The 72,089-nt window shown below is 33.0% G+C and overlaps 1 protein-coding gene across 1 annotated transcript; it reads left to right on the top strand.

Annotated features, from left to right (window-relative positions):
- The first annotated feature begins 14,486 nt into the window (after positions 1 to 14,486).
- On the top strand, positions 14,487 to 71,771 carry LOC145284879 (proliferation-associated protein 2G4-like). Its single transcript, XM_080133908.1, has 13 exons — positions 14,487 to 14,952; positions 24,449 to 24,577; positions 31,098 to 31,203; positions 36,124 to 36,193; positions 36,307 to 36,399; positions 37,749 to 37,812; positions 39,429 to 39,507; positions 52,875 to 52,953; positions 56,619 to 56,697; positions 57,719 to 57,770; positions 65,831 to 65,925; positions 66,037 to 66,164; positions 69,967 to 71,771. The coding sequence occupies exons 1-13, from the start codon at positions 14,868 to 14,870 to the stop codon at positions 70,087 to 70,089; spliced, it is 1,182 nt and encodes a 393-aa protein (XP_079990034.1). The 5' UTR covers positions 14,487 to 14,867; the 3' UTR covers positions 70,090 to 71,771.
- Positions 71,772 to 72,089: the final 318 nt, after the last annotated feature.

The following is a 72,089-nucleotide window of genomic DNA, read 5'->3' as shown; positions in this document are numbered from 1 at the left end:
TGACTATTTTTGTATCTAACCAAATGGTATTGCATTTATAAGCATTGAATTTCAGTGAATTACCAAAATAGCTAACAAAGCAGAAAGGGAGTAGAAAAGTGATTTTGTGTTTTAAATTATTTTAAAGAGTTTTTTGTTGTTAAAAATAAAGGTAATGCTGAGTTGGAATGAAAAACAAAATGGTGCTCTCATTAGAGTCATATTCAAATTCCGATAATCGCACAAAATTTAAAAATTAAGCAGAATATTGATAGAAATACACCCAATAAACGCCACCAATAATGCAAAAGTGTAATTCCTACAATTATTTTGCTTAATTTTCGATTTTGAGTGATTATCAAAAGCAGATAATTTTGATCTGATGTCCTTCAGTGAATGTCTGTGTGAAAGTATTGAGAAAGTTAAAAGTAATGCTGCAGTAGCAAATAACAAAATCATACAAAAATGATTGTTGCAAATGATTGAGAATAAAAGTGTTGCTATTTAGCAAATGTTAAATTGACTGGATGAAGGTTGGCCAGCTAAGGAAAACTTGGAAGTAAATAATTAGGTATAAGTGCACATGAAGGCGAATCTGGTGAAGACAGCTGAGCTGCTGATTTGTAAGAACCAAAGAGTGAGCTTGAGTAATATCAGAAAATGTTTGACCACTGAACAAGTAAAAAGTGATGTTAAGTGAATAGAAGAAGAAGAAGGAGAAGAAGAAGATGAAGAAGATGAAGAAGAAGAAGAAGAAGAAGAAGATAAGATGTTGAAAACAAAATAAAGAAAGAAAAACATGGTTAACAAACAAAATGCAATTAAATGGTCTGGTATTTTAGGGGGGGGGCAAGTTCACAGATAGAATTCGTTACTGTATTTCCTCCTCTTCACAATTTTCTCTCTCAACTTCCAGCACGCATCTGTCCCCCTCACCTCTCCCAACAGGCTTTTTTATTAAAAAAAAAAACTGACTGCATTTTATTTGCATATATGTGTGATGGGCAGTGTGATCTCATGCGATTCCACGAGACCACACCTTATAAAGCCACAGCTACCATCTTTAATCTCTCTCTCTCTCTCTCTCTCTCTCTCTCTCTCTCTCTCTCTCTCTCTCTCTCTCAGATCCCACCTGAAGGTAAGTCATAAAGCCACACAAGGCACACACACATGGACGCTTGCTTCTTTGACTATTACATTCAACTCCACACTCCACCCTGGTCTCAAGATCACACATGTGGCATTGTGGATGTGGTTGTTTATTGAAGGCACTCCTACGAAGTGGGATTAGCTGAACTTCTTCATCTTCATTGGAGCTCTTAGAAGGGGTATTGGAACTATCGGCATCAGTGTTAGAGTTTGCAGTTGTACAATCACGGTCGCGAGGAATAGTTTGGATCTACAGATTATCGTTGGATGAGTCACCATTACTGGTTCATATTTAGGGCAGGCCGGACATCCTTCACATGGTGTGGGGTACCATTGACTAGCACAACATGCTCACTGATGATACCAGTGATTCATCCTCTTTGAAAGCTGGTGGTGCATCGGCTACTGGGAGGCTTCACTCAGACGATGTCCCCTAACTCATACAGTCCTCATGTTCTCTGCCAATCAGGCAGGCAGGCGTCAATGTCCTTGGTGTGCACTTGATAACAATGGATCATATTAGTGGGTGCGCTTGCAGCAGTCATGGCATCCTTTGGTGTTGCATTATATCTATACACTGCCTCCTCTGTGATCATGCATTGTTTTCTGTCGCAATCCTCTTCACGCTTTGGTGGCATCGCTTTGCTATGCCATTGCCACTTGGCACATATGCACATCGGTGTCTGAGCTGGATCCCCCACTCATCTACAAAACGCCTGAACTCCCCATGCAGAAAGCCGTCTTGTTGTTAGTGAGGATTTCTTCAGGCAGCCCCTTTCATAAAATATGGACTCTAATTCATGAATGACATTGGAGGAGTCCTGTCTTATTAATAATCGATCCAAAATCAATCAGGGTGAGGAAGTGCTGGCTGCCATAATGTGTTATGTCCATACCTAGTCGGCTCCAAGTCGGGTCTACTCCCAGCCGACCGTTCCATCATCTAGCTGAGGCAGGATTGATTGACTGGCATGTTTGGCATTCCTTGACCACCACTTTCACTGCACTTTTGGACACCGACAGATTGGTCAACTGTGCAAAATAACATGTCTGTCTCACTCCGTGGTGCCCACTGCTGTGGTGTATGTCCATAATTTTGTCCGCCGCATCAATAGAGGCAGTACATAGTAATGCTACTGGCTCAGCTTCCTTCTTCATGGCATCATACCATCTCTGTGACACCCGAGTGAGCCTATCAGCAAGGTTGCAATTTGAAGTGACCAGTACCACACCCACAGACAGGTTGTACTCTGTTACCAGCTTTCTTACGGTCTCTAACCTCTGTCTAATCAGCATCTCAGTGGCTGTCTTGGTGCGCACCCTGGTCTTACCTGTCAGTGTGTCCGATATCCAGTGATACATGCATAGCAAATCAGTGTGCATGTGTAATTTCCTGACTTTCCACTGGAGTGCCAGGTTGATACCTTTCATCACCGCATCGAGCTCTGCCAGGTTTATATGAGCAACGTCATTTGCCGGTCGCAACCAGCAGGTGTCCTCAATCACAGCTTCATTCTTCTTCAAAAGCACACCAATCGCCAGACAGCTTGCATCCACCCACATGTTCAGTTTGTCTCTCTGCACACACCAGTCTCCTTTGGCGGGGTCATCCTGCTTTACCCTTGCGATGGTCTCCTTCACCATGTGAACCAACAGATCGTCTGCTATTTCATCATTCCAGCCTTTGGCGACTGCGCTTGTCCTCCTCTTTATGGTGCCTATTACCACATGAGTCCATCCACACACTGGTAGGTGCCCCACAAGTTTTCCACACAGGGAGATTACAGCTCGCCTCATGAAAACATGAGGCACTCAGGAATTGCTCCTGTTTAACGTTTGTGCGAATGTTCACAGTGTCCAGCCTCCACTGATGGAGATTCTTCTTCTCCCAAGTACGGCAGAGGTCCACAATCCTGGGCCATATGACCAGTCTCATTACATCAGTAACAGCGAACAGCAGTCAGCCGCCGCTAGCAGTTCCTTGCAATGTAGTCCTGGCCATTGCACCTATAACACATGACTTCACCACACAGGCCAGGCCACTGAGATGGTCTATCATCACTTGGTGTGGACTGTGCAGCAGCGACTACTGATTCTCTCATTTCATTTCTTCATCATGGTCCTCACCCAGTATATCAGATCATTAAGGGACAATGAAGCTATGCTTGAGCTAGCTCGCAGTCACTCTGCTCTGGTTGGGAGTCCAGCCAGAAATTTGCATGCCAAGGCCACTCAAGCAGCCCACCGAACAACATTGTCAACTTCATCAGATTGACCAGATACATGTCAACAGTTTTGCCTGGATGTAAGGTTCTTGCCTCAAATTGCTCCCAAGCAGTGACGGGATTGATAGCAAATGCCTTGTATAGTGCTGCCTTGATCCTCTCATAATCCTGTTTTTCCTGAGGACTAAGCTGTTGGTACACTGTTAAAGCCAGACATAGAGGAATCACGTTCAAAAAGGCAATTGAAGCACATGTTCCCATGTGGAAATTCTATAGCAAACCCCACACTCACCAATAGTTTATTTCTACTTGTGCAGCTGCCATTGCTCAAGGGCAGCATGTATACCGCAGATTTATCCGGCATAAGTCCAGTACAAACAGACACAATTTATAGAAGCTAGAAGTAATTGTAAGAAAGAAATAGCGGCAGAATATACCGAAACCACCAGAAAATGCATTGAAGCACAGAAATTAGGAACCCATGATTTCTGTAAAATCTACAACAGTGTAGTAAATAATGGGCAATCAACAGTACCCCTACTATCCAACAATTATGAAGTTGTTGGCATGGCTACCGAGAAGACTAAGATGCTTGCCAGTCAGTTTGCCTCAAATTCCACATTGGGCCAGCAAACCACTTCCTTCCTGACTTTCCTTTGTGGACAGATGCCACACTAGATGATCTGAAAATCACCCCTTCTCAGGTGCATGATATCATAAAAACCTTAGACACCTCAAAAGCATGTGGAATCAATCTCATCCTGGCTGTTCTATTAAAAAAATGCTCCACTGAGGTTGCTCCAGTCCTCTTCAAAATTTACAACACATGCCTTAACAAATCTTGCTTTCCTGACTGCTGGAAAACTGCTTCTGTGGTACCAGTTTATAAGAATTCTGGCAAAAGAACTGACCCATTAAATTATCACCATGTTAGCCTCCTCCCACTTTTCACCAAAATATTTGAGTCCATAATTAACCAAGCTCTACTCCATCATCTTACAGCTGATAAACTTCTGACCAACCAACAATATTGATTTAGCCAAGCCTGTTCTACAGCAGATATCCTAACTGTAATCTCTGAATGTATATATCATACACTGGACAAAACAGGGGAGAGTAGAGTGGTAGTCCTAGATATATCTAAAGTCTTTGACAGGGTTTGGCATGATGGTCTTCTCAGGAAAATCAGATCATACGGTATAACTGGACGAATACTTAACATAATTAAATCCTTCTTAAACAAGAGAAGAATCCAGGTTGTCCTTGATGGCCGGACATCTAAACAATACAACATAAATGCAGGTGTATCTCTTGGACCTTTATTATTCTTAATATTCATAAATGACCTCCCTGATAAAATTGTCTCTCAGATGGGTATATTTGCTGATGACACCATGCTCTATAACAGGTATGAGAGGAAAACAAATGAACACATATCTAAGGAAATGGCAAACACACTAGTGGAAAACCTTCAATCTGTAGTGGAATGAGAACAAAAATGGATGGTCACATTCAATGCTGCCAAGACTAAGCTTGTTTCCTTCGATAATCTTCTCTACCACCAATAGCTATGGCTAAAGATACATTGCCTGAAAGTACTCCTTTCAAACTCCTCAGCTTAACGTTCACAGGGAACATGAGTTGGAACAGATACATTGAGAGCATTGCCAGGGCTGCTGCGAGGAACGTGGGCTCTCTTTATTGTGCTAGAAAGTTATTTATGCCTGAAAGTATCCTGTACCTCTACATGGCCACCATTCACCCATGTATGGACTGGTACATTTGCTACTAGTCTGTAACTCCTGGACATGATTCAAAAGAGAGTCGCCAACCTGATAGGTCCTGAATTGTCATCTAAGCTTCAGCCTCTGTCCCATCAATGAAATGTTGAATCTTTCTGCCTGTTCTACAAGTATTTTAATAGTAGATGCTCTGACAAACTACAAGCCATTGTACCCCCCTCAATGTAAGCACTCCCAACAAATCCAACAAGCAGCAAAATCCCACCTCTACAATAGAAATCCCTAGATGTAAGAAGGCCTTCTACTTTAATAGCTTCTTCCCCAGTACTGCTAGACTTTGGAATTCTCTTCTAGGTTCCTGCTTTCCCAACTGTACTGACATACAGAAGTTCAAGTGTAATGTGAACAGATATCTTGCTGGTCAACTCCCTACATAGTATTCCTGCAACTACTGTCCCTTATAGTAGCCCCCTACATCAAAGTGGCACTGTGCCGTATTTGGGCTGAAAATGGAATTAAAAAAAAAAAAGAAGAAATTTACAATGGTGTAAGATATTTGGAGTGATTATATTGTTCGTTTAAAATAATAGTTCAGTTCTTATACAGAATTCAGCCTATATCGAAAAAAAAACAAGAATAAAAAAAATCTTTATGATGTATGTATCCATGACCAAAGGAAAATATATTCCAAAAAACACATAAATTTATCGGGTAGTTTTATTTAAAAATAAGAAAATCAAATTTATTTGTATCAGACAAGTGACTTTCACTCCCACCTATTTTTAAAGATTTCTGTTGTAATGCCTATGAATTTCTATTATTCACGTAGAAATTATTTTCTTTATGAAAATAAAACTACTTAATCAATTGACATGATATTTGGAATATGATATTTTTTATCACGGGACATACATCATACATATTTTTCTTTATTTTTGTGTTTTGGATGAAAGGGAAATTCTGAGCAAAACCTAAAAGTTCTCATGTTTATATGTTTGCTGTTTTCATTTTAAATCTGTTAAAGTTTTCGGATATCAAGGGATCTCGTTCGTTGGGCTAACACTTGATCTATATGTGAAATACATAGATATTCGGGTAGCCCGATAAAATTCTCCCTTACCTCTCAGTCATTAAGTTAATAAAGATGTCGAAAACATTATTTCCCTGTCAGCGTGAATATGTGCATGTGAGTTCATGATTTATTATGCCTATGCAGCTTTTATTAGTGTAAGAATATGTAGTGAACTACTACTATGATGCTGCTACGGTATGCTTCCTTTATTTCTCTCTTTCTCCCTACTCTTCTACTTTTCCCTTCCTTTCTTCTCTCAACGTCACCAGAGGTTTCAGCCAATCGGAATAGAGGACTGTCCTGGAGGGAGATACAAAGAAGAAATCTATCTGAGACATGCGGAAACGATAGAAACGTCAACATGCAACTGACCAGTTTCCCTGGGTAAAGACTTTTATCAAAGAAATGTACCACCCACTTTGTACCCTATATCTTGGAAACCTTTATAAAACATCATCAATCCTAAAGTCTCGTCACACTTAATTATAACCGATGTTTTCTTTTCCACAACCGTTCTTCTTCAGCACTCTTGTTCTCTCTCTAATGTTGGAGGTGCCCCAAAAAGGGTACCGACCGAAATGGTGACCCTTTTTTAAACGTCATTAAAATTTATGGTAACCGCCATAATTTGGTGAACGCCCGAAGTGCATATATACATGCAATCTTCAATGAACAAAAAAAAAACAAAAAAAAAACGATGAGAACGTGACAGAGTAAAAAAAAGAAAAAAAAAAGAAGAAAAGGTCTTTCTAAAACTACGGTAGAACCTTACAAAAAAAGTATATATAAATCCGCTTTCCAAGAAATGCTGATAATATGTATATTTTTGCTATTTTTGTGGAATGGTTTATGCTACATAAGGCAAAACAAACAAACAAACAAACAAGAAAAAAAAAGAAAAACAAAACTTTTTTTACGTGACTCTCACCAGATAAATGACTAAAATAAAATCTGGTCTAAAATATATTCTGTAACAACAAAAAAAGTGACTTTAAGAAGAATCGATACAGAATCCCAAATTTCATTCTGGAACACGTGTGGTCACACACCCACACACAAAAAAAAGGAACCTTCTAGACGCACATGTGTGAAGCCAATTTTGGAACATGTGTGTGCATTGACAAACTCAGTTTTTTTTTTCTTTAAGAACATTGACTATATATTCACACACACGCACATATATATATATATATATATATATATATATATATATATATATATATATATATATATATATATATATATATAAAAATTTTAATTGACACTATTTCTCCAAGCAACTGCTGAAATTAACCTCTGGTGAGTACTCACTTTTCTCTCTTCTTGCTTATCACACCCCAACCATTTCCTTTAGTTGCAGCTACAAATAAATAAATAAAATAAGTAAATAAGTAAATAATAATAGTAACTAATAATAATTAATAATAATAATAATAATTAATAGTAGTAATAATAATAACTAATAATAATAATTAATAATAATAATAATAATGGACACACAACAGGTTAGCGTAAAACCCCCACAATTTATGGAGACGAGTGTCGAGGGATGGTTTTCAATAATACAAGCTCAATTCCATCTCAGAAACATTACGAGCGATGATACTAAGTTCTATATGGTTATCAGCGCATTGCCGCCTGACATGGTAACAAATATACCTCCAGCAATTCTGCAGTCGCTAAACTATGCAAAGTTAAAGGAGTCTGTGTTGTCTGCATATGGAAAGACCAGACCTGAACTCCTGGAGAAGTTGATGAGGGCCACTACGTTAGCTGGTCGTCCATCATTATACCTCCAGGAGATGGTAACAGTCACACATAGAATAGAAGCAAGCGACGAGATAGTGTGCCATAAATTCAGACACGCACTTCCGAAGCAAATTGCCCAGTAATAGCAGCCCACACTGAAATGCTGTTAACGGAGTTGGGTTGACTATCCGACAACTTGTTGCCGTTAATAGAAAATACATCAGTATTTCAGGCGGTTGAGAGTCAAGCTCGGAAAAACGACCATATTACCACCAGACAGTCTAGTGAAACCATTCCAGCCGGCCTATGTCCATATAGAAGGAAACAGCGGCCAAAGATATGTAGAGTCCATATATATTTTGCGGAGGAGGCTCATACATGTAAGCCATGGTATAAGTGGCCAAAGAAAAAGAGTAGCTTACAGACTTTGCCTAACTCGCACCCTTCCTCTCTCGTCCATAGTGATTCTGAAAACTAGAAAGGCGGACTGCGTTTGCTCCAGTAGTGCTGCCGTTATTAGAAGTTTCTGCTAAAATAGGAGCATCTAAAGTCAATTTTATCATAGATACAGAAGCCAGTTTTTCCATTTTACCACATTCCGTAGTAAATGGAATTACTCTGGAGCCAATTCCTGTTCATATCTCTACCGCTAATGATGAAAGCATAAAATACTATGGTCAGACAAACCTCGAAGTTAAGATACCCCATTTGAGAAGATCTTTTCAATGGAGTTTCGTGATCGCAGATATCACTAACCCTTTGTTAGGATTTGACTTCTTAAACAAATGTAACATTATAGTGGATTGTAAAAATAGATCCATCTGCGATAACGTAATGGAGCATGAAATTACAGTCAATGCAGTAACTGGAACCGAGGCTGTAGTGATTAACAAAATAGATCTAGCAGATTATGTTACAGAAGTAATAGGTAAATATAATAATGTGCTTTCACCACATAGTGACACAAACAAAGACTATGGTGGAGTTATCACAGGATTGATACAGGCAGCCACGTACCAGTCTTTGCTAAAGCCAGACAACTTTCCGGTCCTAAGTTAGACGCAGCACAGGCAGAATTTAAAAAGTTACTAAACATCAGAGTTATCCAGCCTTCCCGTAGTGAGTGGGCAACCCCTTTGCACTTGGTGAAGAAGCCGGATGAGCGTGTGATGATTTCCATGCATTAAATAGCATTACAAAAACAGACCGCTACCCGGTACCAAATATAAATTCCTTCTGCACACAGTTAGCTAATAAACAATATTTTTCCAAAATATATTTAACTGCAGCATATCATCAGATTAAGGTACACCCTGAAGATGTGCCTAAGACAGCAGTACTGACACCTTTTGGTTTGTTTGAGTTTAATTACATGCCATTTGGTTTAAAGAATGCTGCCGCTACATTTCAGTGTTTTATGGATAAAATATTTTTAAAATTAAATTGCATATTTATATATTTAGACGACATACTAGTTTTTAGTGAAAGTGAGCAACAGCACAAGGAAGATTTAGATAAAGTATTTAGGATCCTTAGTGATAACGATTTAAAGATTTCCTTAGATAAGTGTGTATTTGGAGTACTAGAGTTAGATTTCTTAGGTTTTCACGTAAGCAAAGAAGGCTTGTTGCCTACTTTAAAGAAAATCAAAGAGTTTGAAAATTTTCAAATACCTAAGGACTCAAAAAGCTTACGTAGATTTCTGAGGATGACAGGTTTTTACCACAAATTAGTCCCTAATTATGCATCCATAATTTTACCACTATCCGAATGGATGAGGTTGGATCCGGAAGTAAAGACCAAGCTTAATGAGGAAGAAACTTACGCTTCAAAACAATAATAAGCACATTATTGGAAATTATGGCGTTAGCTCATCCACAGTCTTCAGCTACAGAATACCACTTAGTTACAGATGCTAGTCAATACGCTGCTGGTGCTGCATTACACCAGTTGATAGATAAGAAACCAGTACCTATAGATTTCTTTTCCAAGAAATTTTCTCAAACCCAAGCCAAGTATTCCACATTTGACAGAGAGCTACTAGCAGCTTATTTTTCAGTGATACATTTCCGCCACCTCATAGAAGGTCGTCACGTGACAATATTCACTGATCATAAGCCATTATGCGGAGCCCTTTATAGTCAGACACTAGCAAAGTCAGATCGACAACAGCGACACTTATCACTTATTATATTGCTGATGTGGAGTACATTAAAGGAGCTGAGAATATAGTTGCAGACTGTATGTCTTGGCCTGCATTAGCTGTGCAGATAGATGCATGCGACTTGGTTGAAATAGCCCAGGCACAAAAAGGTGATGACGAAATAAAGTCATACACTAATTTGAAAGAATACTGTGTGTCAAGCGAAGTCAGCTCAGTCCTATGCGACACTTCAACTAAGTAGCCCAGACCATTTATCCCAAAAGAGCTTCATCAAGCTATTTTCAACAGTTTACATAGCTTGGCACATCCTGGTATGGGAGCATCTATAAAACTGGTCAAGTCCAGATACTTTTGGCTTAGTTTAGATAAAACGATTAAACAATTCTGTGCAGAATGTGTAGTGTGTCAACAATCAAAAATTCACAGACACACAAAGTCTGCAGTCCAAGAATTTGAGTTACCATCTGCACGTTTCCAGATGGTACATATTGATATCTTTGGACCCCTGCCCTTAACGCGCAATGAGTCCGACCCTTACCTGAGCCCTTACAAATATTTGCTTACCTGCATCGATCGTGCAACTCGCTGGATTGAAGTACAGCCTATGACTGAGATAACTGCACAGTCGGTAGCAGAAGCGTTTATCAATGCATGGATATCTAGATTTGGAGTCCCACTGCATGTTGTAACTGACAGAAGTAGTCAGTTTGAGAGCGAATTGTTCCAGAAATTAGCCAAGGTAGTAGGTTTTTACCGATTGAGGACAACTTCATATCACCCTCAAAGTAATGGGATGATCGAAAGAGCACACTGTACCCTTAAAGTGGCAATAATGGCTCAAAAAGAATCATGGATGAAAGTGATACCGGTGATTCTGCTGAGTATACGTAGCACCCCTAATGAATCAGGCTTTTCCCCTTTTACGTCTGTTACTGGAGCTCCGATATTGATTCCTCAGCAGTTGATACACAAGCAGAGAGTAGGAGAAATTCCAGTTAATAACCAGTACATACGTAATTTGTGTGAATGGATGTCCCAAATTGATGTACTCAACAACGGAAAAGGATATATCCATGACAGTCCCAAAACATTTATACCGAAAGGTTTATCTTCCTGTGAAAAAGTATGGCTCAGAGTTGATCGAGTTAGGAAACCATTAGAAGCACCATACTCAGGTCCTTATAAAGTTTTGACTCGATCAGATAAGCATTATCAGATCAATATGAACAACGGTACTCATACACACGTATCAATAGATAGATTAAAACCGTACATAGAACCAACTTGTACTAATAAAATTAGACCGACTGAGAAGGCACAGACAAATGACAGTACTACTAATGATAAACATATTAAGACAGACGATACCGACAAAGTTGAAGATAAAAGTGCTGACACATATAAGTCTAGATCTGGTAGGAAAGTAACATGGAAAAAGAAAAATGAATACTTTTATTTTTAAACAAATTTAGGCAGTACACATATTTAATAAGTCTGTGGAGGGTACTTAACTCCGTTATTTGGAGGGGGACTCGTGTACTGAACTACTACTATGATGCTGCTATGGTATGCTTCCCTTATTTCTCTCTTTCTCCCTACTCTTCTACTTTTCCCTTCCTTTCTTCTCTCAACGTCACCAAAGGTTTCAGCCAATCGGAATAGAGGACTGTCTTGGAGGGAGATACAAAGAAGAAATCTGTCTGAGACATGCGGAAACGAGAGATGCATCAATACGTGATGGACCAGTTTCCCTGGGTAAAGACTTTTATCAAAGAAATGTACCATCCTCTTTGTACCCTATATCTTGGAAACCTTTATAAAACATCATCAATCCTAAAGTCTCGTCACACTTAATTATAACCGCTGTTTTATTTTCCACAACCGTTCTTCTTCAGCACTCTTGTTCTCTCTCTAATGTCGGAGGTACCCCAAAAAGAGGACCGACCGAAATGGTAACCCTTTTTCAAATGTCATTAAAATTTATGGTAACCACCATAAATATGTGTGTGAGTTTTTTTTTTCTTTTTAAGAGGCTTTATAACTATAATATTTGTAAATAAATACTGACAAATATTTTTATACCTCAAGACGCTAGTGTTTCATGCTTCTGACTAGGAGGCATAAGGGATCACATCAGAGATGCTCCATGGTGTAGTATCTTTTCTTTTCCTGCGGAACAGTGTGCAAATAAGGCTACTGAATGGTTCAAAGCAGCAACTGAAATGCACATTCCCACACAGAAGTTCTTTAGTAAACCTCACTCTTCACAATGGTTCACCGCTGATTGTGCAGCTACCATTGCTCAAAAGATTTTCTGCAGATTTATCATACATGATGGGCTCCTTCAGTCTTTGACAGACTATGGATGCCCACGACGGGGTGCTTGCACATGAAATATTTTTTTGTGGCAGGAGGTGCGCAATCTCCAACTACACCTCTACTGAGTCGATATTATTAAATAGCAGTGCCAAGTGAAGTGTCTGCATCGGACAACTGGAAACAAATGCCGAGATAACCAGAGACCACATAAGCGCCTAGAATTCCAAATGGTTACTCATCTGCTATTAACCAGGCTCAACGTTGCTTAACTTCAGTGATCTGATGAGAACCTGTGTGTCAAGGCGATTATGCCGTATATATATATCATATAATATATCAGGCATAAGTCCAATACAAATAGACAAATCTGTAGAAGCTACAAAAGAATTTTAAGAGAGAAGTAGCCACAGCCAAGAGAAGGTGTTCAGAAGTCACTAGAAAATGTATTGAATCGCAGAAATTAGGGACTCTTGATTTTTAAAAATTCATAACAGTGTTGTAAATAATAGTCAATTAACAATTATCTCAATATCCAACATCCTGGAGATTGTCTGCACAACAGCCAAAAAGGTAAATCTGCTTGCTCGATGGTGTGCCTCAAACTCCAATTTAGACCTAACTAACTACTCCCTCCCAAATTTCCCTTTGCGAACTGAAGCCACACTCGATGATCATCTCTTCCCTTGTTCGTGATGCCATTAAAAACCTAGACACCTCAAAGGTATGTGGGCCTGATCTTATCCTTGCTATGCTATTTAAAAATGTTCCGCTAAGGTTGGTCAGGTGCTCTCCAAACTTTTCAACAAATGCCTTACTGAATCTTGCTTTCCCGACTGCTGGAAAATTGCTTCTGTTGTACCAGTTTTCAAAAAATTTTGGCGAGAGAATTGACCTACTAAATTATCGCCCCATTAGCCTTTTTCCCTTTTTGCCAAACTCTTTGAGTCCTTAATCAATCAAGCACTAGTCCGCCACATAAACTTCTTTCTGATTAACAGTATAGATTCAGGCAAGCCCTTTCTACTGCAGATATCCTAACTGTAATCTTCGAGCGTATATACCACACACTGGTTTAGGCTAGGACATATTTAAGACCTTTGACAGGGTTTGGCACGATGGTCTTTTTATCAAAATTAAATCATATATTACTGAACACTTAACATAATCAAATCCTTGTTAGATAATAGAAAAATCCAGGTTGCCCTTGATGGTCGTACATTTGAACAACGTGATATCAATGCAGGTGATGCATAGGGGTCAATCCTTGAACAATTATTATTCATGATATTCATAAACGACCTCCCTGATAAAATTGTCTACGAGATAGGTATATTTGCTGATGACACTACACTCCATAAGACTCGAAATTAGCTTCTTTCCTAACTACTGGACTTTAGAATTCCCTCCCAGGTCCCTGATTCCCTTACTGTGCTGACATGCAGAAGTTCAAGTATAATGAGAACAGACATCTCGCTGCTCAACTCCCTACATACTTTTGGCATAGTGCCTTGTTTGAGGTGCATAAACAGTAAAAAAAAAAAAATTTAAAGAAAGAAAAAACAGAAGTAAAGAAAGATGACTGAATAGTGATTAAATAAAAGCTCAACAATAGGAAGCTATACAGATTTATTTGGCGTGTTTTGTATTTTTATACGCCGGTTTATTTTCCTTTTTTTTTATATGGTTTATTTTTTACTAGTCTTTTTAACTGTAAGTCTTAGAAAGTAAATACGCGAACGCGAATTTAATCATGAAAATATTTGTCAGAGAATTAGGCAAGAAAAATTTCATTGGCCAAGAAACACGAAGAGTTAAATAAGAGAAATTGTAAAAAGAATATGGTGATGGTAATGCTGCTGCTGATTGTAGTAATATTATAGAGAGGGGGGGGTGTTAATACGAAAATATTTCTAAAAAACAAATATTTTTATTCTTACAAAATAGGAAAGTGAGCAAAATTTAACTACCAGAATAAAAATTATAATTTTTTTTAATTAAGAATTTTGAATTAAAAAATGTCAAGAAATTAGAAAGAGGTTAAAAAAAGAGATTAAGTTGGAGGAGGTGTAAAATAAGACAAAAGAAAAGGGGGTTAAAGCTTTAAGAAGGGGAGGGAAATGCGAAGTAAAAATTGAAAGAGGGAAAGAAAGAAAAAAAGGGGGGGTAAAGCGTTAAGAAGAAGACGGTGACGGGGAGGAGAAAGAGAGAAAGAAAAAAGCGATTAAATAGTGAGGAGGTGCAAAAATAATGAAGGAAAAAGAGAGAGAGAGAGAGTTAAAGCTTATCAAAGCAAAGGGGGAAGGAGAAGTTAAAGACTGAAAGCGAGAAAGAAAGAAAAGGGAGAGAGGGAGTTAAAGCGTATAGAAAGGAGGGGAGGAGAAAGAGAGAAAAAAAAATCTGATTTGAAAACGAGGCTCAGTTTGTTCCCGCCTTCCTTTTTTTACGAGGATCACATCAAACTTTTCAACATGGCGGATAAAGAGGACAGCGAAAATTCTCCTGCCCACGATTTAGTCGTCACTAAATATAAAATGGTGGGAGATATGGTGAATGGTAAGTTTTGGTGTCGGTCGTCTGCCATGTTTGTAAAATATTCGTTCTTGCAGTTCTGACATTTTGGCTTGTTTTTTTGGACTTTTCAACACGACCATGTGATGATTTCCAGGTCCACCATGCGTCCAAAGTGACGACGTGCTCTGAGAGAGAGAGAAAAAAATCCCTTTTCTTTTTGTTATATTTACGTGAATTTTTTTTTTTTTTAACATGTTTTGATACTGTTGGGATTATTTAATTTTGAAGAATAATAAATTTTTAAGCTAAAGAAATCAAAATTTTTACCTTTTTTTACCCCCTTATTTAAAAAGTTAACCCATATGTTCCAAGGCTTTTTTTTTTCATCTATAAAAAAAGTACACCGCGATATCGACAAAGAGTCTAACGTTTAATATATTTCAAACAAAATCTTAATACCTTAAATTTTTAAGTTTTAATAGATTTACTGGAGTTGGTTAAAATAAAATTACAGCTAACTTGTTTTAAAATGCCATTCAAATTGATAAAATTGTGGTCACCATTGCTGTTATATACAAATATCAATTTACCGAAAATTCACTTTTTGTTCTCTTCAAAATAATTTATGCGAGGAAATATGAATTTCTTATTGTTTGATCAACAATAATAGTTTATTTATTTTATTCTTTATTTATAGTTTTGCTTTTCGGCTCATCAAAACTCAAGGTTTATCCAAAACGTTATAAGCAAGTAAAGTGATTCCCCTTTAGAAAGATTGGAGCTCTTCAAATTCGATTTCAATAATAAAATCGAATGGCGAACGGAGAATTGTTTCACGTGTAAAAATTTCTTTATCCTCGATATAATTTGTTTTCTGTTTATTCTGTACATAATGTTATTTTTATAACGTTTTTATTGTAAACTTGCAATAAATAAATACTCTAAAAAAAATTTAAAAAAAAAGCGATTTTATTTTAGTTCGAAAGTATGAGGAGAAAAATAAATTTATATTTAAACTGTTATGTTCACGTTTCGCCCGATGTAACCTCCGATCTTTCGAACTGTACCTTTTATTTAATTCGCAGGTTAAATTACTTTCTACTGTCGGTCATGATCGGATAAAGTGTTAATTTTATGTTTTAAATTACCATGAGTAAAGATAACCTTCAACTTCACTTAGACCTGATTGTGAACTAACGATCCATATAATAAACCCACTGGTTAAAAGTCGTTGGATTAAAGGGTTCGCTTTTAAATTTTGTAAGGGTTTTCAAGTTCGACGATTAGAATTTTTCCAGGTTTGAAAACTGAAATTCCGAGTTTAGATCGTCTGAAACGTCGGTGGAGAAGAAATCCTTCACGACTGAGACAATTTTTATTTTTGTACCTTTTCTCCACGTTAAAAAACGACCCTGGTGTCTAACTCTGTCCCGTGGGGAGGCATTGTAAATAGGTATAACAACGAAAGATAAAAAAAAAAAAAAAAATCCAAATATAAAATATCAATTCTCATCTAAAATATTTCCTAGGAAAATAAAGTTAAGGTACTTTATTCTCTTATGGTACCGACCGTGCTATGTTTTTTAAAAGTATTTTTAAGTTTCACAATATCTTTATTATTATGGTGCTAAGAGTGATCCGCTCTATTTTTTAAATCGTATTTCCAGGTTTAATTAGTTTTATGTTTTTTTATTCAATTGTAAGGTTAAAGTACAGAATAGGTACAAAAACCCCCTCCCCATGTTAAGAATGGCTTTTTAAATAACCTTATTTCAGCACGGATCACTCTCTGCATGAGTACCATTATTATTATTATTAAACTGTTAGGTTGTAATCCAGAATAGTTATAAAATACCATCCTCTCATGTTAAGAATGGCTTTCAAAATTACGTTATTCCAGCACGGTAACATAAGGGCATACGTACCTTCAAGTTTTGCGAGCGCGGTAACGAAAGTGCATAGTCTCCTATTTTTATTTCTTTTTTTTTTTTTTTACACCTTCCCCGTGTTAAGAATGGCTTTCTAAATAATAAAGTTGTTTCATTCAGCATGGTAGCATAAGTACGAAAATTAAATTCTTTGATCTTTAAAAAACATTGATTTTTTTTTTTTTTTTTTTAAATAATTTTTTTGGGAAGTTTTAATATCTTTTGTGAATTTTGAAAATTAATCTCTTTAGCATCGATCATAATTTAGATATATTTAAGATTGTAAAGTTTAAACTTGCTCTCTCCGGTTCAAAAAAAGTAAGTAGTTATCTTATCTACGTTTTTTAAGGTAGACTGTCGACCACGACCATGTGCTGCATTTTACTTTTTACCCAGAGAGAAAGACTGGCCCTTTTTTATCACCTTTCTTTCAATCTCCTGTTATAATCCCTTCCAAAAATATTTTATAAAGTATCCCCCCTCCCTTAAAAGATAAACTCCTCAAATAAACTAAATCTATTTTTGTTTTATTGTTTATTTCAATAAAAAGTATCAATTAACTAAGCCAGCAACAAACAAAAAAACACCTTTTCGGGTGTGTGTGTGTTTTTTTTTGTTTTTTGTGATTTTTGAAAAAAAGCTCCCTTTGTTAGAAAACTGTCATTGATTCTGATTAATTTCTAAAATCAACTATTTTTATTTATTGGGACAAGTTAATAAGAATAATTTTCAGATCTCTTGTCTTAATGCTTTTTTTTTTTTTTCTTTTATTTAGAAATGCAATTACTATGTTAATTATACAGCTGATCCTTTCACCAATTTACAATGAATGTTTTAAAATAAAGATTGTAATCTCCTTTCGATAAATTTCTTATAACTCTTTATAAAAGTTGTGGCTGTTAATGTATTGGATCAGTTATAAATTATGACAAGAACTGAAAGGTGACAACACAAAGTTAAACTTAAGTATGCATATATATTTAAAAAAAAAAAAAAGTATTGACGTATTTATATTGTACTTTTTCTTTTTTTTTGTGAATTGTTTTTTAGTATTTATAATTATTTCTAGTGTTATTTAATGTTTTCTCGTGATAATTTAAATGCTAGAAAATAAAAAGCAACAATTTACAAAAAAAAAAAACACATGCACGCTGCAATTATGTAAATGAATCGGTGTTTCTTTTTTCACTGTGTTGTCGCCTTTTGTAACTCGCCGGATTTTATCGAGCCAATATTGGTAGCCATGGGGATTGATTTATACAAGTACTCAAAAATTAAAGGTTAAATTTTACTTTCCTATAGAAAAAAAGTATTTTTTATTTTTATAGATTTCGGTGTACTAATACGAATCCGCTAACTATTTCTGTTGCAGAGAAAAAAGTTTTCATGATATGAAGAAATTACAATCTTTTACAAAACATTGAACTCCAGTCCAGCTCAAATAGGAATGTCATGTTAAAATGCATGCGAAGAAGTGACATAACTAAATTCAATATTAAACCGTTCTTGTCCAGAATTCCCCCTATATTTAAAAACAGAAGTAAATCTATAATATACGTACCTGTGACGAAAATATATTTAAAAAAAAATCTACATGATATTGGTAAAGTAGTTCTATTTTTCTAAGGAAAATCATTTTTAAGCAATTAATGAGAATTCTTAGGCATTACAACGTGACTAATCTATTGCGATTTTTTTCCAAGATGGCGGGCGAGACAGCCGCTCTTTGGATACTAATAAAATTTGATTTTCTTTAAAAAAAAAACTGCATGATCAATTTACGTAATTTTTGGAATATGATTTCGTTTTGTTACAGTTACCTACATCATACAGATTTTTTTTTTTTTTTTTCGTATATGGTGAATTATGAACAGGAACTGATCAAATTTGAAAAGATTAGAAGCAATTAGGATTAACATTCAAAATAATAGCATAATAACTATGAATGTATACATGCGGAACCATTGTCACTAACCCGATCTTCTACAAAATACAATGAATGGGAAATAACAGTTGGGGTGTCACCTCAAAGGTTGGAAATAAGTCTGACTAGGTAATTCGTGTGATAAGGAGTATAGGGCTGTTAATGACCAATATCCAACGTAAATTTAATCAAGGTAATTTCAGGGCACAATTGGTTAGTTTTTTTATACTATTTAAATTCCAATATTTGACCAAAACGAAATTCTATGGCTGATTTGTTTGATTTGCATGACCCCTTTAGCACATGAAATGGTGAGCAATTCAGAGATTTTAAGAGACTGCAGGTTTCCGTTCATTAGTGTCAGACACAAACTGCAGAAAATACCACAACAGGTGCCATATTACAAGGTTGCATTGTTAGATTATCTTCAAATGAGATAACATCCACCAGTAGTCTTTGGCGAAATGGTGCAACTGGTCATGTAGATAATGTTTGTTATATTTACAAACCCATTGTGTCCCTTGTTGTAATGCAGGCTGTGAAAATGATTGGAGGGGGGGGGGGGCGTCATTAGTCGAACTGATTATAAAAACCTTTTTGATTGTGAAAGTAATTGTATGAAGTTTTGTTAAAATAAGAAACAGCATTAATCACATTTCAGGTGGTGTTTGGAGCGTCTAAACAAAACCGACAAAAAAATTATTTCATTGAACGGTTGTGATTATGACCTCCTCCTTCTCCTCTCAATAACAGAATAATCAGTGGCAATGATGTCTTATAAGATCACTAATGATTATGTAATTAAAAATGGCATTAGAAACTGTTTCACGGTGACATTTTTGACAAAATAGTTAATGGAGAGGGGGGGGGGGCTAAATTTAATAAACCATTTTCTCATTGCAGTGTTTTCCTCTTTTAATTTTTATTAACTTAGCTTTCAATTTGTCGTTTTCTGTAATTATCACATTTGTAATTTATATAATTTCTATTACATCTTTAATTGGGTAATTTAAGTAAATGAATTTATCAAAATAAAACCTTGTTAGATATTAAAAAGAATTGTAATGTTTATATCTGTTGCACTTATTGCAATAAAAAAAAATTATGTTTAGAAATATTTTATTTATTAAAAAAAACAAAACAAAACAAAAAAACGAATCATTTTCTTAAAAAGGCCAGAAAGAAAGTAAAAGCTTCAACTGCAATCATGGGATGCCAATGTTATTAACCAAGTTAGACATTAATGACTTTACCAGTTGAATGAGTTTTGTTTCAATCTTGGCAGAAGACTTGAGTTAGCTATTGCTAAACAATATAAAGAAAAACAGATTTTTACACAAGCTTTAATGATTTCAAAAGATTTATTTTTAAAAAAATTAATTTATAGTCTAACATTAGCTGCATTTGTAAGACTTCTAACATGACCTATAAGTGGCCTATGTACAAATGAACCACACAATTTTTTTATGAGAATATTTGATTCTTAGATTAATGCAAAAATATAACCATTCAAAATAAAATAACAAGAAAACTTTATTTATCAGGAAAAATTATCTGTGTACACCAAAATTACAGAAAAAACATTTTTAACAAAAAAAAGAATTTACTATTTGGAGCCAATGAATTTCGAACCGCAAGATCACCTGCCATCTTTGTATTAGAAGGGAAATGGGGTTTGTATTACTGTACACATAGATTCGAAAAAGTTTTCAAAAAACAAATATATAACAAATAAATGTTATCAAAGGCGAGATAAGTTACTTTTCTACCTAACTGGATATGTTTTCAGGGTTTTTATTTAATGTAACATGTTTATTCAGCTCGAAAAACATACTGTTTACCGATGTATTGGAAAATTCAAAATGGCGCCCCACTCTCTCTCTCTCTCTCTCTCTCTCTCTCTCTTTAACACGGTAAGTTTGGGAAAAGGTGCTATAAATATAAAACTAGACAAAATACTGTTAGAAACTCGCTCAATATATATTACGTTGACATAGGTTGACATATATTCGGTGGTTTTTTTTAATAGTATTTTGTCTAGTTTATTATTTACTAGCGAGGGGTACCCGAGTGTTTTTTGGGGTATGTGAAAAAAACCCGAAGCGTTGATGACGCGCAGTTGGAAAATAGTAAAGTGTTAAAAAAAACAAACAGGTGCGCGTTTTTGATTGACGTGACGGCGATAAGTATTCAGCAGTTACGATTTTGAATAAATGGGTTTGTTTGTTTTTAAAAACCCGCTCCCTGTTTATTAGGAGAAGCAAAATGAAAGCTACAGTCTGATGTGACGAAGTCGACATTGACCAAACTGGCTCTGGGCTTGTGATTAGTCGAGGTTCGCTTTTTTTATACCGAAAACCGAATGTAACACGTGCCAATGCGGGAAATGTGGAATAATTAACGTTTGAAAGTCAATAAAATTAAATAGACAGGCGAGCTCCGTGGGTAATTCTGAGATATTACAATTTATAGATGATATAAAAAGCTTTAAAAAGTTGTGAAGCGAGCAAGTGCTTCTTTGAAAGAAGCCTTTCATGGACATCGAGGAAAAGCGAACATACATACACACATACATTTTCGTTTTTATATATTATTTATAACACCTTTTCCTGAATTTACCGTGTTAAAGAGAGAGTCTGGCGCCATTTTGAATTTTCCAATACATCAGTAAACAATGTATGTTTTTCGAGCTGAATAAACATGTTACATTGAATAAAAAGACGAAAAATATATCCAGTTTGGTAGAAAACTAACTTATCTTACTTTTGATAACATTTATTTGTTATATATTTGTTTTTTTTACAACTTTTTCGAATCTATGTGTACAGTAATACAAACCCGGGAAATGATCTGTGTCAACTTGTGTTGCTTCAGCATATACCCAGGAATATGAGTAAGAAATTAAATTTATTACTATAATTTTGCTATACATAGTTTTGTCTACTCCATAAGTATATAAAAGTTTTTTTATTTTATTTTGAATTGTCATGTGTTATTGTGCATTAATTTAGACACAAAGTCAGTGGAGTTTTTGAAAATCCAGCTCCGCTAGCATTCCTCAGTTGGGGCGCCGCAGGTGATTAACAATAAACTAAGCCGTTCTCATAAAGAGATGGTAAAAACATCTCGACCTGCAGTAACAATACCATTGTCTGAGGCATTGTCGACCGCATATCCTTGACGGGTGACAACAACACCTAAACTTTGTCATATAAAATATGAAACTGATTTTGAGGGTTCTTCAAAGGATGGAGATGGGGGCATGTAAGTGTTATGGCATAATGGATCACCATTTTGTCTCTTCAGTAAAAGCTCCCATTTTGTGAAGACGAAAGCGAAATAGTTCTAACATAATATTAATAGGTATTTGTAGAGCTTTAGTGTTATAGCTAGCTATCACTACTATAACAAGGCATTAACAAAAATGATCCAGAACATTCCCATAAAACAATAATTAGGCAAAATATAGGATAGTGCACAAATATCAAAAGCACCCGCTTGTAAGTAACATGTATTCTCACCTACAAAATCTTTCCTATCATAACATTGGAAAAGTGCTTTACAATTTTAGACATTGCTGTTGATGGTGCAATAGCTTGTATCACATCAGCTATTTATACTCAAGGTTGGGAGAAAATAAAATAAATCTGTGAGTTAACCCATTATGCCTCGCCTCTCCCTACAGTGAATTTGTAAAAGTTTATTCTTGATTCCCCCTCCCCCCAATATAATTTTGTATGAATTTTGTGTTAGAAATTGTCATATTCAACTTTATCGATTTAGTTTTAACTAATCTAACAGTTTTTGTTATATTTGAAAAGTTAGACCTGAATAGCAATGAGCTGGCAAATCAAATACTGATTGTATAGCAATAATAGATGAAAACTATCTAATAGGATAGTTTTCATCTATTATTGTTCCTATTTACTTACCTCCCCACAGGGGCAGAGTTAGACACAAGGTTGGATTTTAATGTGGTGAAAATCCAGCTCCCCAAAATGGGGGAATTCTGGATAGGAACAAAAATAAAAATTGTCTTGGCCATGAAGGATTTCTCCTCCACTGACAGGACAGAAAAAGTAAAGTTTAGCATCAGAACCGATGCTACACTGGGATCGGTATTAGATTCTGACAAAGGAATGCTCGATATTATAGATATAGAGTATTAATATAAGACAAAATTAAATGATGAAAAATAACATTTACATTATTTATTAGTTGATCAAATATTCAGAACAAGGAATATAACAAATTTTTAATTTTTTAAATGACTAACAAATCAAACTCCATGAAAGGTATAAAACTATCTTTATTTATATATATATATATATATATATATATATATACTAGCAAAAGTACCCGTCGTTGACTGGGTTCAAAAACAGCCTACAAAAATGGACTCTTATTTATGAAAGTATAATAGGTTATGAAAAGGAAGGGTTGTAAATTTGGGTTGAATTTGGGGTTATCAAAACCAAAACAAAATATGATAAAAATAAAATAGATAAACCCCATAATTTATTATACCATACCCGTTCACACTGAAACACTTATCACAATATTCTGTGGATCTATACTAAAAAACCTTGTTAAATTTTGTGACATATTTCCATTCTATGAAGGTCAGGTGCGAACGAACACCTCATAATTTTATTATTACCATATTTCTTCAAACTGAAACATAATTATCAAATTATACTTATGCAGATAGATATGAAAAGTATTTAATAAAGTTTGTGCCTATTTCCATTCTATGGAAGCCAGGCGCGACCGCAGATCCCACAATTTTATTATACTATCCCTATTTAAGTTAAAACATACTTATCAAAGTATTTTTATGTACATCTATATCAAAAAAACTTGTAAACGTTTTTAATTTTTTATTTCAGTACTTTGTGGACCAGGTGCGAATGCAGACCCCACAATTTTAATAAACCACCGTTCTGCCAGATCAAACATACCCATTCCTGTGTCTCGAAACATTTTCTATCATATGTAATCAGTTTTTTAAAATAGTCAACCACATAGGAGCCTATTCATGACCAGACACACACACACACACACACACACACACACACACAGACGTTCAGCTTTATATTATAGATATTCCTTGTTTTGAACATTTGATGAACTAATATAGATTTTATTTTTCATCTTTTTTTTTTTTCTTTTTTAATTTTTTTTTAATTTGAAGAATATAAACATGCTCCCTCTTTACAAAACTTATTTCTTTTGTTGTTATAAGTTTTAAAAGTATATAAATAAAATATACTAGAATAACTTCACTACATCTGATTTTATATTAAAATTATTTCATATTAAAAGATTAAGATTTTTAAGGATCAAGTATTTTATAAATTTCAGTATTCAATTAGTCATTTTTGCTCTTGTCATTTGAATTACTTGTATATTAAACAGGAATATTGCCATATATCCATTTCATGTTTTTAAATAAATATTGATATTAGTTTTATATGGAAAAAAGTATGGAAGTTTATTAATATCAATTTTAGAAGAAATCGTTTGTTTTTGGTTAAAAAACAACTTTTTTTTACAGTTTGTGGTTGTTTTTTTTCCTCCCACAATCAAAATAAATGCTCTGTTAATTGCAAATCATTTGAATAACCCCACCTCAACCATCCTCCAACCACTTTGTTTCTAATAAATGTACGTTTTTCATTTTTAGGTATCCTTAAAATGGTAATCGCCGAATGCAAAGCGGGCAAATCTGTCATTAAGATTTGTGAATTTGGTGATAATATGTTACTTGAAGAAACTTCAAAAGTCTTCAAAAAAGATAAAGAAATGAAAAAAGGTTTGTCATGACAATTATTGTGTGTTCAAATTCATCACCGTTAACAAAAAAATCTTGTATTTACGTTGTGTAAAACATTTTCTCTGATGAAAACATGTTAACAATATTTGTTTGCTGGATAATTTTTTTAAAATCATTTTATCTTCAGGACTCGATCTGTTAATTTCATTTGAATTTAGCTTTGATGACAGCCATGAGTCTTTGCCCAAATTTAGGCTAAAAAATTCTGATGCTCCTGGCATTCCTCTCGTTCATATTGCAGGTGAATCTATTGGTGTCTTATTTCACAACACCTTGCACCCCCAAAAAAAAAAAATCTACGGTTGCAATCAGATGAAATGTGTTTAACAAAGTTTTGACAGGAAGTCCTGCATGTTCTGATTGGTATGGTTGGATGCTGAATCCTACTGCCATATGAATAGCCTATCATTAGTTCATCTAGAATTTCACTAACTCGTCCAGAGTGCAGCTGTAGCCATTGGTGTTCAGCTTGAGACCCTCAAGGATAAAAATTGAATGAAAAGTCATCTTCACTGCTGACGACACTGAAAATCATGGTTGTCACTAGGTGTGTTGACAATTTTGGCCGTGTTTTTGAATGATGCAGTAAACCACCTCATCTGGAAGTCATTCTTGTCTTGACAAAAAAAAAAATCTTTCATTGGAGAAAAACATGTTTGACTTCAGTTTTATTGTAATTTTGGCTGCTTATGACCCCATCTGTACTATCAACCTAATAAGCTTTTCACCTTTCTCTTATAATAGTAGCAGTTGATTTACTGGCTTCATTGTAAATTCTGCTGTTAAATCATCAATCGTGCATTTTTAGTCTGATCATGAATGGCTGATGCTCAAAATGTATAAACATTTTGAGCCTTCCTTTAACTTAAAAATTCACCAAAAATCAGGAAATTAATTAATTTTAATGAAATATTTAGTATTTATGAAATAATGATCACATAATATAATGAACCTATTTTTACTTGAATCTTAATGAAAATGTATTATTTTGTTTAAACAAGAAACCTCTTTACTAAAGTTATGGTTTTCAGCAAAAAAAAAAAAATCAATGAATTTATATTTGCTTTTTATTTTTATTTTTTTTAGGAACATTACAAAAAAAGCCCTTTTCAGTCCGTATTATTGAAATCGATATAACTAAAAAAAAAAAAAAAAATTTCTACCTAATGATATTATCATTGTATTAAGCATTGTTTGTTTAATATTTTCACCTGTACATTTTTGTCAACAAGCACTATTTTATAAATTAGACATTTTTGTAAGTTTACAAATTTTGACAAAGAATCAATTATTTCTTGTTACAACTATAAAAAATTATCTCCCTTCCTCTTGCAGTTTCCTAAGGTCAGGTTCAGTGTTTAGATGAAATTGACACATTTCCTAATTTTCATTTTGCTATAATAAATCCAATTAAAACAATGAAGACGTCATAAGTGAGTTTGTTTCCATAATGATTAATTTTCATTAATAAGATCATGTTTGTAAAAATTTCTCACTGCATTTTAAGCGCACATGATTGACAAATTTTCTAATTTCCAATGAACTGTCAAAATTTTGTGACTTGATCTACCAAAATAAATTAAAAAAAAAAAAAAACAACATTTTTTGTTTAAAATAAGTATTTAAAAAAATTAATTTTTGTCAATATGAAACTGACATATTGTTGTTACTCGATCTTATATACAATCACTTTCTATTTTGCATAGGAGGTCCTGTTATAAATATATAACATGAAACTGTCCCCCCCTCCTTTTTTGAGAACATCTTTTTTTTTTTTATTTTTTTTTTTTATTACATTTTCACCCCAAACAAGGCACATTGCCACTTTGGTGTAGGGGGCTACTATCAGGGGAAACATCTACTGGGGTACTATGTAGGGATTAGGGCAGCGAGATGTTGGTTCACGTTGCACTTGAACTTATGCATGTCAGTACAGTTGGGGAAGCAGTGACCCGGAATGGAATTCCAAAGTCTAGCAGTTCTGGGGAAGAAACTACTGGAGTAGAAGGATCTTTTACATCTAGGGATCTCTACAGTGTGGGGGTGGGATTTTGCAGCTTGACGGGTCTGTCGAGGGTGTTCACGTCGTGGGGGCACAAGTGCTTGCAGTTCTTCAGAGCATTCACCATTATAATACTTGTAGAACAGGCAGAGGGATGCAACGTTTCGACGATGGGACAGAGGCTGAAGTTTTGATGCCAGTTTAGGGCCTATCAGATTTGCGACTCTCTTTTGAACCCTGTCAAGGAGCGAGAGACTAGTAGCCGATGCACCGGCCCAAATATGACAGCAATACTCCATACATGGGCGAATAGTGGCCTTATAGAGGTACAGGATACTTTCGGGTGTTAAAAGTTTTCTAGCACGGTAGAGAGAGCCCACCTTCCTTGCAGCGGCCCTGGCAATGCCCTCGATGTAACTGTTCCAACTCATGTTTCCAGTGAACGTTAGGCCAAGGAGCTTGAGAGACGTACTCTCAGATAAAGAGTCGTTGGCCATTGCTATAGGTGGTAGAGAAGGTTTCTTGTAATTATTGAATGAAACCAGTTTTGTCTTGGTGGCATTGAACGTTACCATCCATTTTTGTCCCCATTCCACTACTGATTGGAGGTCATCTTCTAGTGTTTCTGCCATTACTGTCTGTTTAAATATATTTACCTGCTTCTCAGTAAAGTTCAGTATGCACAGTCAGTTTATAGAAAACACTCTAGCTCTTCGAATGTGTTTGTGGAGAGGCGGGGGATGAGGGACAAATTTACAGTGACAAATCCTCCCTCCAGAAAGTAATGTCTGGGAAGATGGTCCTCGTAAGACTGAACTGGAATCATACTTCACTCTGATATAACAACCCTGAAAGCTCACCAAGTAATATTTTTGTATGCATGTGATGTTCATTTCATTTAGTAGACATATGGTGTAAGGTTGTTGAAACTCCTTATAGTGGGATCATTCTACCACTCCAGTGGATATCTCACTGTTGATGTAATTCTCTATCTGTATAAGAGCCAAGTACATCCAAGGATGGAATATTCTTGCCACATCTGAGCAGGAGCTGCTAGGAGCAGCTTATCCTGCCTTGACAGTTCAAAATAGACTTTGTAGCCTAGTAGGGGTACCCTTTTCTTATCCTGCAACCTCTTTCTCATAGAAGACATGTTGTGAGCCTGTCTCTGCTTTATTGTTATTATCACTGCAAGTGCTCATCTGAACTCAAATGTATGGTCCCCCTTGGCCTGACTTTCACAAAAAACATTTGTCTAGCTGAAACCACTATCAGTAATTTCCCCCACTCTTTATCTGTGCCTAAACTTAAACGTAGATTCCATGAACAAAATTTATTTCTTAGAACTTCACGCCTGTGGAACTTTGTTCCATTTTCTTACTTTCCAACTGACTACACTATGGTTGTTTTCAAGTCCAACGTGAACAAGTTCTTTAGCCGTTCCCTTAAGTAATCCAATTTACCCAATTCACACTAATGGTTACTACATATTCCCATTGACTACTGTACTCTCAGTAATCCTTATCCTCAAGTGGCCTTCAATCCTTGATAAGTGGTGGCTTCTTCTTTGTTAAAAAAAAAAAAAAAAGAACTAATCTGCATCTCTGACTACAACTGAAACAAATAATCAAGCCATACTCAAGTTCCACTAATACTGATGTCACGTCATCTACCTAAAACTTATTAAACTTTTATCCTAATGTGGACTCCAGGCCTTGATAAGTTGTGAAGTAAAAAAAAAAAAAAAAAATTTGACCTCCTTTTTTTCGAAATATTCTATACTAAAATGTAAACAAATAATTTACAGTAATCTATTATTTAAAAAAAAATGTCATTATTTATACTTTATTCTAGTACAAATTCTAATATAATTAAAATCACACTAAATAGTTTGGAGTTTAAATATGGGGTTCAGTAAAACAACTCATCTTGTAAAAATAAGCATTGATAGATTCATGCAATATATTTTTCAATGATGATTGTCAGAGTAATAAAAGCACTCGCTACAGCAGCTTTTATAATCAAAGCTTAGTTTTATCAAATATTCAGTATGCTCTATAAAACTTGTATGGTAGAAAATCAGATTGATTTTAAGGTCCTGTTGTCAATCTTTCGTTTCGACCTTTTTATGGGGTGGAGGTGTGGGGCTCCATTAGTTACTAATTAATACATTTGTTTACTTCAAACAAAAATGCAATAATGTCAATTACGTAAGTAGCTGGACTATTTTAATATTTTGTAATTAATTGGAGAAAAAAAAGAATTAAGTTTTAAAACATTTCGGTTCTATTAATTTAATAATCAAACGATACTGTAATAATCAACTTTAACTTTCATAATTTAATTTAAAAATATAAACTAAAATTTTTAAAATATAAACCGGTTTGCTTTTAGAGATGGGGTGGGGGCTACAATGTGACAATTTACACAGACCAGATCACTTAATATTGCAATTACTCCAGTTTTCAATTCAGGCTTTACACTACAAATATTGATTTGCATTCATCTATGTAATAAAGTAGTCTATTTTTCTCATCTGCATTAAAAACAAGATCAAAACCTTCATATGCTACTAATCTGTTCTACTATCTAGTTAGGCGAAGCTCTCTTGTCTTTCCATAAATGATGCATTCATTTTATCTTCCTTTATCTTTGGATTATGAAACTCTTAAATGAACCTTCCAAAGATAAAGTGGCGTTCATTTTTACTTGCTACTATTTATCTACTCTCAATGATGCGCTGTGCACTAGGTCCTTAATCGGAGGAAATTTTACTTAAATCATTTAAATGGTTTCATTTTGTCCTTCATAAACATGAAATCATTTTATATAGTTTCATTTCTTTTAGTTAATTTCTACTTATAAAAAAAACTATTAGACTATTTACAAAAATAAATTATTTAAACCTATACTCAATATTTTGAAAATGGTGAAACTAACAGAAACAGTCATTCTTACAAATGCTTCATTCTTGATACCATAAAATGTTCAACAACTTTACACCTGCACGCTTTCTATTTTATTTAATTTCAGTTTTGGAAACGGTTGCCAAGTAGTTTTCTTGATAAGACATAATTTTCCAATGTATTATTTTCTGAATTTCAGTAGTCATCACGATTCTTAACATGGGGAGGGAAGGGTTGTTACAATTTGTATTTTTTGTAATAAGGCTCGCCCGGTTGTTTCCGGTTATTCCTGTCATCTACCAGGCACACCCGAGTAACTTTGTGGAAATCGCGGGTTCATAAATGGAGAAGTGTCTTTTATTTCTAACAATTAAGTTTATCTAATTCATTTACATGCTGCCCAAAAATTAAAAATATTTTTCTTCAAATGTTTCTGTGACTAAATAGATTTATGCTTTTATCGTGTATTAAAGTTAGCAGTTACAAATATACACTTTGTTTGACAAAAGTGGATAGTTAGATTACTGGCATATTGTAATGTGGAAGAAATACAAAACTTTATTTAAAACTTGAATGTTTTCAGCGTTTTCTTAAATCTGTTGCAAAAACACAAAAATTATTTTTTTACCAATACTTGTACTTGCATATTTTCTTAGTTTTTTTTTTATATAATTAATAGTTATTTCCCTTTGTATGGTCTACTTATGACTTTTGTATCTTTTAAAAAAAGAGTCTAAGCAAAAATGAAGTTAAAGCATCAGTTGATGCTTTTAGTATAAAGAAAACTCAACCTCTACTCTCAAAGAAAAAAATGAGATTCAACTTTTTTTTTTTTGTGCATGCATCCTAAAAACTTATGGAAAAAATATATATTAGATTATTCTGTGTTTTTAGAGCAATTAAGCATTTTATTTAAAAAAATACTATGGGTGATAAATCTGTTTTAGAAAAATACCTTTTTCTTGATAAGGGATTTGCTACTTGGACTTAGGGTTAGTGGTAGGAATAAAGATTTTTTTTTTTTTTTTTTTTTTAGAGGGATTTATCACTGACCTAGTTACTGGTGTTTTTTTTAATACTCACTTTATATTAGACTAAAATCCTATTTTTTATGAAAGAAACTTGAAATTCTATCAAAGAACAATTGCCTCTCCACTCTACCTTTCACCATTGTCTCTCTTTGTCACTAAAGAGAAAAGCATGAACAATCTGTCTTTTCTCCGTTCTATGATAATGAAAGAAAAAAGAACCTAATAGAAATATTTAGACTATTTGTTTAAAACCTATGCTTATAAAACAAATTTTTATACAAATGAAAAAATTGGCTCAATGACTGGTAATTCCTTTCCACTAACGGTAACAGCAAATTTCAAGTCCAATTAACTTTTCTCATCTTTTGAAGAATATATTTCCTTTTCTTTTGGACCTGTTTCTCTCCCTTTTTGTTTTTTGTTTTCTTCATTGTTGTTTTACTTGCAATTTCTCTATTCCACTTTATGGTAACTTTTTGAATGTTTCCAAATAAAAGTGAATTTCCATGAAAATTTAAAGATACAAAAAGATCTCCATGTAATGTTTCATTTCTTTTCAGGTCTTGCTTTCCCAACCTGCATATCAGTTAACAACTGTGTATGTCACTTTTCACCCATGAAAAGTGAACCAGAAGTTCTTCTAAAAGATGGTGATGTTGTTAAAATGTGAGTCTGCTAGCTTTATATCCACACACGCACACACACACATATATATATATATATATATATATATATATATATATATATATATATTTTTTTTTTAATCAACTTTTTTGGATTTTACTGTTATTGGATATTTTACCCTTCACCAGACCATCCATTAACATGAAATCACCTTTTTCTTCCCTCTATTCCCTCTGCTTCACTATTTTTTATCAAGTAAGATCTATGACTTGTAGTTTCATTAAATACTTTTGCAAGCAAAATCCAATCCCGCATTTTGCTAATCCCTACCCTTTAATGAGAAGGAAAGTATTTCTTCGAAACTCCTCGGATTAAGGACTATCCACTTATTTTGTGCGTCCTTTTTAAAATTAAATATGTTTTTAACTCTTTTTCAAAGTGTTATTTAACATGTTTTATTAACTACTTAAGAACCAAACGTTTTAACTACTTGTTCTTATATAAGTGGATAGCCCTTAATCCGCTGAGTTTCGAAGAAATACTTTCCTTCTCATTAGAAGGTAGGGATTAGCAAAATGCGGGATCGGATTTTGCTTGCAAAAGTATATAATGAAACTACAAATCATAGATCTTACTTGGTAAAAAATAGTGAAGCAGAGGAAGAAAAAGGTGATTTCACATGAATGGATGACCTGGTGAAGGGTAAAATATCCAATAACAGTAAAATCCAAAAAAGTTGATTAAAATATACCATGTAGGCTTGTGTTTTCATCATTACTTTGGATATTTTGTTTTATATATTGTTAGGAGGTAGGTGATCCCAAAACTTTAGCACAAGTGAGAGTCCTCTGTGCTCTCAAAGGGTCTGGTTAATTTGCTACAAAATAATCCCCTTAGAACTTTCTTGAATTCAATCTTGCAGGGTAGTCAACTCCCTTTGTTAAAACAAATATTCTTCTCTGTGTTATGTCTCTTAGCTTTTCACCTCTTAGCTCTTACAAATATACATTCTTGGATCTTAAATCATGTACCCCTCCCTCCTCACAAATAATTGGGGGGGGGGATAAATAATAAAAAAAAAAAAAAAAAAAAAAAATAGTGTTTACATGACTTTTGTAAAGAATGTAAATTTTTTTGACCTGGACAGTGAAAATTTAAGCTCTTTCATTTCATTTAACTTTTTTGATTTTGAAGGCAGATTTTCTGCTTAACTAAATCTGCATGTATAAATGCCAGCTATTTTTCAATAGTATTGGAAGTATTTTATACAAGTGGGTGGGTGACCATGTGCTACCCCCCCCCCCCCACTTTCCTTTCAATCAAAATAGCAGAGATTGCCTGTGCAACAGAAAAAAAAAAATGAGTCACTTTGGCCGGGCTTGCATGTGAAATGCGAAAGAGGGGAAGAAGGTAAAAACTTACAAGCAAACACTTTTTTAGTGCTTATAGCGTCATAACATTGCAAAATTAGCATTTTAAACATAGTTTTAGTTTAATACGCATGCATGACTTACAAAAATAAAAGGCTCCAAAAATGGACCCTCCCCTCCTCCCTCACAAAAAGTGGTCCACGTAATGAATCTTTTTTTCTAATTTTCACACAGGCCTCTATGGACAAATTTATCTTTAGTTGACCTTTGATAACTAAATATTTTCGTTTACTAGCCAAATAGAAAAATTTACTAGCCAGACCCACATGATTTTTAGAATATGATATCCTCGTTCTATGACTAGTATGTACATTATAAAGATGTATATTGTTAAATAAGCATATTTTTAAATAAGTGTAATTCTAAATATGCAACAAATTTTATGTTGATACTTGAAGGTATAAACATTCTGATTTTTTTTCAGATGTTATTTTTTTTTTTTAAACATCCTTCGTTAAAAAAAAAAGTATATTTGTTCTATTAAACTTTTATTGTTTAAATAATTTAACGTCCATTTTATTATAAAAGATATTTTTCACTCAGTAGTGAGTCTTTGAAGATTATCAATGAAAGAAATGCAATCACCAAAAGATAAGCATTTCATTATTTTTAGTTGCCACTTTGAAAAATCTCTCACAAATGCGACTGTTTTACTTGCAATGTAGAGCCGTCACATATGCATCTGGAGCATTGCTCTTGAGGATGGTATTAGTTTTGTGCCAATTCCATGCGGATGAGTTTTTAGCAGACATACAGACGTTTAAGATTTATATAATAGATTAGCTGTGATATCATTAAAATTTTTGTTTTACACATTAAACTCGTTTAAAAAGAAATAAAATTTTAGTTGTATTATATTTGGTGCAACTTTACTATAGTGTGTTTTCGAAAAAATACATTTCAAAGAAAGCCACTACATGTTTACGTGTTGTGTCGAAATTATAAATTTTGAAAATTACAAAAAATAATCCACTAGAAAAATAATTATAAGTGAAAACAGAATTTTTCAAAGTTGCAATTTCACTGTTAATTAACCCTTTTAGATACTTGAAGTCAGGGGGAGATAACTGCTTTCAAGTCGGCCATCTTGCTTATTATTGATAAAAGTACACTTTTTTCCTCAAAATTAGCTCTAGCATGTCTTCTAGTGGTCAGTGTCTCATACATTTTGGAATTTAAACTAATTTTAACATAAGCAAGTACGTAATATTGTTTTTCCTGAAATACCTTTGTTTGAAAAATGTTGGACAAAACACTAGTAAAATTGCACCTTATATTTTTTAATTAAACCTAGCTTTTAATTATTTTGTTTATTGTTTCAAAACGTTTTATATTACCAGTTGTCTATATATGCGACTGGGAACTGCTTGTTTATTTGATATTCTCTAGAAACCTCCTCCTTCAAAGGAAGCTGGTTCAACCAACAGGGTGAATACCACTGGCATAAATAATTACCAGTTTTCTGGGCTGAACTAAGTAGTTTTAAATTGTTATGAAGTACATTCTGTTATTGTCAATCACATGATACAACAACAAATAAAAATTGGTTAGTTAGATGTAACATTTGATTTCTTAACTTAAATGTTATTTAGGTCTGATTTTGGAAATTTGCAGGACAAGTGTTAAATAACAATTACACATGTTAACTATACTAGCAAATTTTTGCTGGGCTGGGAGGTATATATATAATTGTGAAAGAATATACAATATATAGTTAAAGCAAAATTATTTTGGACGATTAAAATAATTTTCAACGCTATTGATAATGTTTACCCATTCATTTTATTGTTTATATTTTGGATTAATGTTTTGAAACCTTATATAAATCAACTCTAGTATGTCACACTAAAGCTATAATTATTTTATGATAATATTTTAAGCTCTATAAGAAAATTCAAATTGCTCAGCTGGTAGAACCTCAAATTGGAGATATTAAGGTTTTTGCTTTATTTGTTGGAGATTTATTATTTACTATTAATACAATATTCCCTTGTTCTAAAAGTTAAAATCTAATATTTTGAAGAGAGACAAATTCTGCAATGTATTTATTACATTTTAAGAAATTGTGATGACTGACAAAATTTCTATTTAAGCTATATCTATTCTGCATGTAAGGAATTATTGTGGACACTTGCTGTTTTGCTTTGACTTTTCTATCACTTTGAAAACTCAAATATTTCATTCATAAATAAATCTATTCATTTTTTTACTCTTGACCGACAATTCATATTTAGCCTCTTATGTATTTGCTCCAAAATGATTTATTTACTAGAATTTAAATTCTTGTTCTTTTGTCAATCACTGTTTTATGCATTAGCTCATGAACTGGGCCCATTTCATTTGGACATCATAGCATAAATTGGGTTATGACTAGGACAACAGAATATTCTTTTCATTGTTTTAACTCTCGAGTGTGTATTCAATGATATCTTAAATGCTGTTATATAGAGTGATGTGGTTCTCAATTGATTGTGTTTAACTGTGTCAAATATATACTCGGGAGTCCTAGTTATAACGCACACACATATACCCGCATCCCTGCTATGGTAGAGCACAATTTTGCCTGCTGCTTAGTTAGCATAACACAAAGCTTTTTGGTTGTAAAAAAGCAAACAAATCAAGCACTTTAAAAGTAACGGTCAAATCTTTATATAAATAGACACTTGAGATCATTTGCAAGCACTGGTTCCATGGTCTCTAGAGTAAAGCTGTCAAAACAACTAGATCATTCTAAGTTTGATCATCTAGTTTTGCTCAAAAGCTGGGATACTGTGAATCCGTGGATGAAAGTGACTGAAATCACACTATGAACTTAAAAGCAAATAGATTATATCAAAGTTGACACTTATATTGTTACACATAAAAAATTCAAACAATTACAAAGAATCACAGTGGTTAACATTTAATTGATTAAATGATTGGAGGAGGGTGATCTGACTCAAATTCACAAAGTTGCCCGGCGCCATACTGGTGGTCTCCAGGATGGTGGCAAACCCTAACTTGGTGTGCATGATCCTTAGGTGGGGGAGTTTACGAAGAGCCACACTAAATATGACCTTAACCTTTGACTTTGAAAAATGGTGTGACCATCATGTCAGATTTGGTCATGATTGATAGAGTAGTGTGTGCTGTAGGAGAGTATATATATTTATGTACCGAGGCTATGACTTTGACCTTTGCCAGTGAAAAATTGTATGTATCGTCTTTAGGTGGGTCACCATCATCATGCTAGGTTTGCTTATGATCGGTCCAGTGGTGTGGGCTGTAAGAGAGTTGTACACATGAACGCTACTATTATTAATATATATATATAATGTGTGTGTGTGTGTGTGTGGATAAAATAATAAATATAAATTTTACTTTTCTACGTGCAATAAAATATTTAAAAAAAATTATCAAAAATCTGAGTTACTTAAAGCATTAAAATTTAAAAATATTTTAATTTCAAATTATCACTCTTTAAGATAAGTATTATTTTTTTTAAAATTGACATAAGTATTTATAATTTATTTTATATTTTTTTTATTTTTAGAGATTTGGGAGCCCATGTAGATGGTTTCATTGCTGTCGTAGCACACACATTAGTAGTTGGCGCTACAGTTGTAAGTATATTTAATGTTTAAATTTTAAACATGTTTCTGTGAATATTATAATTATTTATATTTTTAAAAAAGAAATTATTTTCAACTTTTATTAAAATTTCTTTTCTGTATAGGAAAACAAAGTAAAAGGCAGAAAAGCAGATGTTTGTCTTGCTGCTCAGTACGCTGCAGAAGCTGCTCTCCGTCTTGTCAAACCTGGAAATGATGTAAGTTTACTATTCATATAACTTGTAAAATACATTTTGTACGCTAGGCAAAGTTGGTCATCTGTGTTTAACTGTTATGATTGTAGGCTTGCTGTTTTAAATCTTCAAACTTTTGCATTTATCAAAAGTGAAATGGCATCCTTGAATGCTACACATAAACATTATAAAAAAAACTGTTCATCATCGAATAAAAATCATTTTAGTAATCCTACCTGCTGTATTTAAGCTTCTCTCTGTCCCTCTCATAAGGACTTTTTTCTTAGTATAACTATAGAACTTTTGGCCAAGATCACAGTTTAGTATCTGTTCTGATATTGCACTTCACCTTTTCTGATCTCAGTCAGGAGAAATCCTTCTAGACTGAAGCAATTATTTTTGTTCCTGTCATGAGTGCTCCTTTTTTGGGAGCTGGATTTCTCCCACATTAAAAACTGACCTTGTGTCTAACTCTGCCTTTGTGAGGAGACAAGTAAATAGAACTATAGAACTGAATGTAAGTTTCTTATCAAATTTTATGGTATTCTTTGTTCCTTTATGGAAAGAGGATTAAAGGAAAAAGCTATAAAGGGCTAGAGTAGCATGGGTTGCTTCTTATTGATTTAGGCTCTTTTCTTCAAATAAGATTGTAATTCGGGATCGATCCTGGAATAATCCAAATGCCATTTGATTCAGGAACTCAAAGCTTTGAGGCGAAGTTGGAAAATATAGGGTGAAAAAAACGTGACACATTAACTACTCGGCCAGCAAGAAAGAGTAACTGAAACACATTTGAATTTATTTAAGTATAAACAGAATTGACCGGTGTCCGCACTTAATGACTTAATGAGGTCAAATATTAGTAGCAGAGTTAACTTTTACCACGGGGCAGTTTTTTTGGGTTGTTTACCCAACTTTGGCTGGTTTTGTTTCCCCAAGATGTTGGGAGAAACCAGCTCCCCATAAAAAGGGGATTGTCCAAATGGAATAGCAATTGTCTGATATAAGGAGAAATTCTGCATTGATCAATCGTTCTTAAATCGTAGATATTATGATTTAGACAGCATATAAAAAGTCTTAACAAAGGGTGACCTGATCGAGCGCCCCCTTGAAAAAAGCCTTTTGTGGACATACACAAAAAGTGTACACACTAACACACACACATTTTTGCTTATATATATATATATATATATATATATATATATATATATATATATATATATATTTGAAATGTGATCAATAAAAATGTCCCAAAATGTTTCTCTTACATTCAATATACAAATTTTGTGTCTTTTAATGTTCCATATTTTGTGTATTATTCGGTGTCATAAATAATGTTATGTAATTAAAATTTTCTATTCCTTCATTTATAGAACTATTCTGTAACTGATGCCATCCAGAAAATTGCTGAATCCTATAAATGCAAACCTGTTGAAGGTAAGTCAAATTACACTCACACATTGGTGGTTCTTTTTAATCAGCGTCGCGCCTGAAGGAGCTTTCCTCTACTAATTTTTTTTATTTTCATCTTTTCAATGCGAATGGAAAATGGAAATTTGTCTATCAGATTATCAACAAAAAAGAAAGAAAATGTCAATATTGAAATACTTAAAGAGTGTACTCAGTTTCTAATGCAACATTCTTATAAATTGATCACCCATGTTAGAACCATTTGACATTTTAAGTTCAAATTTTACGAATTTAGCCTATTTAAGCAGTTAAGCCATTTTTGAATATTGCTTTTTAAAATAATCTAAAATACTAAACTGCTTAAAAAGGGCTAAATTTTGAAAAATTTGGCCTAAAAACGTAGTGGTTCTAAAAGGGGTGATTGATTTACTAGAATGCTGCATTAGAAATTAAGCACTCCCTACAAATATATAAATATTGACTTATTTCTTTTTTTTAATAATCTTGTAGACTAGTGTCCATTTAATAATAATCTGCTGAAAAAGAAAAAAAAATGGGGGGGGGGGGGCTCAGGTATGCCCAATCATCAAAATCTTGATTGGTTGTGGAGAAAAGGGTAGTATCAAAAGAATTACACATATCTATGTATTGATTTTATTTACCACTTACCAAATGTAAAGTTCATGAACATTCTAGGTGAATAAAGTTCCGTCTGTTGCCATGCAAGATTGTGTGTGGCAAAATATAAATTTGCTGGACTAGCTGCATTTTTTTTTTTTTTTTTTTTTTCTTTGTTCAGATGTGGCTGTTGAAAACCTTTGCCCTAGTGATTAATGGTTAAATTTGAGTTTGCATTCGAAATCAAATTGGTTTGCATATTGGTTTGCATTGTTATGGAAATCACTGGTAAGGATTTGTGGTAGAAGGTTGAATCTTACCTTGCTGACTATGTTTGGATTCTTATGGTACTAGTACCTAATAGGTGTTTGGTTTCCATAGCAACTCTTTCTGATTGATTGTAGTTTGATTTTAGTAGCCAGTCAAGATTATACATTTATGAAAATTGGTTTCCTATTGTTGCTATTACTACTGAAATAGGGTTCAGCATTGTACTTTTCCTCCAACACGGTTTTTTAGAGTACCTATTTTCTATGCCTCCCCACGGGACAGAGTTAAACACCAGGGTCGTTTTTTAACGTGGAGAAAAGGTACAAAAATAAAAATTGTCTCAGTCGTGAAGGATTTCTCCTCCACCGAAAGAGAACAAGAAATAGAAGTGCAGCATCTGAAGAACAGATACTACACTTTGATCTTGTCCCGAAGGCGAGACATATTTTTAAATATCTACAGTGGTTTATCAGTTATCAAACACTGTAAACCATGTATTTATCCAGACTCCATGTCTATTGCGCCATAATTTTCCATAATACTGTGTGACATTGATGACTAGGGTGTATATATACAATATTTTGGCCGTACACATTTAAGAATCCATAGTCTGTATTAAATGAAACATAAATGGTTGAGTTGTTAACCAAAAAGAAGTTATGGCTGAATTCACACTTAAATCCTTAACTTTTGTAGGGATGTTGTCTTTCAATTATAATATTTTTTTATTTATTTATTTATTTTTTTTTTTTAAGGAATGTTATCTCATCAACTGAAAAAGCATGTAATTGATGGTGAAAAGGCTATCATCCTTAATCCTACAGATGCTCAAAGGTAGGTTTTTTAAATAAAACTAGACCGTTCCTTGCCTGTTTGGTTCAGTATTTGTTATATAGATTATATTATTGAAAATGGCTGACATCACAAATGTTTTTTTTTTTTTCTTTTCTCTTTTTTTTCTTTTCTCTTTTTCTTTCTTTTCTCTCTTTTTATTTTTTTGTCTTTTTCTTTTATGACCTCAGCAATATGTATTTCTTGGTAGTTATTTTGTCCCCACCTTTTAAAACAACAAAAAAAAATGTATATAGGCATTTTGAATATTTTGATGGAAGCAATTTTTTTATACCATAATGCTATTAAGTTTTTGTGCCTTATTAAATACCTAGTGGGGGTACCCGGCATTGCCTAGTTGTTTGGAGGCGTGTGTAAGGGGGGATAAAGTAAAGAATAAGCGAAGTAATAACCCTGTTTAAATATTTAAAAAAAATAAATAAATAAATAAACTTCTTTAAAATCGGCAAAACCAAAAAAAAAAAAAAAAAAAAAAATCGGAAAAGCAAAAATCAGGGGGAAAATTAACGTGTTTGGAAAAACAGCAAAAAGCGAAAGAAAAAAATGGCATAAATAACCCTTCGATTCGGTTAAGTCCATGGTGCATTTCACCCAGTAGAAAGCATAGAACGAAAATGAACGTTCAAATTCTATTCCAGGTTTTTTAAGCAACTGCGAAGTAAAGAAAACCCAAACCTGTGTTCCTTTGTAACTGTCCCTTGTGAACGATCCCACAACGGTGTAAGTGGTGGCGGGGGAAGGAAGAGTTTATTAGAGAGAAAAGATTTTACTACTTTCATCGGTTTTAACCGATTTTGGCAGTGAAGTCTCAGCAGAAAAAATATAGGAATCTACAATTATCGAGGAAGTGGAGAGATTATAGGCCTATAACACACCTCAGATATTGTGCTGCAGTTTGTGCATATTACATTTGCATGAAATGTCTTTATTTTTAATCCTATTAAGGTCAAAATCAGAGGGGGGAAAATGAGTTCATTTTTTTTTATATATATATATATATATATATAGGGACTAGTGGGAGCGTCTGGCCTTGCTGGGTCATAAAATATGCTTAAATATTTTAATTCATGCAGTTTGTATTCTCTATTAAATATTATATTGTACCTAATATATAGTACTGATTTCAAAAGATTAAAATTAATAACTATATTTCCTGTTAATTTCAATGCTGTGTGACCAATATTTTAAGCGGCTATTGGTTAAATATTGTTACACTTGCATACATAAATACGTCGACTGTTTTATTTATATAACTATTCAAAAGTAATCTGTCAAATTCATTTTTATCACTTTCTCCCATTTTTTTTCCTTGGCTTTCTCTTGCCAATTGATTCTCTTACCTCAAATGTTGTATATCTACCAACCTAACCGCTCTCATGTTTTTTTGTTTTTTTTTTTGTTCATGTAACCATACCAAGTGAAATCTTCTATTTTGTACACGTCTCCCTATACTGTTCCAGGTTTAATCTTCCTTTAAATTCATTAAATCTGTTGTATCAAAAATATACTCTATAATACATTTTTAGAATCTTTTTAGTGAAACCATTTAAGGTGATGTACAATTGTGAGAGCAAGATAATTGTTGCACGATAAACATACAAACTAATGAGTATGAAATCACAAGTTCAGAATTTATTTTTTAATGGCCTTATATCATTTAAAATAAAAAGCTCAGAATAAACTAAAGTTTATAAAAAAAAAAAAAATTTTTTTTTTTTTTTTTTTTTTTTTTTTTTTTTTTTTTTCAAAATTTTATAGAATTTCATTTTAAAATAATGGCCATATCTCTTTGAATACAGTTTTCTTATGTTATGAAAATTGTGTTTATGTAAATTATTCAATTATATACTCCTTTATGATAACTCGATATAGGAATGTCAAATTTAAATACACATTATTTTAACATACTTTCAAAATATAGAGAAGTAAAGATGATTGATCTCTTATTTAATTACAATTTTGGGATGACAAATTTATTTCTTGGAAAAATAATCTGAGAATTAAAACTATGTTGACAGTCAATGTTTAATTTTGAAAAAAATTAAAGACTTAATTTGTTGTATTTATTTTTCTTGGAGAGATCCAAGAATTAGAAAAAGAATTTGTTATGAAAAGTCATTATTTAAAGTTATATTTAGAAAAAAATCTATTGGGGGTGGCAATGTCATTATTTAACGACGGTTATATTTGGAGAAAACAAAATCCAAATGTATCCTATATTTATTGATAATATATCAGAAAATATCCCAAATATTTTGTCAGTAGCTAATTATTTGAAAGTGTCATTGAATTAAAATTTGTTTATCCAAACAAGAAATTAATAAAAAGGAAAAACAAGATAGAATGCCTTCTTATATTTAATGTCTGCAGCCCAGAAACACTTATTTCTTTACTAAAGAAAAAAATTATTTAAAAATATTTATAATACTAGCAGTTCAGCCCGGCTTTGCTCGTGCCCTATGTACTGTTCATAACTTTGTATGTATATATATATATATATATATGTTTGACTCGTGTCCAGGTAACCTGCATCTAAAATTTCAAGTGTTTAAACCCAAAATTGACGGGAATTTGGTAGTCTGCAAAGGTCAACTCTTTCAACTTTGACCTCTTGCCAGGTAAATTTTTGCCCAAAAACTGATTAAAAAGCTTGCTGCATGTCTGAATACCCCTTATGTAAAATTTAAAATGTTTAGACCAAATATTGACTAAATAGTTTGCTAAAGACAGCAATGGTCAAATCTTTTGAACTTTCACCCCTTGGCAGCCAAATTTTCGGCCAAAAAACTGATTAAAAAGCTTGCCCTATGTCTGAATACACTTTATGTAAAATTTGAAATGTTTAGACCAAAAATTGGCTGAGTAATTTGGTAGACTACAGTGGTCAAATTTAAAAAAAAACTTTGACCCCCTTAACATTTATTGTTTTGGGCTCAAATCAACTGAAAAAGTTTGATCCATGTCTAAGTAACCTACATCTAAAATTTCAAGTGTTTAGACCCAAAAGGTGGAGGAGTTTGCTAGAGTTTTCAATGGTCAAATAGTTGAATTTTGACCCTTTGACAGCCAAATTTCTGGACGAAAACCGATTAGAATTTCCCAAATCTCAATACTCCTACTAATGTCAAATCTCGAGTTTGTAAACAAAAAATTGACACTAGTTTGGTAGGGAAATGTACTTACACAGATACACACACACACGAACAATTTCACTTTTCTAGATATATTAGAGTATAAGGTTAGGATATAAATATTTTCATTTTATTAATATTTTATTCATTACTTGAAAAAAGAACTGCATGAAACGTAAATTTGCCTAAGATCCAAGTTATTACTGAGAAAAGAGTGTACAGATGGACACATCTTATTGTTGTGCAATTATAAAAAAATTTCTTGCTATTTTATACATGTTTAAGAATAAAGTTTACATAGATTGGAAACCCATTTTTCTTCATAGTTTGAAAATGTGTGGAGGAGGGGGGTCTTATTAGCTGAGAAGATTGTCAGCTGCTTATTTAAATTAATCCACAGATCAGAAATATTGTAATAAAAGCATCTCCACTCAGTTACAAAAAATTACTTTTGATTAAGACTTATTGACAACAGTTAGTTAATGTTCATTTGTTTTCATAGGTTCAGTGAAAAATGTTATGAATATTAAAAAGAATGCTTGTTTTGAATTGGCATTGTATGCGTGTCACATTAGTGCTGAAGTACAGTAGTTGAGAATTAGCTTTTCCCAGCCCAATACAGAGTACAACACATGTTGACAAACCAGTTCTAGGTAGATCACCGAAGTTAAGCAACGTTGAGCCTGGCCAGTACCAGATGAATGACCATTTTGGAAGGCTCGATGCTGTATGTACCTTCTGGGAAGGTTGGGCGTGGGGTCAGCACCCTCACTCCGAAAAAAGAACTCCTCGCTACAAAAGCATCTACAACAGTTGTGGATGGCGTATGCTCCTCCAGGGGCTCAAGGCTATGGATGGATGGATGGAACCCAATACAGAGGCAAGAGGGAGGATTTTGATTTAACTTTATTGCAATAAAGATTTTTCATTATATGCGCTAGAGGTGAATAAAAACAGGAAATTTAACAATCAGATTTAGAAAAAATTTGCTTTTTTTAATTTAGGCGAGTGTATGCACTTACATAGAAATGACTTAAGCGTTTTAATTTTGGATACAAAAGAGTAAACTTTTCCACTTTTTTTTTTTTCTTTTTTTTTTTTTTTTTTTTTTCGTAAGCCTATCATTTTGTCCTTTGACTAGTAAACACTACACAATTATTTTGTCCTATTTCCTTCTCTCTCTCTTACTGAAAGTTGTCTCATATAAAACAGAATATATATCGCTTTATTTTAATCCAAGGAAATCTAATTTTTTGTTCTTTGTTTTTACCCTGGCTTAAGTGTCGACCATTGAGATCTTGGTTGCTCATTCTCCAACTTAAATTTAAAGTCTGATACAAGGTTCAACTATTATGCAACAGTGAAGAATTGGATAACTTATGTAAATATTCATCGTTATGAAATTTTTATAATTAGGCCAAAGACAATAAGTTTTGGGGGAGGGGGGTGCTAGTTTATAAATCTCCATTTTAAACTAGATATTTTTGCTATAGTGCTCTATGGGCTTAACCACTTGCCTCCTGTATTTTAATGAGTTTTATTTACAGAAATATATAGAAATGTGTGAATGACACTAGTTGGATTGAATAAAAAGAAAGGAAAATAAAACTATAATCTTAATCTGTGTGTATGTGTCCCTTATTTAAATATACATCTTTCTTTCGTTGGAATTTCTTAACCCATTTTATATAAATATATATATTAAGGCAAAATGTGTTAGTGTGTGCGTTTTTTTTGTGTATGTCTGGCAATGGCCGGGGGGGGGGGCACTGTTTCTTAGAACCTTTTATATACTACCTAAATTATAATATCTCCGATTTACGAAAGCGGGTTGCGTGTATCTTTTATTTGGGTGACTTTTACACAATATTTTTTACTCTCCGCGTGGTTCTTTGGCTTTTCCGTATAAAAAAGTGAAACTGAACCTGTAGCAAAACCAAGCTCCTTGGCACTTGTGCCAAGGAGCCCAGAAAAGCAATCAGCTTTGATCAATACAGGGGAATCCCCTTATATCAGACAATTTTTATTCATTTGGACACTCCTTTTTATGGGGGGATGGTTTTCCCCAACATCTTGGGGAGGAAACAAACAAATATGCAGAAACTAGCTTGCGGCCAAAGTTAAGTGCGTGATTTCATCCCTTATGGCGTGGTGTTTGACCTCTTTAAATTTACACACCTGTCATCTAACTTTTTAATCATTTAATTTCAATATAATTTCTTATATCTCTGTCCTCTTAGCATTGTGGTAAGATGTCAGGCTTTCTTTTTCGCCTTCACCTTAAGGCTTCAAGTTCGAGCCTACCAAAACAGGTTTTTTTTGTTGTTTTTTTTTTCTCTTTTCTTTACACCTCCAAACACTCAGGCAATGCCGGGCACCTACGCTAGTCTAATATATAAAAGGTAGGATGTGACTTTATTTGTATGTCTCACAAAAATTGTCAACATGTGCAATGAACACAGGCAAAATTGGAATTAAGATCTATCTCTTGGATGACAAATGTCCAAAAATTGGCCAAAAACATTAATTCTTTGACCATCAACTGGGCCGGTTTTTTCCAAGGAAAGGTCAGTTTTTACATCAACAGTTTGGTACTTGTACAGTTTAGTCAAGACATTAAAAAATGAAAATATTGAAAAAAGGTTATATTTCACGTATATGCTATGAAACGAAGTTCTCCGAAAAAAAATTTCACTTAATTTCATCAAGTAGTTTTTTTTTTTGTTTTTTTTACAGTGAAAAAATAATTTATGATACCGAGCAAAAGGTTTGATTTTTAGGAAGAAAAGCTAGAATTAAAGATGGGAAGGAACTGTTGGCACTTTACATTGAGTTATTTCCCTGTGGCATGTTGTTCAGCTTCAGCAAATGTCACAATGGCTGACTTCAACGCGCTCTCATAAGAACGTGTTTTCCGCTGTAAAAAAAAACAAAAAAAAAAACTACTCTATCAAATTTTTTTTTTTTTTAGATCTTCAGTCCAAAATGGATACGTACAATATAACTTTTTCATTTTTTTTTTTTTTTTTTTTTTTTTTTTTTCATTTTTTGATGTGTTGACTATACTGTAAAAATGCCAACATTTTTGCAAAGTCTTTCACACCTTATGATCTTAACATATGTATAAAAGACCTTATTTTGAAGGCTTGTGATGTCATAAGTCATGTGGGTTAGACAACTAAACCGTTTGCTTTTTTTCACTTCCTTTTCCTCATAACATTACAGGTTTGAGCCTGGCTACTGCAGCTAATTTTTTTTTTTTTTTTTTTTTTTCGCTAGTTGGGGAGGGGCTATGTTGCTTAGGATAAAACCTCTTCACAACTGGGCAACCCCGAGTACCTAGTGTATGTGTATAACTAGTAATACACACGGACGAAAAAACGCTTTGGATAATCACAGATTTCAAGGTAGTTCTACTAAAATAGCCATATTTTTTAAACCAAAGCACTTCAAGTCTTCAAATTACTACTGTTTTGTTCGGAAATGAATATACTTTCAAATGAATTAATAAATATGAATGTACATTATATATTTTAAGAGTTTTAAGCAAATAAAGTGATAAAAATGTGAACGTCATAAAATGGCGTTTTCGGTAAGGTTTTGTAATGACCCCCCCCTGTTTTCTAAAGGTCCGTACCGTGATTGTATGAAGAATTTCGTCATGAAATTTGGGAACCAATTAGAAGAGGTGTTAATCTTAATACTGTCAAGTGTCCGAAATATTTTTGACCATTTCTTTTTTTGTCGTGTTAAAAATAAGATTTTAATATGACGAGTATTGAACATTTTGAAAAAAAAATTCTTCGGACACCCAGTAGTAAGTAAATCAATCTTTTTACTATCTTTATCAATTAAAAGTATTGTTTTATGTTGAGTAGGACCGCGGTAATTGATAATTTAAAAGGACCTACCCGAAAAAAAAAATTGTTTCTTTTTAATCGAATTTGGTCAAATGAAGTTTAAGCAGCAGCAGCAGCAGCTCCAGCCTGTAGAATCAGCGATAGCACAGTTGTAAACAAACACGCGTTCTTTAATTTTTATTCAAGAACGAATTAAGAAAAACATGAAAATATGAATATAAATGTTCTTATGTTTAATTAGAGCTATTTTGTTATCAGAATAACATTAGTTTAGAACTATTCGGTTTTCAGAATATATAATAACAACAATCCTAACCAATTCGGCATTATAAATCTGTTGCAATTTCTCACAAATCTCGTCAAATTTAAAAACATGGTTAAAATAACAAAAACTTTTGTAGATATATGGCTTGCATGCACTTTTATTCTTTAAATTAGTTTTGAACAGCGAATTAAAACAATGTTTTACTGCGAACAGCCACAAATGTTTTTTTTTTTCAAAATCAAAATAAGTATCAAAATCTCGTTTATACATAGATTCGAAAAAGTTGTCAAAAAACAAATATATAACAAATAAATGTTATCAAAGGCAAGATAAGTTACTTTTCTACCAAACTGGATATATTTTTTGTGTTTTTATTCAATGTAACATGTTTATTCAGCTCGAAAAAAATACAGTGTTTACCGTGGAAAATTAAAAATGGCGCCCGGCCCGACTCTCTCTTTGACACGGTAAGTTTGAGAAAAGGAGTTAAAAATAAAAAAAAAAAAACTATACAAAATACTGTTAAAAACTCACCGAATATATGTCAGCCTATGTCGCGGTAACATATATTGAGCGAGTTTCTAGCAGTATTTTGTCTACTTTTTTATTTTTAACTCTTTTCCCCAAACTTACCGTTTCAAGAGAGTCGGGCGCCATTTTAAATTTTCCAAAACATCGGTAAACACTGTTTTCAAGCTGAATAAACATGTTACATTAAATAAAAACACTAAAAAATTATCCAGTTAGGTAGAAAAGTAACTTGCTTTTGATAACATTTATTTGTTATATATTTGTTTTTTTGACAACTTTTTCGAATCTATGTGTATAGTAACACAAACCCTCAAAATCTATATCAATATTCTTGAAATTTTAAAAGCAGTTAGAAAACACATCAAACTACAATTAGGAAGCTTTTTATTTCGTTATTTTTTTTTTCTACTTATTAAGCGAAAGATATTTTTACAACCTGCTCCAGCGTAGTATAAACGGCCTATGGAATTAACACCTTCAACCTCGAAAATAGAAATCAACAAATTTTTGAACGCTCTTTTTGAAAAAAAGCTCTCTTAACTTCACCTCTAATACAAATTATGTGTGGTAAGTCTCCTCCTAAAACACTCTTTAACCCTAACAATAACACTAAGTTCGAGTGGCAAGCCCCCCCCCCCCCAACAAAATACCTCTGTAAGCCGCATACAAGCATCTAAAACAAACAAACAAAAAATAGATCCTTCCTTAAAGAAAAATACACATAAAAATAAATTGGTTAACTGTCCTAAAATGCTAGAACGGCCAGGAAATGATGAATTATTTTACATTAAATTTTTGTGAAACTAACCGCTCCCCCCTCTAATATTGTTTTTGTTAGCTTTGTCTCTGTCAAGTTTTCAGTATGTTCACACATAATTTTCCTTAGCCCTACAATTAATTCAAAGTCCGAATGGCAACCGTCCCCATATTCTCATTGCATAGAAACCCTCTTAAAACTACACATAATCATCTTAAAAAAAAAAAAAAAAAAAAGCATGCATATTTTCCCATAGAAAAAAAAAAAACAGTTAACTGCCCTAAAATGCTAGAATGACCTGTAATAGGAAATTATTTTACATTCAATTCTAAAATAATTTGTTTATCTTTCATTAAAGTTTTTCATGGCATTTTATACATAATTTCCTAAAAAGGTAGAATCACATTTTGGAGGGGTGGTCAGAAGGAGTTGAGTGGGGTTAAACAGAAGGTGTTAATCTACAATAATACCAAAGAAATATTGCAATATATTCATTTTTAAATGGTCTTATGTTTAGATTTAAGTTTTTTGTACATAAAGCACATTACAATTCAACTTTGAGTTCTCCAACTTCTTTTCTGTTTATGGATACATGGCATTTTTAAGGAATTGCTGCATATTTATGCACATTTACTGCAGATTATTTGGAAACCATAAACTTTGGGAGATTTTCAGTTGCATATTCTGATTCCTTGTACAAAAATACACTTATATGGTAAATTTCATTTCTTAGTCTTGTGTTTTAACAAAGATATGACATTTTTACTGAAAAAGTAGTGTAAAAAATGTGACGAAACGCATATGGTCTTAAAGAGGGAAAAATATCCAAACGTGTGAGGCACAAAAATAGCCATAACTTCCTTAATTTTAATCAGATTTAAAAAATTTTAAAAGATTCTTTCTTAGCTCATCAAGCTCTTTCTATGCATACCAATATTGAAATATTTCAAGCTATTTCAATTTTTTCATGTGTATTGCTAGTATAACTAAAATGTTAATTGTAGACTTCTCACTTTTTTTCTTTTTACAAGCAAGTAAAAGTTAGTATTTATTTTAAACAGAAACTAGATTTACAAGATATGGTTAATTGACATTTAATTTATTTTAAAAATCTTTGGGAGAGATATTGAATTTTTAATGAATATAAAATAATTATATATATATATTCGTTCAAATACAACCAAAATTGTTCATTAGTACAAAATATTTACAACTAGCAGTATTTTACATTGCTAGGGAGTTTTGTTTTTTTTTTTCTTTTTTTTATAAGGATCTTAAAAGAGTTCAGTTTTGCTTGGTATTTAAAAAAAAAAAAAAAAAAAAAAATCTATACTATATTCGGTTGGTATAAAATCTGTTTCTTGGAAATTTTCTTGTTGAAATTAGAATTTACAATTATTAAAACTAGTGTTGGGGCGATTCCTAATTTTTATACGATTCCGATTCCAGGAAAATATTGATTAACGATTCTGATACCAAGTACGATTCCGATTCCTAGGGAATTATTGTTTTGAAATATACCAGGTAGTTTTATACTTATGGTCGGTAGTTCCCAAATATGTTCCCTAATTTTGGAAGAGATATTTTATATCTACACCGTTGTGTTTTGGTTTAAATAAAATTATTATATAGTAAACTAAACGGAAAAATTAGCAAAATTTATTTTAGAGAAAATTTATTTTACTTAATTGGAATACAGAAAAAAAAACTCAAAGAAAATAGAATTTATCCTTCAGAGCAAAAACAAATAAAATAGAATTTATATAACAGAACAAAAACAAGAAAATTAGAGAATAAATACACACGATTCATTATTTTGGTCCTCATAATTAACAGATTTAATGAATTAAATAAAAAAAAATATAGCAGAAGAGAAAGAAAATATATACTAATTAAATATAAAAAAGATAAATATTTAATTTAATAATTTATAAATGAACGTGCGTAATGAAAAAAAAAACAATATACCACGTGACATGGCGCCGTAGATACAAAATAACCTTTCCAAAGTTAATGACCATATATGAGAAATACCATTAATCGAAAGTTTTTGTGTTTTATACCAAAAGGTAGGTATAGCGAAAAGTTACAATTAAAGGAATTTCAAAAACGATTTTTTTGTTTGGCTATTGATAGTTGTATTTGTGACGGCAGTTCTTCAGACCTCCATAATTCACAAGGAGTAGTTAACACCTATTATTTTTTCTTACTTTTTCATTGCTTTTACACGTTGATTCTAATGTGAATAATAAGTTTAGCCAAACTAATTTTGAGATAGAGTATATCAAAGGAACACATAAAAATGATACCACTATAAAAAACAAATGAAATACTAGATAAAATTGAGCAAACATAATTACCAAAATTACAGAAAAAGATTAAAAAAAAAAAAAAAAAAAAAAAAATGGTGAAGTTTGTTGAGTGAAATGAATTATTGAAAGAAAATTAATTGAACTAATAGAAATGTTTAATAAAAAAAATGTCACATTTCAATATTTTTTTAATAATTAAATTCTCAGGATTGTCAAAATTAAAAATTAAGTGATTTTATTTTTTTATTAGACTTCTTTCGAAGCTTGTTACCTTGAAAAATACATTTAAAACCCTGTGTTTTTTTATAAATAAATTGAAAAATAAACGCAATTAAAAAAATTTAATTGATAATTGAAACTTTAAAAACATATTAAACATTGAAAAATTACTTATCTCACAAATTAACGTCCAATAAAGTAGATCCAGTCTTCATACAGGAATTCGGTTATAAAAAATATATCTTTCCCAAACTTAAAAATTAAATTTTTTTTTTTTTTTTTTTTTTTTCTTGGAGAGAGTGCTTTTTAAAATCGCCGGGGAGTGCCGCCTAAAATTTTAAAGAAGTAAATTTTAGGAGTTTAGTGTCTTTCAAAGACGGTTATCATAATTTATTATCATCATTTAATTTCCTTTTTTTCCTCCCCCCCCCCCACACCTTTCCACGTGGTTCAGTAGTTAACCAGTGCTCCTGTTGCTGTCAGTCAGCTATCTTTACCTAAGTTTTAATTTCTAGTTAAAAGAATTTTTCATGAATAGAATCAGCATTTTTAAAAATTATTTTTTTTAGTTGTATATATTGTATTTACTCTTTGAAGTTAAGGAGGGTTAAAAAAAAATTGGTGACACCTAGATGGTGACGTAAGCAAAAAAAAAAAAAAAAAAAAAAAGACACTGCGATTTCGACCCTCACTAATAAAACTGCTCTGAGTGACTAGTTGGTAATTTTTTGTTCCTTTTCTTTTTTATTTTACTCTTCCAATTTATTTGGATGCTTCATAGTTAAATGTTTTAACATGTTGGTTGTGGTCATGTTAGATGGTTTTATTCCTCGCGATATTTTAATTTGACAGACTTTGCAAATGGCTTTCAACTCATCATCTTCATCAACTTCAAAAAGTTTCCATGCAAGACTTTTTTTGGACTTTGGGCCATATTAGAAAATTCAGTTTATCTGTAAACAAATAATTTACTATTAAATTTTGTTTTAAAGCTAGTCACTTATTTGGATAATTAATTGAAAATAATCCGCTAAAAAAGACAAAAAGAAAAAATATAAAGGGATGGGGCGGTAAATTGTACCAACCGGTAGTTAACAAAAAAAACTTATAGAATTTAATTTTTGAAACCAATGTATAAAAGTTTACATAATGAAATGCAAATATGCATTTTCTTTTGAATTTTTTTTTTGGTTGACTGTGTTCAATTCACACATGGTTGATGCGGTTCAATATTGCTAAACTATAAGTCTTAAGTAAAATTCTATTTATAAATACTTTTTAAAATGAAATTATTTAATTAATCGTAAATATTATTTAGACATAAAAATTAATTGATTACAAAACCTTTTAAAAATATATATATTAATTTCTTTTTCGTTCGGCAAAAAACTGCGCAAAACACTTTTAATTTTCAATTTAAAATTCTAGAAAAAAGATTATATTATTCTGCTTTTAATATAATCAAATTCAGGGTTTTTTTTATCTTTCTGGAGAAAAAAAAAAATGGATTTTATTTCAATGAAATTAAAAAAAAAAAAAACTTGACTGAATTGAATTAATTACCCTTAAATTAACGAAGGGGTTATTTAATAACTTTAGGTTTGGAAGAGATAGGTATGGAGTCGATTTTTTTGAAACTTCAAAAGAAGCCAACTACTGTCAAAACTTTGCGAAATAATACAACGTGATCAATTTCATTTTAGAGATATTTCTTTCAAAAGCCTTCTTTTAAAAAAAAGAAAAAAAAGTATATTGTTCTATTAAACCTTTTACTGTTTAAATAATTTGCCTTTGCTCGTTTTATTTTAAGAAAATATAAGTTGAAAAAGCATTTTCATTCAGTATTAGATTTGTCAGTAAAAAAAAAAACAATCGCCAAAAAGATAAGCATTTTTTTTAATTTTTACTCGCAATGTAGAGCCCTGCATACTTCTTTTCAAGGTAACTCTTTTGTAGTTTTGATTACAAAAGATCTGAATAAATGAACCTTGTAAGGGAGGGGGCACTAAGCATTGCCCTGTTAATAATGAATTTCTTTGGTTTCTTTTTATAACATGCTACATTTCTCTCCTGCGGTTAGAAATATCAGGAAATTTTTTCTTTTTTTCAACATCAGACTAAAAAAATCGTAATGAAGTAATCGGAAAATTAAGGTATTTTTTAACGATGCGATTCCGATACCTCCCAAAATACACGATTCTTACGATTAACGATTCGGATTCCGATTAATCGTTCCACCACTAATTAAAACCCATCCATTATTCTCTCTTCCAGAAAAGATCATGAGAAATGTGAATTTGAAGTATATGAAGTTTATGGTCTTGATGTTTTGGTCAGCTCTGGAGAAGGAAAGGTAAGAAGCAATTTCATTTTACCAATTCTTACGTTTAAGTTAGACTTGATCACTTTGAACCTTCAATAAGTATAATTAGATAAAGCGTTTATTTTAATAGTTTTTATGCATTTATGATTACCACTAATAATATAAAGGGCAAAAATCTGTTTAAATGTATGTTTGTATGTCTCACAAAAACTTTTGACAGAGGAGATCGATATTCATGATTGGTATCGTTTTGAAGCTCAACCCTTTGGACAACAAATATCGAAATATTGACCAAAAACATTAATTTCTTCACCTCCAACTGGGCACTTTTCTACAGGAGGGGGTCGTTTGTAATTTTTTTTTTTTTTTTTTTTCAACGATATTTTCAAAAGTCATCGCCTCTTTTCGATTGTCTAGCCTTAAAGTAAACCTACAGCTTTACGTTTCTTTTCCTCCTTCGCGGTATGGGTTCAAGCCTACCTGCCTACTACAAAAAAAAATTTTTTTTTTTTTCTCAACACACACACACACATATAAATGTCAACGCTGGGCACCCAGGCTAGTTTATATATTTTTTTTTTCTTTTCATTATTTTATTTTATTCTTTTTTTTTATCTTCATACTGTCAGAAAAAGTGTGGATTATTCAGACTTGGATGTTATTTTCACAATGTAACTTCTGACCTCCTTCAGGTGCACCTCTGGTGCTACCAAATCAGCCTGTCTGAAGATATTGGCTTCCTGAGATAAAATGCACCTAACATTGCTTTTTATTTTTATACTTACTTTTGCAAAACTTATGTTCTGCAGAAACAAAAAACAAACCACCTTTTCCTTTTTCCCGTTTCTCTTTTTATCTCCCCTCCACCCCATTTCCTGACTGGTTTCCTAACTAAAAATGTACCAAACATTAATACTGCAACCTTTTTCTTTCTCCCATTACAAAACTCATTCATTTCTATCGATCCGGTAAATATCTCACTGCTGATGCTATTCTCTATCTATATAAGAGCCAGGTACGTCCAAGGATGGAATACTGTTGCCACATCTGGGCAAGAGCTGCTAGAAAGAACTTGTCCTGCCTTGATAGAGTTCAACATAGACTTCGTAGCCTCATAGGAGATGTCCTTTTCTCCTCCTTGCAACCTCTATCTCACAGAAGAGATGTTGCGAGTTTGTCTCTGCTGTATCGTTATTTTCATGGAAAGTGTTCGACTGAGCTTCAATCTATGGTCCCCCCTCGCCAAACTTTCACAAGAAACACTCGTCTAGCTGTAAACACTATCAATAATTCCCCCCACTCTTTATCTGTGCCTAAACCTAAACGTAGATTCCATGAACAAAGCTTCTTTCTTAGAACTGCACGCCTGTGGAATTGTCTTCCGTTTTCCTGCTTTCCAGCTGACTACAATATGGTTGTGTTCAAGTCTAACGTAAATAAGTTCTTGATGAGCCGTTCCATATAAGTTATCAAATTTACCAAATTTTCATTACTAATGATTACTGTACACTCTTTAACCCTTATCTTTGCGTGGCCTCTTGGCCTTGATAATGTGGTGATGCCTATGTAAAAAAAAAAAAAAAAAAAAAAATGTTCTGCAGGGCAAGGAACAAAACTCGATAAAATCCACTATAAAACAACCAAACACTACAAAGAAGATACAAAGAGCTTGAAGAATAAAAACCTTACACAAAATAACTGGATGTAACATGAATATTTCCAAAATAACTGGATTCTGCAATAAATAACCTGAAAAGGGTTGATATGCCATAAAACCAAACAATCGGGTGTATCTTGTTTAACTTTGGAATTTTAAACAGAACCCTTTATTTAATCCATTTGGGTAGCTTGCTGATGGAATGAGAGCACAAAGGGGTAATTTCATATAGATTCAAAGTTCAACAATTGCATATTTAAAAAAAAAAATGTTACAATCAGCTGCAATATGAGAATATTCCAAAACGTGAAATGTTTTATTTAATTGTATTTTGAGTAAAAATATCTATTATATATAAGGAAGTTAGTTCCTTTTATATTTTGTGTGTGAATGCGTTCCCTACGTACTCCAAAATAGCTGGGCCAATTTTTATGAAATTTCACGAATGTACTTTTGGCAGTGTTTTTAGATAGGTTTTGTATTGGAATGTCTTCAATACGTATCGATGATTGAAAACATCTGATGAAAGAAGGAACAGGCGATTTTGACCAAAGTTAACACCTTATACAGCATAACATGACAAATGTATTTAAAAAGTTTTATTACAACATAAGCAGAAAGGCACGGCATATAAAATCAACAGTAGGTTCTTTGATATGACATGGGTGCTTTCTGAATGAATGTTTCTGTTTAGAGCGCAATTAAATTATAATACTTGGCTCATGTATTTTAAACTTTAATGCAAGCTATTTTATATAAAAATAATTTTATAAAATCAACAGTACGTTTTCTACAGTGCAATGTAGATTACAACGTATTGTAGACTAAATCACTGCGGGGAGGCATGTTAAGCTTCCTCCCAGTGTACCATGATAGGTCCCCAGCTAGAGCAGGCAATTAATTGATTTGATTGAAAAATGGACGATTTTACTAATTTCGATGACAATATAAATATGGGAATGTGAAACATTTGTTGATCATCATTCAATCCCAGACAACATTGTGTCTCCCTGCTAGTAAACAAAAACTAATTTCAAGGTTTGGAAAATGAGTTATTTGTACAATTTCAGTTTCTCTAACCAGTGAACTCATTAGTTAAGTGGTTTGAAATGATGCTTGAATTAGATGACTTCTCTTTTAGAGGCAGTAGTTTAAATCCTGTATTAATCTTATTTTTAACTGGTTTTCTTTGTTTATTCTCAGTGCTGTGGACTACACATGCGAATGTTTTAAATAAATTCATTGTTCAAGATGTTTTAGAGACATGTTTTAGTCTTCTGGAAACATTTCAACAATTGTTTTATTTTTAATCTTTACTCTTAATTGCTATCAACAGTGGGACTTTAGAAAATTACTAGATTGTTGCAAATTTTTAGTAATTGCAGGCAATGATGGCTTCTGGTGTTGATCCTGTATTTTCTTTAGTAAGCAGGATTGAACCTTGAACAGAAATGAACATCTGCATGTCTTACATGTAAGTGTTATGGAAAGAAAGACCTGATTGCTTTCCAAACAATCATTTGAAAAAAGAAAAAATGTTTTTCTTGAAAACTATGTTGATAACGTATTCAAATTTCGCTTATAGAGAATTAACGGGCATTATTTATTTTTTTATTTTTAAATTTTTTTTATTAAGCAACAATTGACATTGGTGGGATATTCAGACTGAGAAATTTTTATGACATTTATTAGAGATTCCTAGAAAAAGGTGAAGTTACGCAGCGACATGGAACAGTTTGCAGGCAGTGGGGACTTTTGGTGTTGGTCCTGTATTGTCTTTAAGTTCATCTGATCTGTTTTAAAGGACTACTACAGTCTCATTCATTTAAAACTATATATATATATATATATATATATATATATATAATCTCCACTGTCAATGTTTTAGTATTATTAGAATTTGAGATTTCTGTAACAAAATATGATTTACACAAACCTAATATATGCAATACATTTTGTAACTTTTATGTTATGTTTTTTCGTGTTTGGACGTAACTTTGTATCTGAACAAATTATTTTTAAAAAAATTCGTTTTTAGGGTAAAGAGTTTGACACGAGGACAACCATTTACAAAAAGAAAGATATTATTTACCAGTTAAAGATGAGGATTTCTCGACGTAAGTATTTTCTTTTTACTCAATATTCTTTAAAGATTTCAAATATGAAAGTATAGAAACCTCGTCTTACAAGTAAAATAATTTTTGTATTTGTACAGTTTGATCAAGTCATCAAAAAATGAAAATATCAAGAAAAAAGTTATTTATTGTATGTAGCTGTTTTGGACTGAAGTTTTCCGGGGCAGGGGGTCGCTTAATTAATTTGATAGTTTTTTTGTTTTTTTTTTACAACGGAAAAACATGTTTTTATGACAGCATGCTGGAGGCAGCCATGTTTGGATTTTTAGAACACGCCATGGAGAGATAACTCGCTCTAAAGTGCCGACCAATCTTAAATACTAGCTTTTTAAAAAAAAAATAAATAAATAAAACAAAAAACATGGCTGCCTTTCGATCAGTATCATAACAAATTGTTTTTTCGCTGTAAAAAAAAAAACTTGATCAAATGAAGTGATTTTTTTTTTATTTTTTTTTTTTTTATTAAACTATAGGCATCATAATTTTAATAAAAACCAATTCTGATTGGCTGTTTTTTTTTTTTTTTTTTTCCTTTTTTTTAGTAAAAATAAAAGCAATTGAATAAAATTCTTTAGCTTTTATACTTGTTTCCGAATTGAATGTGGAATCCAAGTTACCTTACCTCTGTAGTAAAATCTATTCTACAAAACTAATTTTTCATCACAGCTGATTATGTTTAATCTTTTGTCGTTAATGGTTTCAGCTGTGTTTTTTTGGAAGTTGAATTGAAGATACTTTATCTTATCAAACATAAGTTTACATGAATGTGTGTAATGGCTAAAAACTTTTAACACTTTCTTTTGTAAACAACACTACCGTAGCATATTGAACCAAATGATTTCTAACTTGAGGGTGGAGGATAGTTCATTAGTACAAAATATATACAACTAGCAGCATTTTACATTACTAGGGAGGTTTTTTTTTTTTAAGATTTATTTAGTTTTATAGGATCTTGTACTTGTATCTCCATTGATAAATTAAATTTTTTTAATTTCCATCGCAGAATTCCTTAGTGAGGTTGAACGAAAATATGGATTAATGCCTTTTACATTGCGGTAAGTATTCTGTTGCAGATTTATTTCAAGGTTACAATGTTTTGCTGTTGAGTTTCTAAACCCCTAAAGGAATATTTTAGTTTTGTAGTGGTACCAGATACCTTTTGTATATAAAAGCATGTGTGTGCCAGATTTTTTTTTATTTATTTTTTTTTTTTTTAATACATTTTCCTTATAAATATTTAAAATTTTTGGCATACTGTATGTATTTTGCCCTCTTTGCATTTTATATTTTTTTAAAAAGAAACTTTATTTCAAATTTTACTTTATATATATTCGCACTGGACTAATCTTGATTACATATTTGTCCTCAATCATAAAACTTGAATTTTAACAAATGTAAAATAATAATAAAAAATTGGTAACGTTGGCTTGGTGCCAAAAGACAGCTGCTTATCCAATTAGATAATAATGGCTCTTTGGTGTGTATATTTAGTATATATGTTGAGATAGCATGCATGTTATGAACACTATTCTGTTGGGATATGACAAGGCATTGTTCTGTAACAATAAAAAAAAAAATTCCTGAGTTTCGATATATCATGTCTAACAAACAGGAAAGGATATTTTCTTTTAAACCCGTAAAAAGAAAATGGAAAATAAGGCAGACAAAAACAGTGAAGGAAACGGAACGCAAAACACAAATTTTCAGTAATTTTATTTATAAAATAATATTGGGGGTGAGGGTAGCAAAAACACACACACACACACACAAATTGTGGGGATGGGAAATCTTATACTAATATCGAAATGCTGAGAGGAAAACCTATTGACAAACAAAAAACTTATCAAGTCATCACACGAGGGAGGGAGAAAGAAGATAGACTTAGTTTGTTTGTTATGTAGGATTTCATTCAACTGTTTGTATCTCCACATTGCCAAGTTTTACTATTTTAGCTTTTTGTCCTGGTTAGCCATGCTTCATTGTGTTCAAACATGCCTACAACTCTGGGGTACATTGTCACCCTCATCTCCTTCACTGCTCTATCAACAGCCATCTACATCAATAAATTCAATTTTCTATTCAACCTTCGGTTTGCATTGACAAATTTCACTTTTCAAATTCTTAGGCAAATATCTTTTGACAAAAGCAGTCTTTCCGACAACAATCTCTTCTTGAGACCAATTTAAAGTCTGACTTATCGTTTTTGCAAGTCATGTTTTTCTTTTGATTATTTGATTAATCTCTTTTCTTCTCTGCTTCTTTTCCTGTTCACTATCAACAAGTTTGTTTAGTTTTCTTTCGTCTTTCATGCCTATCAAAGTTAAGGCTGTCTTTTCTTTGTCAATGCTCTGATGGGATTCGTTTTCCATCTGTTAGCCATGACTGCTCACCGAGAAATGCCAAAAAATGTCCTTTAGTCTCTTGCTTTTTTTGGCCCTGTCAGTAGGGCATTAGAATACACTGACTGCCCCCCTGCAGAGGGTAAAAGTCCCTCAATGGGGCCACCTGTTGGGCGTGGGTGGCGACCCGTGACACCTTGGAACGGAATCCTGGTGATTGAAGGTCCTGGAGGACGAGTTCATGAGCCTCCTCTTCCTAACACATCTCTTTGGCCCTTACCTCGGTTAGACGGGCGGTCGGAGGGGCCCGATCCGATCAATCGGCTGGTCAGGTCAAGCACTACGTCTACTATCAATGGTTCAGACTAAACTGAGAAATTTAAAATTAGCAAAAGAAATCCTCTTAAACAAAACCATAGAAACTGATAAACCTCACTCCTAAAGTAGACGTTCGAAAGCGCTGGCCAAGGGTCAATCAGCAAGTGTAGAATCCAATCCCGACATGGCTGCAATCACAAAATTTTGTTCACTCTAGATTTGGGTAGTGAAAATTTGAGTAACGACAGATGCTCGGTATTTCTTACTTGACTGAGTATACTGCCTGTGTAGCCCTGACTCTGTCAAGGCGAATGGGTTTCCCCCTTGACAAGTCCCAATATTGGGCTCCGAGGTGGGTGGGGAACATAGGCAAAGAAACTTTTATCCATGTTTATGTCAAAAAAAAACAAAAAAACAAACGCGCCTTATCGGACTCAGATAATGAGGAAAATACGGATTTTCCTAAATACTATGTATTAGAATCATTGGACGGAACGCCAATGTCAAAATTATCCCCTTTTCTCATTGAAAAGGTGTTAACAAGGAAAATAAATCCTAAAATGGTAAAAAAAAACTAAAGATGGTAACCTATTAATAGAAATTGAGACAAAAAGCCAAAGCCTAAATTTAGAAAATATGAAAACTTTCCATATTAACATTAAAGTTACCCCACACAATAAACTAAATCAATCCAAAGGAGTTATCCGTAGCCGGGAACTATCACTGGCTTCACCAGAAGAAATCCAAAACGAACTGAGCAAACAAGGAGTCATTGACTCTAAAAGAATCTATATAAAGAAAAACTCAGAAAAAATACCAACCCATACTTACATTATTACATTTAACACTCCAAAAATTCCACATAAAATTAAAATTGGTTACACCATGAAACCAGTTGAAATATACATCCCAGATCCTCTGAGATGTTTCAACTGTCAAAAATTCGGTCACCATAGAGATGCCTGCAGAGGTCATCCCACGTGCGCTAAATGTGGCTCTAAAGAAATAAGTCACCATGACCAAGAATGTCACGAGTCCAAATGTATAAACTGCCAAGGGGAGCACCCTGCCTACTCAAAAAGCTGTGAACGATGGAAAACTGAAAAAGAAATCTTAGCCACAAAGCATAAACGAAACATTTCTTACTTAGAAGCGAAGACAATAGTGGAAGGAGTCATTAGAAATAAAACAAATCCCACCAACCAGCCTGATAATGATAAATACAATGAACTTATTGAAAAACTGGTACATCTAGAACCAAACGAATTGCTTAACTTCCAAAAAAAACTAAAAATACAACACTTTCAAAAACTAGAAAAGTTAAAACTAGAAACTAGGAAAGAACCCAATAAAGTATTTATCTCCTCCCAAACCCAAACCTCCCCTCTTAAAAGCCAATATCCCCAAGAACTAACTTTCTTAAAACCAAATAATAAACCAGCAAAACAAAAAATAGAAATCCTCACCAAAAATTTAATAGAAACTGATGAAATGGAGACTGAATATCAAACAGAAACCCCAAAACAAGAAATTTCCTATCGAACACCACCAAAACAAAAGAAAAACCTAAACAAAACTGTTATAAGGTCCCGTTCAAACTCCAGAACTAGAACCCCAATCCCTAAAAATCAAACTGAACCTGAAGATGAAATGGAAACAGAATACCCAAACCAACAAACAGAAACCTTAAATCAAGAAATCTCCCATCGATCAACGTCAAAACAAAAGAAAAACCAAAACAAAACGGACATAAGGTCCCATGCTAATTCTAGTTCCAGATCCCCAAACAAAAAACCCGAAACAAAAGACCAAACAGAAGACAAAGCTAATTGAAAACCCTCCACAACTTACACTAAATCCATACCTTATATCAACACCAATACTAAAACCCATAATCAACTATAAAAAAAAAAAAAAAAAAAAAAAACACAGCACAGAGGATCATTACCTTACCACCAATGACCTATAAACCAGTATTCCTTCAATGGAACATTAGAGGTGAAAAGGCAAATTTCGACGAATTGAACCTTCTCATTGCCTCTTTTCACCCAGCAGTCATATGCCTACAAGAAACTTATAAGAAAATTCAGAACACACTACATATCAAATGATATACAACCTATGATTATATACACGAACAAGGAAATAGAGCCTCCGGAGGAGTGTCCATTCTAATTAATAATAATATAATTCAAAGCGAAATCAAACTGAATATAACACTACAAGCCGTTGCAGTAGCCATCAGTCTAAGAAAACCGCTAACAATTTGCTCCCTATACCTGCCACCTAATGAAAACATAAATAAAACAGACTTGAACTTATTGATCCAACAGCTCCCTAAACCTTTTATCCTCATGGGTGACTTTAATAGCCACAATGAACTATGGGGAAACAAACAAACAAACAAGCAGAAGAGGTAAAATTATCGAAAATTTTCTAGATGAAAACCAACTATGTTTGTTTAACAACGGAACCAACACCTATCTTCACCCTAGCTCTGGAACACTCTTGGCTATTGACCTCACTATATCAGAACTCAGTATTTTCCCAGAATATAAATGGAATGTACATCATGAGACCTGTGGGAGTGATCACTTCCCGATCATCCTAGAAGGTCAAGAACCAGAGAATGACACTAAAACACCCCGATGGAACTTGCATAAGGCCAACTGGGAAGATTTCAAAAAAAAAAAGGTGCCACACAGACCTAGTGCAAGAAGCTAATTTAACAAAAGATGATGACATTACCCACTTCACCAATACTCTAAATATTATAGCTGAGAAAACTATTCCTAAAAGCTCCCCATCAACAAGATATAACAAGCCTTGGTATAACAAAGATTGCAAAGAAGCGCTCAGAGCCAGACAAACAGCACTCAGAAAATTTAATAGCCAACCAACTAAAGAAAATTTAGAAAATTACAAAATAAACCGAGCCAAAGCTCGCAGAACCATTAAGCAAGCTAAGCAATCAACATGGCAAACTTATGTTAGCCAACTAAATTCAAACACCAAACCTAAGGAAATATGGAACATGATAAACAAAATTACTGGGAAATACACTAAACAAGCTAATAAACATCTCCTTCATCACAATGTCAAAATCACTAACAAAGAAAAAATAGCTGAAAACTTTGCCAAAAACTCCTCACCAACTAATAGGAACAAAGAATTCCAAGTCATCAAAAACCAAGCAGAACAACAACAAATCTGCTTCCATTCAGACAACACTGAATACTACAATCAAATCCTTACTATGTACGAATTAGAAGAATCTCTCAAAAACATCCATAATTCAACAGCCGGACCAGATGAAATCCCCTATGTCTTCCCCCTATGTCTTCCTAAAAGAATTGCCAATGAAATCAAAAGAATACCTCCTCAAAATTTTCAATGATATCTGGATCAATGAAAAATTCCCCGACACTTGGAGACATGCCATTTATAATTCCCATACCTAAACCTTCAAAAGACCCCTCAGATCCAATAAACTACCGTCCCATTGCACTTACTAGTTGCATCTGCAAAACCCTCGAGCGAATGATCAATAGAAGACTATCCTGGTATCTAGAAAGAAATCACCTAATCTCTGAACACCAAGCAGGCTTCCAAAAGGGCAGAAGCCCTATTGAACATATCATAAATTTGGAAACCTATATTAGAGAAGCTTTCATCCTCAAAGAACATGTGGTAACAGTTTTCTTTGACATAGAAAAAGCTTTTGATACCACTTGGAAGTATGGAATATTAAAAGACCTGAATCAACTAGGTCTAAGAGGCAGAATGCCAACATTTATCAAAAACTATCTGAGTGACAGAACCTTCCAAGTAAGACTCGGAAACATCTTATCAAAGTCTCAAAAACAAGAATTGGGAGTTCCCCAAGGTGGAATTCTTTCAGTTACACTCTTTAATGTGAAAATAAACAATATAGTTAATAACATAAACTTCGGAACAAACTATGCCATCTATGTTGACGATCTCATGATTAGTTTTAAGGCCAAACATATGAACACTATTGAACGACACCTACAATTATGCATCAACAAAATTACTAGCTGGGCTACCAGAAATGGCTTCAGCTTTTCTCAAACAAAAACAAAATGTGTTCACTTCTGCCAACATAGAAAAATGCATCCTGACCCCGAGCTAAAAATTAACAATAATAGACTAACAGTTACGGATCAATACAAGTATCTTGGAATCACCTTTGACAAAAAACTCACCTTCATACCCCACATTAAATACTTAAGGAAAAAATGCAACCAAAGAATGCAACTTGTGAGAACCATAGCTCATACAAACTGGGGAGCTGATTGCAAAACAATTCTAAAACTCTATCAAACACTGATAAGATCAAAGTTGGACTATGGCTGCTTTATCTACGGTGCAACAAGAAAATCCTACATTAAAGAACTGAACACAATTCACCACCAAGGACTCCGACTAGCACTTGGAGCATTTCCCACTACACCAGTTTATGCAGAAGCGAATGAACCTACACTTGAAATGAGACGGACAAAATTAGCCCTACAATACTATACAAAACTTGCATCTAACACTTCGAGCCCTATATACCAGAGTGTCTCTCACCCCAAACACCAAATCCTATTCCAAAAAAAGGAAAAAGCAATCAAGCCTTATGGTCTCCGTATGAAAGAAATAAAAGACGAAGCCAAAATTAACATCTCGCAAATCCACAAAGCTTCTACACTCAAACATCCACCCTGGCTTTCCAAAACACTCTCCTATACTATTAGATCTCTCTAAACACCCCAAATCGAACACAATCAAACCCATCTATATGGAAAAAATACATGACATTCTTCATGACTATCCGGACTATGAACACATTTATACTGACAGAGCTAAAACCAAAGAAAAAGTCGGAAGCTCTGCTATTTATCGGCAAAGAAAAATCCAAAAACGCCTACCTTATAGGTCTTCCATCTTTAGTGCTGAAGCCTCAGCAATAAACCTGGCCCTTAATATTATAAGTGCTGGTCAAGCAAACAAGTTTATAATATTTTCGGACTCTTTATCAGTTCTAACTTCATTAAAAGAAAAGAACATTTGCAATCCGCTAATAACTAATCTATTAAACAAACTCGATTTTCTTCATACTCAAAAACAAATTATCCTATGCTGGATCCCAAGCCATATTGGCATCCTAGGGAACACAAAAGCTGACCTAGCTGCTAAAGAGTCACTAAACTTGGAAATCTCCAACATAAAAATCCCCTACACTGACTTTAAACCAACCATAAACCTGTATATCAAAACAAAATGGCAACAACAATGGAACACTTATACAAAAAACAAGCTACAAGAAATCAAACCTACACTTGGAGAATGGAATCCCAAATCTAAACTAAACCGAAGAGAAGAAGTGATCATTACACGATTAAGAACAGGGCATACAAATATCACCCACTCATTCCTATTAAAAGGAGAAAATCCACCTGAATGCTTACCTTGCCAAGAAAACTACACCGTTAAACATTTTTTAATTAACTGCATTGACCTAGCTCCCCTACGCCAAAAACACTACAACATTAAAGATCTCTTTGAAAAAATAAATGAAAAAACAATTCTAAATTACTTGAAAGAGGTAAACCTCTCCTCCAAAGCATAAATCTACCAAAAAAAAAAAAAAAAAAAAATTTTTTTCAACCCAAATCTCTTACAGACCTTCCTCCAATCTTACCTTGACATACTGGAAAATAAAGAACACCTACCTTACTAAGACATCCAAAGAAAAAAAAAAAAATGAACTTATTTGGCCTTAAATGACCATGCAGCTGTTGATAGGCCAATAAACTGAACAAACAAACAAACTTGCTTTTTTTTTTTTTTTTTTGTTCCATTTCCTTCCCCTTCTGCTTGACTTTCCTCTTCTTGAGAAGTCAGATGTGAACCAATTGAGTTTCACCTGGTCAATCGTTGAATCACCATTCATCTAGACTTGTGGAGTTGAAACATGCCACACTCATTCGTTTAGTCTTTTCCTTTATTTTCTCTTCCCTACTCCCTCTTTCTTTTTACACATCTCTTCATCCTCTTTTCTCTTTTTATAGATTTTCTCTTTCACTCTTTTTTTTTTTCTCCATGGTGACGGTTAATAAAATAGGGGGGAAAAAAATATTTCTCCACTCGACTTAAAAATGAAAATTTAAACTTTCTTTTTAAAATACATGACCCAATGTTGTGATTATGTAATAATGGGTTGATATAGCGTGAATGTTATATAGGTTGATAGTTTTTGGAATTAGCAAATTATGAAATCATTTCCTACATATAATTTAAATAGTATGAAATTTAGTTTTTTTGCTGATAGACTTGTGAAACACTAGTGTCTATCTCCACCCAATATTAAACTTAACTTTCTGTTAAAAGCACCTACTAACTAGATGTTTAATCCCCAGTTTTCAAAGATTACTTTTTATTTTTTAATCCAGGTTATTTGAAGATGAGAAAAAAGCTAAAATGGGAGTTGTTGAATGTGTCAAGCATGAGTTAATGCAGCCTTATAACGTCCTTTATGAGAAAGAAGGTGAGATTCATTTACAAGTTCAATCATCCAATGCTGAAATATTTTATGTATTATTCATAATATTTTATAAACTGTTAAATTTATTTGATTTTTGCTTATTTGTCTTTGTAGGAGAGTATGTTGCCCAATTTAAATTCACAATAATCTTGATGCCAAATGGACCACTGAAAATCACCAGCCCGCCTTTTGATAGTTCTCTTTATCAATCTGAGCATTCAGTAGTTGATGAAAACTTAAAGGTAAATCTCTTGGCACCTTTTTCATATCAAAGCAAAAAAAAAAAAACTGATTTGGGAATCTTTAGTAGGACAACTCCTTGTATGTGGTATTTTGGTGACTGAGATCTCTGGTTAGGATTAGTAGCCCTGTGCCTAATTTTGTTTTGTTGAATGTTTTGTATTTTGAAATAAAATATACTAGCAAGGAGACCTGACGCTTCACGGTATTGAATGAAAATCAATGAATGTTTCACACTTCTATATTTTTGTCATCAAAACCAGTGAAACTGTCCATTTGTTAATGAAATCGATTCATTGTTTGCTCTAGTTTGGGTCCCATCCCGGTGCACTGAGAGAAATTTCACATTCCTCCTTGCAGTGACTAGGTTTACAATCCATTGTAGTCTACATGGTACGTTAGATAATCTACTGTTGATTTTATAAAATTATTTTTATATATAATGATTTGAATTAAAGTTTAAAATACAAAGATAAAGTATTATGCCTCTATCATATCAAAGAATCTACTGTTGATTTTAAATGCTGGGCCTTTCAACTTGTGTGGTAATAAAATTTCTCTAATGCACTTGTGATGTTAGGCTATGTAAGGTGTTAACTTTGGTCAAAATCACTGGTTTCTTTTTTCATCGGATTATTTTGATTATCGATACTTATTGAATACATTCCAATACAAAACCTATTCAAGAACACTGTTAGGCTCATGAAGTACCTTTGTGTGAAATTTCATAAATCGTCCCAGTTGTTTTCAAGCCCATAGGAAACATGCAAAGTTCTTTTTATATAATGGTAAAGATAAATTAAAGCAGTTATTTTATATCAGTTACCATTTGCACCATACGTATACAACAATATTGTTGATGCAAGTGAACATACTAATTTCCTTAAACCTTTAATATTTAAATATTTTAAGTTAAAGCGAACATTTTATTTTGACTTCCAGTTTCTGTTTAGCAAGAGTCATGCCGATGTATACCAAGGAAAAGTTCCTTCTGATTAATACTAATAATATATTTAAAAAAAAAAATTTTTGTGTGTGTAATAAAAAAATTTTCAATGTAAAAACTAAAAATAATTTTAGTACAAGATATTTAAAACATCTAAAAGTAAAGATTATTTGATATAAACTTTAAAAAAAATTTTTTTTTTTTTTTTATATAAAATCATTCTGAAAAAATAAATCTAATATTTTTATCTAACAAAATGCAGTCAATTAAATGGTACTGTGTATTATTTTAATTGTATAAAGCATCTGTTACAGCAATATTTACATCTTGCATACCAAATTTGAAAAGAAAATTTATTTTATGTATTTCAAATAATCTTATAATGAATCTCTTCATTTACCAATTTTAAATAACTGAACAATTTTATTGGATAACCTTTTCATCCTGATTATTTCAATGAAAATAAACAATGAATCTCTGGAAACTTATATTACTCAAGAATTATCAGATTGAATCTAGCTGAAAACACTATCAACAATTCTCCCCACTCTTTATCTGTACCTAAATGTAGATTCCATGAACAAAGCTTCTTTCTTAGAACTGCACGCCTATGGAATTCTTCCGTTTTCCTGCTTTCCAGCTGCCTACAATATGGTTGTGTTGAAGTCTAACGTAAACAAGTTCTTGATGAGCCGTTCCATATAAGTTAACAAATTTACCGAATTGATTACTATATTGTCCAATTTCTACTGTACACTCTTTAACCATTATCCTCGAGTGGCTTCTTGCCCTTGATAATGTGATGCCTGTGGGGGGAGGGGATAGTATTTAATAAACGAAAGTAATGGTGTTGCCAGAATCAAATATCAATTTGTTACATTCAAAGCTATTGATGTCTAACTTTAAGAAATAGATGTACTTAATTTTTAGATATGTATAGATAACATAACAAGATTGTGGCAAAAAGTTTAAACTAAACATTAATACAGTCATAGTTTTATTTAACATGATAAAAATGATTCATATTTATACATTGGATGTTGTGGAGGATGAAGTTCAAAATATGTGTGTTAGAAGAATAGAAGTAGTTGGTCTTTCAAAATATAATTGTTAGAATTTCAGTGATTTGTTGGCAATGTTGAGTCGAAGAAAATTAATCCGAGGAGAGGCTTATGATAGAAGAGAGTTCTATGATAGAAGAGAGTTCTATGATTAGCTTAATGATGGATGCTTTTTTCAATATTTTCATTTTTTAATGTCTGGACTAAACTGTACAAGTACCATGCGCTTGTGCCAATGTTAGGTCGAATCACCGGTGTCAATTGAAATGTGCGCCGGTTGTCACTAGTCGTCATCGTCTGCTACAGGGTATCTATTCTTTACTTGATCCGCGATCACTACATTGTTGTCTCGATGACCAGCATACACTCATTAACCCTTATCCTCAAGTGGTCTTTATTTATGCTACACTAGCTTTCATGCATGTACCACACATTCATGTTACTAATAATGGCACTTTGTGCATCATACTGGCATAAGCCCATTTTCCAGTACATGATTCCTTTTGTAAAAGAAAAAAAAATTCTTTTTATCACCTAATTTTATAAATCTTATGTTTTGAGGTGTTACTGTGTTTTTCAAATATAGTGATGTTTCAATCATTATGCAGAATAATGGTTATGTTTTGGGGGCCGTATATGGGTGTTGAAAACTGTTTATAAGTATAATTGGATTGTACAGTCCTGAAACCATATTTGGTTTGAGCATTGTACAAGTGGTTGAATGGGAGTAGTTTTGTTTTGTGGCGATACAGAATACATTTCTACTAGTTTTGAGTAGTTCCACAAGAAATTCTATTATAAATTTATCTGATATTGCCTACATATTGTGAGATGTTTAGTATCCTACTAGCAGATGTATTCGCCATTGTCTGGTAGTAACATTTCTTTTTAAAAAATGAGGTGTAAAAAAAGAAAATGGAAAGAAACTAAGACATGTGCATGTGAGTATTGTTTTTTTTTTTTTCTAAACAGTTAACGTGTAAGTAAAAAAAAAAAAATAATTTCAAACCTACTTATTCTTAACATACGGAACCTGTCATGTGATCAATTCACGCATGCAGTCGTGAAACAGTTGACAAAATGATAAAAAAAAAATTTGACTCCTACGTCCCAATTTTTCAATTTTGACCCCTTAGCAGCCTTTTTCCTTATGAAAACTGATTAGTTTTCCACATGTATGAATACCCTATATACCAAATTTCAAGCCTGTAAATCAAGAATTTGAGTATATATGCTGAGAAGTGTCCTCATGCACACACATTCTCGCTTTTATAGATATCATCAGCCCCCCCCCTCCTTTCCCTTTTTTTGTATGCGTGTCTTTTATCGATAAGAATGTCTAGCAGTAGTATAGAGTTTTGTTTTAGAAGTAAATTTTGGTTGGCTTGACAATGTTTCTTGTTTTAGGTTATTTAGAAAATGTTTATTAAAGATCTATATTTATACATTGTTTCTAGAAACTGAGAAATAGTCAGGTCAGGGCACTCTCTGTAAACCAAATTTTTATCTAGGTGAGAGAAGTAATGTTTTTGCAAATATGGATGAGAGCCTATGTGAGGACAAGAAAAGAACAAATTGATTATTTTTATTTTATTTATTTTTTTCGTATCTTTTCTGTGTTTTGAAAGATTAAGGCATGTGTTGATTGGTATTTCTACTGCAAACCAGCCAACAAACATTACACATGTTATTACTAAGTTCTAAACACTTTCTGGATGAGTTTTCTTAGAATTGTTTGAATGTAAGTGATTTGTAAATTTGAAATATTTTAAATTTCCTAACATTCTTGTCTTTCAGGCTCTCTTGGCAACTTCAGCTGATCGTAAAAATGTGAAAAAGAAGAAGAAAAAAGCTGAACGGATGATGGCAGAGAATGCTGCTGGTACCATCCAACAGAAAGGGGAAGGAAAGGTCCATTGATGAACAACATTAAAAAAAAAAAAAAAAAAAAATGCCAACACTGCTTGACCTGGAGGCAAGCTTCCGGCACGGCCACTTGCTATTTGGAATCACAGAACACGGCGGAAGAATTGGATTCTGGTGCCATCAATCACACTTGGCTGGTTGGCAATTTGCCTGCTATTTCATTCCTGCCAAGGTTTTGGGGTTAGGAGAAGGGATAAAAAAAAATGCCATATCATCACTTTAGACACATCATGTGCGTGTGAGCTTTCCTAGTTTGAACTCTGCATACCAACTTTGTTTTGGGGCTTGTTGGGGGTGTGGAGTTTCCTTTTTTCTCACCAATCTTTTTGACAAGGAAACTTAACCAGTATTGTTGCTTACTGAACTGCCCACCCACCCCATTTATTACCATTCTGCATATTAAATCTTGCAGTATTTTATATTCCTGACTTTCAACCCCCTTCCCCCAATATAAATGGTATAATTCCTGGAGTTCTTTTAATGGTATCTAAATTTTCTTATTGTGATTAGAATCTGTTATGAAATAAATTCTCCAAATTCCATTTATCACAGGGTGGATGTATATTTGAAACTTCATGGTTTTACTTATTGCAAACATAACCTACTCATCCCAATTGTTTTCCAGCTGCTTTTAAATTCTGTCAGATTAAAGAGAAGCATTCACTTCTACTGTAAAAATGGTTTGTTTTAATCTTTTAAGTAAATTTTAACACTTTATAAAACATAGTTGAAACTTTTTTTTTTAATTTTTTTTACCTATTTTTGATCTCTCAAACTTTTGTTGCTCATTTTTGCTCTCTCTTTCCCTTTCTCCTCTTTCTTTTCTTTCCACAAAAATTTAATTTTATGCTGCGTTCCCTCTTTCCAGATCAGGTAAACCAGTTTTGAACCTGGTTGATTTTTTTTTTTTTTTTTTTTTTTTTTTTTTTTAATCTTAAATTACATTACCTCTCAAAATCTTTAAACTTTAACTCTACTACTGTGATAATGCTGGGGAACGTTTTCAAAGTTTGATATTTAAGAGTTCATGGAAAGAACTACCAGAAGTTTTGTTCTGTTTTTATTTGTTTTATTTATGCTACACTAGCTTTCATGCACGTACCACACAAACATGTTCTTACTAATAATGGCACTTTGTGCATCATACTGGCATAAGCCCATTTTCCAGTACATGATTACGAAAAAAAAAAACAAGAAGGATAAGCAAAAATGCATTCTCTTGTGTATACACCAATCGCTATCCCTCCTCCTCTTCCTCCTGTTTGATTTGCATCTAGATGATCCATAACGGCCGATTACTGTGTTGCTATCTGACAGTAAACATGGCAAACATTGTATATAGATTCTTGCATAGTGACAAACTGAAAACTCATTCTTTGAATGTCTTTTCGTTTGCTGCTTTTTATATTATCTTTTTTTTTCTTTTGGGGGGAAAGAAAGGCTCTCTGTCTGATTCATTCAAGACAGCTAAATGGTATCTATCGATTCTTAGCAAAAGGTTTGTTATTTTGTTGGGAGAGGTGGCCTTTAATGTTAAGGCGGGAAGTGTTGTTAGGAACATTCTTTGAAATTTCCAGGTTGGGTTCTGTTTTGGTGATGTTAATGTTTATTGTGGATCTTGACTGATTATAATAAAACTGAACTTGAATAACAGCTCGTTCATAACTTTGATGTCATGTTGCATTTCTTTTGGCTTTGTTTTTTTTGTTTGTTTTTTCCCCCCCCCTCTCCCCTTTGATTATTATGAATTGTAACGTATAAAATGACAAATACATAGTTTGCACTGTGAACATCAAAAAAAGAAAAGGCAATTAACTGTAATGCTCCACTACTGAAACCAGATGAGGCCCAATCCAATCAATCGACCCATCCTGACAAGTAACCAAGTAACACTCATAAAATTGATGTGTGCCAAAACGGTTCACCAAATAAATCTCATTGTTTTTTTTTGTTTTTTTATTTACACATGGGGGTCACCATTTATCAAGGCCCAG

Source organism: Euprymna scolopes, chromosome 9, assembly GCF_053919585.1.
Source record: "Euprymna scolopes isolate OS-2025 chromosome 9, ASM5391958v1, whole genome shotgun sequence".
NCBI classification, from domain to species: Eukaryota; Metazoa; Mollusca; class Cephalopoda; order Sepiida; family Sepiolidae; genus Euprymna; species Euprymna scolopes.
Note: the sequence above shows the minus strand (reverse complement) of the source record. Positions and strands in the feature narration are given on the sequence as shown.

What these genes read in the sequence shown, in the direction of transcription:
- LOC145284879 (XM_080133908.1), top strand. Translation starts at nt 14,868, where the DNA reads ATGGCGGATAAAGAGGACAGCGAAAATTCTCCTGCCCACGATTTAGTC. An exon ending in TCAGCTCTGGAGAAGGAAAG is followed by an intron (nt 52,954 to 56,618) that starts GTAAGAAGCAAT and finishes ATTCGTTTTTAG; the next exon opens with GGTAAAGAGTTTGACACGAG. An exon ending in TAGTTGATGAAAACTTAAAG is followed by an intron (nt 66,165 to 69,966) that starts GTAAATCTCTTG and finishes CTTGTCTTTCAG; the next exon opens with GCTCTCTTGGCAACTTCAGC.